General features: G+C 38.9%; 3 protein-coding genes across 3 annotated transcripts; 2 read left to right on the forward strand and 1 right to left on the reverse strand.

Moving 5' to 3' along the window:
* The first annotated feature begins 3,410 nt into the window (after nucleotides 1–3,410).
* Nucleotides 3,411–21,870, forward strand: LAPTM4A (lysosomal protein transmembrane 4 alpha). The gene is made up of 7 exons (XM_007423760.4): nucleotides 3,411–3,629; nucleotides 12,255–12,375; nucleotides 15,325–15,401; nucleotides 15,493–15,615; nucleotides 16,563–16,658; nucleotides 17,221–17,319; nucleotides 19,830–21,870. The coding sequence occupies exons 1-7, from the start codon at nucleotides 3,531–3,533 to the stop codon at nucleotides 19,902–19,904; spliced, it is 690 nt and encodes a 229-aa protein (XP_007423822.1). The 5' UTR covers nucleotides 3,411–3,530; the 3' UTR covers nucleotides 19,905–21,870.
* A 4,529-nt stretch (nucleotides 21,871–26,399) lies between these two features.
* TTC32 (tetratricopeptide repeat domain 32) lies at nucleotides 26,400–33,924 on the forward strand. The gene is made up of 3 exons (XM_007423761.4): nucleotides 26,400–26,657; nucleotides 28,909–29,075; nucleotides 32,255–33,924. Exons 1-3 carry the CDS (start codon nucleotides 26,521–26,523, stop codon nucleotides 32,380–32,382), a joined length of 432 nt encoding a protein of 143 aa, XP_007423823.1. The 5' UTR covers nucleotides 26,400–26,520; the 3' UTR covers nucleotides 32,383–33,924.
* A 181-nt stretch (nucleotides 33,925–34,105) lies between these two features.
* On the reverse strand, nucleotides 34,106–53,576 carry LOC112540140 (uncharacterized). Its single transcript, XM_025163796.2, has 24 exons — nucleotides 53,487–53,576; nucleotides 52,983–53,177; nucleotides 52,454–52,557; nucleotides 52,236–52,303; nucleotides 51,702–51,794; nucleotides 50,749–50,876; nucleotides 49,308–49,454; nucleotides 46,238–46,309; nucleotides 43,271–43,438; nucleotides 43,079–43,175; nucleotides 42,567–42,784; nucleotides 42,247–42,400; nucleotides 41,600–41,808; nucleotides 39,539–39,656; nucleotides 38,618–38,823; nucleotides 37,348–37,465; nucleotides 37,099–37,265; nucleotides 36,911–37,011; nucleotides 36,714–36,838; nucleotides 36,587–36,637; nucleotides 36,306–36,489; nucleotides 36,104–36,224; nucleotides 34,903–34,993; nucleotides 34,106–34,704 (listed from the first exon to the last, which is right to left on the reverse strand). The coding sequence occupies exons 3-24, from the start codon at nucleotides 52,480–52,482 to the stop codon at nucleotides 34,562–34,564; spliced, it is 2,808 nt and encodes a 935-aa protein (XP_025019564.2). The 5' UTR covers nucleotides 52,483–52,557; nucleotides 52,983–53,177; nucleotides 53,487–53,576; the 3' UTR covers nucleotides 34,106–34,561.
* Between the last annotated feature and the right edge of the window lie 18,513 nt (nucleotides 53,577–72,089).

Below are 72,089 nucleotides of genomic sequence, written 5' to 3' on the forward strand. Positions count from 1 at the left end.
AGATGCAATGTTGAGGCAATCAGGAGGACTGAGGATGGGATGTTGGGATTTCACACCTGCTTTTCTTTTTTCTTTTTCTTTTTTATGTACCTTTGAGTCAGTCTTGACTCCTGGTGACTGCCTGGACAAGTCCCTGCGGTTTTCTTGGCAAGATTTTTGGAAGTGGTTTGCCATTGCCTGCTTTTTCCTAGGGCTGAGAGGGAGGGACTGGCCCATGGACTCAAAAAGCTTGTCTGCTCTGCCGCTATTTTGCTAGCCTGTAGATTCACCAACTAAACACAAAACAACGAGGATGGCCAGAGTTGCCATATTAGCAAAAAAGGGGCAAAAACAACCTTTCTCACTAAAGTAAGTTACTGTAGTCACCTACACGCCGAGTGCCAGAGAAGAGGCAACTTTTTCCTGCCTCACCAAAAAAGCAAAAGCAGTGTGCTACTGAGATGTAGAACAATGACATACAATGCTTATCCATTACGAGCAGGGAAATAGTTTCCAATTTCTAACTGTCAAGGTAGAGGTTAGAGGCTGATGGGATCCACAAATAATTTATTTGAGCACTCCACCAACACAGAAGAAATGCCTATCTGGGTAAAGGGCTCCACTGCTTTCCCTTTAAAAGAGAAAAGGAGCTTGGGTAATGTAGTCCAATGAGGAAATGAATAGGAAGCCTAAAGATTCCTCATTTCCCAGTCCATTGGACCAGCCACTTTTAGGCTCATCTAACAGCAAAGTAAAGCAGAGGAAAGAAACCCTGAAGTTTGACTGATGGGGACCTGGTGAGCAGCATCCTGGTCAGGACAGGGGCAGCTGAAGCAGATGGTCAACTCTAGTGTAAGTCTACTCAAGAGTGAGGCCATCTGCAACTGTAGCTGCCACACATACTACACCCAGATGCCTCTCAAAGGAAAAGCAGTTGGAGCTGGGACTGTTGCCAACATCTTACGACACTTATGTTTTGTACACTTGCTGTCCATGCAATGTCTGCTTCCATGCTTTTTTCTGTAATAAAAAAAACTTTGAACATTGCAAACTGTGTATCATTCCACAGAACATTCCAAACCTCTGACGGTCAGGCCAAATTTTAAAAAGCTGGTCTTGAATTTCAAGGCCCTGCCTGTGTAACTCCCATGGGTTATCTCTCATAAACTCTGGAAAACGTTTGAAATGAACAGAGTATCTTTATTAGAGTCACTGTTACAAAAACCACTAAAGCAAAAAGCACAAATAACCTATTTTAATTGAAAAAATGCTGACCCTCAAATTCCTTTACTTTAAGGATAAATAAATAATAGCTGAAAACTTTGTAGCAAGCCAGTCCACGTGTTACTCCATTTCACCAGCATTGGATATTTTTGCAGAAAACTTCTGTTCCAAGTAACATGGCATAACGTGGCAACAGGAGTAATTGCAAATTTATAAATTGTAGCTTGAAGGCCATAGTATAAGAAATACTAGAAGTACAAAAACTGGTTTTTAATTCAACCATGAACATAAGTAATCCCCAGATTAAGAATGCCTGGGTTACAGATGACCCGTAGTTAAGAACAGAGCCTATTGTAGCAAAATTCAAGTTAAGTACACAATAGTTCAAGTTTATTACACAATACTACTTATACAGTATTATACAATAATACTGTTCCATCTTAGATACAAATTTGACTTAAGGACAGACCCTGGGAACGGAACTAGTTCTTGAGTTCTACCCTTAAGTTCTACCTGTATACTGTACATGAGTTAAATTTACCCTATGTAAGATGTATAATTATTGTAGTTCGCTAGCAGCATGAGTCACTTTTCTTCCTAGAAGTCTCCTGAATGATAACATTGGTACTACAGTACAAAGCTAAACTAACCAATTCATGGGAACATACCTGCTTGGGTTCTGTAGTTAGGAGACAGAATCCATGGTTAACGTGATCTGTTCATATTATTTGGCTGCAGTACAGGGAGTGATGCAACACCAGAGCTTATTTTATTGGCTTACTTATAGTCAAACATCTTGCTTTCTCTTCCTTTTAATTCCAGGTGGCAGAGAAACACATGTCTTCATTAATTTAGTTAAGAACTTGTTTGCAGTTTGGCTACCTATCTCTCACTGAACTGTGTTCAATCAAGGATTCAGCAAAGATCTAGATCTTATATTTATATCTTAGGCTTATTTTCTCCCCATTCCTTTCCATGCTAATATGATCAGAAGGGTCCAGTATGTGCGCACATGCATGCTCAGACAATGTCAGAGCCCCTGAAGTGGCTCCACCAAGACTTGAAGAAGATGCAGCTCCTTGATGGTTCTCCAGAGAATTCAGATGAGCAATTTACTGGCTTCCTAATGTGTATCTACAGGGCTTCACACAACCATAATTTGAGAACACAAGGGGTATATGTGCAACCATGCAAACTTGCACACAAAGATTTTAATGACTTTTTTCCTTTGAGAATATAAAAATGTGCAGCTATAGAATTACTTTGGGAAAAGAAAAAACATAAAGAACTAGGGAAGGCAACATTAAGCTCATAATTCAAAATGAAATGTTACCCACTTGAATAAATCCGTGGTTTTCAAAACAAATGCAGAGTTACATAACTGGAGAAAAAAATGGTAGGACAGATCCTCTTGGTTTCCTGCTTTAATGCCAAGTGAGCCTGTCCTCTTTTGGTTGCTTTTCCTTTTTAGATCATTTTTTAAAAATTTACTTAGGGGACAGCTGATTTGACCAAAGATTTAAGAAGCTGACCTCTAGCTGGATAGGATTGTGTGTGAAAGCAGCTGGTATCTGAGATGTATACTGGGAAAGGAAAGAGAGATTTTGATTTATTCAGTCTTCCCAATCTAGAGTCCCTAGGGGACACTGTAGAGCCACATCAACACACACAACTTTCTCTTTGCAGCGTCGAGAGAGTCAGGGACTGCAAGACCAAGTCTGCTCTAGGTAAAAAGAGCACGAAATATAAGGCCCACCAGCAGAAAACGAAAACCAGTTTCAATCAATCAAATAACAGCTCTTGCGTAATCTCCGGTAGCGTTCCTATTTCTCCTTTATTAGGACCACCAGATACAGGCTGACGTAATCAGGCGGCAGCAATGTATAGATCGCCCGGAAGACTGCAGCCGAGATCTGGTTGGCTCTGAGTCACGCCAAGACCGCATCCCCCACGCCCCGAAAGCAGCGGCTTTTGTTTCCAGATAAGCTTGAGCCAAGCTCAAAACGCAAACGCTGAAGCTCCGAAGAGCCTCAGCGCGGAGGGAAGGCAGCAGGCCCTCCGGACGCGCGCCCTTTCGCCAGGACTAAAGCACGGTGGGGGCCAAAACAGATGAGCGCTTTTTCATTGGCCGGCTACGGTGACATTATCCTCCTTTGTCCCGCCCAGCAAGCGCAGAGCTTTGCTTCCTTCTCCGCCGGTTGATTGGTTAGAATTTCTGTGGGACGTAGCGCTGGCTCGGCCCTCGCGCTAACTGTGGAGGTGGAGTCGCCTCACTTCGGCGTTCAGTTTGAGGAGGAGGGGAAGGTTGCGCCGCCGCCAATACAGCAATGACGTTCAAGCGGAGTCGAGATCGTTTCTACAGCACCCGCTGCTGTGGTTGTTGTCATGTCCGCACCGGTACTATCATTTTGGGGACCTGGTATATGGTAAGAGGAATAAGACAACAGGAGGGGGAGAGAGCGCACTTGTGTCGCTTTGAGCATGCGCGGGCGAAGATGGGGCGGAAGGGGGAGAAGAATGGATTGTGGGGTGAGGCGCTGAGCGATGTTTCCTACGGCGCATGCCCTTCGTCTTTCATTTTGCGCGTGCCCAGTGTCTTCTGGGAGAAATTCCAGTGTTTCTGTCGATAAATTCGTACAAATAGAAAGAAATGGGTTTTGCTGAAGTTCATGCTAAAGGGTTATTATGTCAGTTTACAATAGCCTGTTAACCATCTTACAGTATTACGTTCAGGTGTTGCAGTACTTCAGAGAAAGGCATAGGATTACAGACTGTGACTGGACAGTGGCAATAAAGTTTCAATTCTGCTTTTGAATGCCATGGACTCCAGATGCTAATTCTTGCTGTATTTTTTAATCTCCTTTTACCCTAATGGTCTTTGACTTGAAGACAAGTACTGGATAATATAAAGAGCTGTGAGGAAAGCTTCGTGTAGTTCAGTATTCTGTTTCTCAGACTGGTTAACATGCTTCCAGAAAACCATAGACAGGAAGTGAATAGCCACCCTTCTCTGTTGGTTCTCAACAGTTCATATTTAGTGGCATGCTATATACAGACAATCCTTGCTCGCCAGTGGTAATTGGGATCACGTGGGCATAAGGCACAACGTATGACCACGCTGAGTTACAACAGCAGTTCCAGCAGTCCCAGTTGCCATCATTAGGTGAATCCCGCATGGACAGAGCAGCCCGCTGTCATGCGATTGCCATTTGTGACCTCCTGCCAGCTTCCCCAGTGACTGCTTGTTGGAAGCTGCCAGTGAAGGTCGCAAATGACGATGACATGACTGTGGGACACTGTGACGTTGAAATTGTGAGCCAGTTGCCAAGCACCCAAATTACGATCATGTGACCACAGGGATGCTGCAACAGCCGCAACTGTGAGGACTGGTCGTAAGTACTCCTCCTTCAGCACCATCATAACTTCAGTTGCTGAACAAGTGGACATTAAACAAGGACTAGCTGCATAGCATGCGTATTACTGCCTATAAGAGTTCAAAAAGCACTTCATATTTAGGTATATGTTTGGATGCTTTTTGTAAGCTTATAAAGAAATATCAAGAGCTTATATATAAGGAGCAAATAGATAGAGGAATAAAACCATACATTTCAAAACATTGTCTTTTAAAATGGATCTGAAATAAAAGAAAACAAATTGGTAGCATATTCACTAACCTAGTCAAGGTCAGGCCTGCTTAATACTTTGATGAGAGACTATTGATGAATACAAGGTAATAGGCTAAACTGGGAAGTGAAAAAAAAATCTAGACTACCTAAGCTTTCATTGAGAAAACTGCATGGATGTATTCATGAAGTCACCAGGAGTCAAGCTCAACTCAATATGATTTTATCTTATCTGTGCCTGAGTGCTGCATTGTGGCGCATCTGCATAATAAGGATTTGCATTGATTTTCATCCAATTTAATTGGGGGGGGGGGGTTCCCCCAGGTGATCCAATAAGCTGTAGCTTTGTGAGATGGATGAGAATCTCTTAGTGGACCTTCATGTCCCTTGTCCCTAAAAGGTACCTATGGGCTTGGAAGTAATCACTAGTGTCTCAAGTCTGGTGTAGATATGTTGAAAAATTTATCTGAGAAAAAGCTGACTTTAAGCTTGTTTTTTAGATAGTAATATATGGCCTGAGGGTGATAAAGAAATATTTATTATAATTTTATAATGAGTTTTACAAAGTAATATAATGATATAGTTTATAAAATATGTCATGATTTATACTTCTGTAGACTCACAACAACAGACTTACAGTTCTGGGAGGAGGTTTAATGGAAAGAAACTGAGTCAATTTTCAATTTAACTACTTTTCCTTCATAAGAAACATTTAGATGTTTTGGATTGTTAATATACAAGTTAGTGTTGGCCTGCATTTGGCTTAACACTGTGTTCCATTTCCTTTAGTAAAGGATTGCATCTTCATACTGACTGGGAGGAGCTATTTAGGCAGTGGAACAGTTCTCATGCAGCAGATTACAGAATTCCTTTGTATTCCTCTGCATTAGAGTGTCTGCAAGATAAAAGTTTAACCTAACCATCTAGGAATTCCTAAATGTTCCTCTTATATCCATGCAATCCATCTTGCTGCTCTTTTAAGATTAGTGCAACAGAGACCACCTTGGAGAATGGTGCTGCTTCAGAGATGTGTCCTTGATTAGCTGTTCCATTTCTGTCCTACTGATAATAGTGCCTGAAGAGAGTGCGTCCTTGAAGAGCTCTTACAGACTAGAAAGACAAGTGAAAAACTGTGGTTCCAGCTCTGTAGGTTAAATAGATGTGTAAAGATCTATATTCTTTTAAAATCAATAGACATTATTTGTGTCAGGGATAGATATTACCAAACCCAATATATTGAAGACATCTGATCTTAGAGTTGTCATCTGTTTGTAATATCTGTGGTGGGGGAGCTGACAGCTTCCCACAAGAATTAAATAATTGTAGGAGAGTTAAATAAAGAATGAGAACAAAAGTTGACTCCAGTTTAGTAATCAGTTTTACATCAGAAGAAGAATTTGGATTGTTTGTCCAAATTTGAATCAGTTGTCTGTGTAGATAAAGGTTTGTATTCATTCTCATTGGGCAAGAATAAAACATTGGTATTATGTGCCATTCTTGTAGATTGCTAAATTCACTAAAGGTACAAGATTTAGTTGCTGTGAATACAATCTTTAGGCAGTACGTCTTTCTAAAATTTCATCTTGAACAGTAGATTTTCCTTAATATTAAATTATTTATAGGATTTCTCTTCTCTTCTCTTCTCTTCTCTTCTCTTCTCTTCTCTTCTCTTCTCTTCTCTTCTCTTCTCTTCTCTTCGAAAGGCAGTTCTAAAGTATTACAGTATCACAGTTTTAAAATTAAGCTTCCTTTAAAGCTTTTCTCTAAGCATTTCTGAAAAAAAGGTTTAATGTACTTTCATATTTATTATTATTGGAGTCATTGCAAATAAGATAGACCATACTGAACAGATGAATTTTTGCAGTATAGAAGTTTTTATTTAGATTTGTTTTCTGTGTGGTGATTCAGTACATCTGTACAGTATTGCATAATAATTGTTAGCTGTAAAGATTGTAGCAGGTCTTATGTAACCAGGTTTAATTACAAATATGTTTGGTATCTGGAAATTATTGGGACTGTATCTCCCTATTACAATTTTTGAACATTTCCTTGAAGATATTTAGTGTCTTTGCATGTAACCCTAGTGTAATAAAATCTAGTAATAGTTATATAATAAACAGAGAAGATAACAGAAGGAGCATGTCAAAGGTATTATTTCTCCTTCCCTCAGGACAAAATAGTTCTTCAGTAGCCCTGTAGTGGCAGCTGAGAAGTGAAAAAATATTTAATCTATGATCTGCTTTGATCTGGAAAGTTGTAATATCAAATGAGAGATGTAACATCTGTGATAAAATGTGGAGAAGAATTCATTGGTTGCTTGCAATACACATTATCACATAATATTTGGTTGTTCATGAGGCATTTTTGTTTTGTTTGTATTACAGATTATAATAAACTCTTTAAGCTAAATTAAGCTAACTAAATCTTTATTTGAACACTGTAAAAGAATTCTGTAGTCTGTATTATAAAACCATGTGTCACATCTTTATTTAATCACATCTCATTTATATGTTCTGAAAGCGTTGGCTTGATTATTACGATTTTCTAGAATACTTTATATTGTATTCTATATACATGGCCTAAATTATTGATCCATATTCCTCTGAGCTTTCTATGGAATATATTTTTTAAAAAATAATACATACTGACTTTTGAAAGATTACCTTTAATTTTAAAAAGAATGTGATATTTATAGGCAGAGAAAGAGGTGAACATATGGCAAATTTTCAAATAATTTTGAATATTTTAAATAAGTTAGACTTGTCATTATTTGCATCTACTGAAGGAACTGGAGTGATTTTTGTTCTTTTTTTTTTTTAGCTTTTGATATAAATGTTCCTTTATCATGTTTAGTAAAAGAAATGCAATAAAAATTATACCTATTGCAAAAGTCACCTGCAAATTTCTTTTTGGTTAGTGTATTACTATTGATTATCTTATTTATATGTTATAGATGCAAATTTACAACTATGATGGGTTGCATTTTGGTGGCTGGTGGCTGCTTTGAGCACTTGGTGAGGCAAGGGCTGCAGGACCCAAGGCACTGATGAACATTGAGGAGGTTGTACCCACAGATTGGCAAAGACAGGGTTTTCTTGTTTTTTTTCTCCTGTGTTTATGGAAAGAAAGTCTAGTTTTCTTTATTTTTAAAGTATATTTAGGACTAATTAGGGATTCCACTGCAGTTTCCATGAATTTCTTTTCTCAGAATGATAAATAATTGTGGTGTTGATTTTCAGCAATTCCAATCAAAAGAATCTTGGCCAATGCCGCTGTAGAATTTAGGCACAAAATATCATCATCATCATCATCTATCACACTCCAAATATTAGTTTTAAATATTTAGTAAAATAAAAAGGGATATCTTATTTTAAAAATGCATGTATTAAAGATAGGGTGGCATTGTGATTTAAAATCTCAGTGGTAGATCTCTTTTTCCAAGTGTTCCCCATTAAAAGATAATTAGGTCTTATGGTTTTTATTTTTTGTTGATATTATACAATTTTTCTCCAGTATTATATGCACGCTGCCCAGAGTCACAATTATGCATGTTGGGCAGCTGTATCAGTTTCTCAGTAAATAAATAATGTAGAGCATCTATTGGGAACTGATTATTTTTGTCCAGTCAAGCTGAATTCTATCCAATCAGGCCTGTCAGTATGGGGTTAGATTATCAGATGCTTTGGGAGGCACTATCATTCGTGGTCAAAAACTAGAGGTTTGTTGAATCATGTCATCAGTACTTCTCAGTCCTGCTACTAAATAAACGCATTGGGATTTTGATAATGATGAAATAGGAAAGTCCCACAGTATTGCATAGAAAAGAAAATATCATATTCAGTGTTAAGATAGTACTTTTATAAACTGATATCCAAAAAGTGTGCACAATCTTTCAAGTTAGCATCTTTCAAGTTAGATAGCAATCCTATATAATGTTAAATTAACCTTGGCTTAATATAGATTTTGGAATGTCTTAAAGCCATTCTGGCTACCTTTGCTTTTTAAAAGAAAAACAATATTTCCTTAATCCCAGTGATGAATGAGATGGACTGGAGAACCTGAAGTTCTACAAATAATCCTGTTTGACAACAACTTGCTTATTGATTGTTAGAAAAAAACATTTGAAATCAGAGTTGCAAAACCATATTTTAGATCATGTAACATGATATCTGTATATGGCATTTTTTTAAAATAAGGAGTGGATCCCTACTCTAAACATTTACAATGTAAAATACATGTTAAGGAAAACCAGAAGAGCGTGAACATTTACTGGACACACATTTTCATCTAATTATTGTAGAATATTGCAAATACAGTGGAACCTCGGTTTACGAACTTAATTCGTTCCGTTACTCTGGCCGCAACCCGAAGCAGATTTCCCCATAAGGTTCAATGTAATTACCATTAATCTGTTCTGGCGTGGAGGACAGGGAGGCGGCTATGGCTTGGAGGGAGAGTCCCCCTCCCTATGACCACATGTCAGGGGCGGAAAATGGTCGCGGACCACGTGTCAGGGGCGGAAAAATGGCCGCGGACCACGTGTCAGGGGCGGAAAATGGCCGCGGACCACGTGTCGGGTGGAAAAATGGCCGCGGACCGTGTCACGGGAGGGAAAATGGCCGTGTATCCTGTTCGTACCCCGAGGCAGAGTTCGCAAACCGAAGCAAAATTTTGCGGCTGGAGCTGGTCGTAACCCGAAAAGTTCGTTAACAGAAGCGTTCGTAACCCGAGGTTCCACTGTAGTTTGGCTCACTCCTAGCTTGGTGTGGGTGTTTCCAGTAATTCTGTCTCTTGAAAACAATTAATCCTTAGTTTGAAACTTGTGCCATATGTGTGAATGAAGATTTCATAATGGCACTGTTCCTCCTGTATATTGTGATGCCATTGTGTTCAAGAGAGAGAGTCAGAATAGAGCATTGGAACTCATATATAAAAGTAGCTCCATAAAAGCAAGGTTCATTGGTTTGGAATCAAACTTTGTCATAGTAGAAGCCTTGAAGTCAATTGGTTTAATGTTATTCCTGACCAAGTAATGACCAAAGTAATAATATTTGACTGAATCCTAGCAGAATGGAATTACTGTTAGTACAGAAACCCTTTTGTTGCATGGATACTTCACCTGCTACTCCAGATAGGGTTTTTCTGGAATCATGAATCCTGCTGTAACAGTGTAACAGATGGAAACTAGCCAAGAACGCCTTTGGCAAACTTCAACAGGTATTTCAGTTATGCCATTTCGGGGACAGAAGGCACTGAAGACAGTGACTTATTCCTTTGTTATATTTCGGCTAGACTGATTTGCTTTACATGGGGCTTCTCTCTGCATTTGGCACAGAATGAAGTTGCCTGCTTGCTGATCAGTGTAAACTGGTTCAGCAGAATAATGCCTATTTCTCTGGAGTTGCATTGTTTCTTGGTAGGCTTCAGAGTTTGGTTCAAAATAACTGCTGTTATCTATAAAGCCTTATATGGCTTGGGCTCTTGTTACTTTTGGTAATAACTCTGCAGGTAGAATCTGCCTACCTTACATGATCTAAAATGAGGAGGATGCTTTAGGTACCCACCCATGGAAGATTATGTGGGCTGAGACCTGGAGAATGACTTTGTCAGTAGCAGTCTTTTCTCTAGGGAACAGTATGCCCCCTGAGGTCTGGTTAGCCCTTAAATTACCTTTTAAAAAACTGTTCTGGTGAAAAGCTCACCCAATAAACTCAACATCTAAAGAGTGTTATAAGAGTGATTGGCTAAAACATCTTTTGTGATTAAGGTTGGTGAAAATTTTTATAGGGAGTCAAGCTTCCAAAATAAAATTTGTCCATGGGATCTGTCTGCACTCGTGATCTATGCGTGTTGCACTCATTTTGCCAAACACATTTGCTCATTTAAATCATTTTGATTTCAAAGTGCTTCCATTCAGCTTGTCCCTGGTCCTGGTTTGGCACGCAGCCTTTTCAGCCAGCCCCCAGAGTTGAGAGGGAATCCTCTCGGCAGTCGGCAGCAGCTTGCAACCTTCCCTGCCGGCTTCTCCATTGACTTTCTGGGGAAGCCACCATGAAGATTGAAAATGGCAATCATGTGATCACGGGGTGCTTGACAACTGCAAGCCGCTGCTGCCTGCCAAGAGGACTCCCTCTTGTCTCTAGGGGCTGGCTGAAAAAGCTCCATGCTGAAATCCAAGCAGGGTTAGGTTTGGGTTACGGAGGATTTTCAGCCCTGGAGTGGAGAGGCTTCAGAAGCCTCTTGACTCTGGGGCTGAAAATCCAAGTGGCTCTGAGGCCATTGTGTACCCGACCCACACCAGACACCTGCACACCCTCACCAACCCTCCCATGCATCCGCTTGCTCCCTTTCCCCCTCTGCCACCCAGCAGTGCCTGGGGCTTGCAACTTCCTGCCAGCTTCCCCACTGACTTGATTATGGGGAGCTGGAAGTTGACTTGCCTAACAACTGGGGCATTTACTTAACAATAGTAACCGGGACTGCCGGGATTGTGGTCGCTAAGTGAAGCAGTCATGTGATAATTCACTTAATGACCTCATCACTTAGCAACCTAAATTTTGGGCCCAATTATGGTCATTAAGTGAGGGCTGCCTGTATTACCTTTTTGTTTGTTTTTTCATTGACTCTGGATGACTGCTGGACAAGTCCCTGCAGTTTTCTTGGCAAGGTTTTTTGGAAGTGGTTTGCTCTTGCCTGCTTGCTAGGGCTGAGAGAGAGTGACTGGCCCAGGGTCACCCAGCTGGCTTTGTGCCTAAGGCAGGACTCAAACTCACAATCTCCCGGTTTCTAGCCTGATGCCTTAACTACTGCACCAAACTGCCTCTGACTTGATATTGCCTTAGCTCTTATTAATTTTTTTCTTCTTTCTTTCCTTATCCAGTAAGCCAGAGTCTGAATAAGCAAATCCTCTAATATCCTTAGGCACATTTGTTGCTATGCCTTGCAATTTGAAAAGGCTGGGAAATATGCCTGCAATAATGCCCCACTAATACTTTTGCTTTGGGGTTAAAGGTAATGTGAAAGCAACATACATTCCTTTCCAGGTCTCAAATAAGTTTTTTCCCCCCCTTCAGCAAAGGGTAAAGTTATTGCAATTTCTGATAGGAGCACAGTTAAATGATAACTGCTGTGTATGTATAGGAAAGTTATTAAATGTTCTACTTGATTGACAATGCAAGTTTACAACTATTCTTGCAGTCAACAGAATATTAAAGCTTGAGCTATTGCTATAAAAGGAAATAGGCAGGCTGGAATTCTGAACTATCAAGGGATCATCTCATTTTCAACTTGGGCTTTTTTTTGAGTAAACCTTGAGTACTTAAATTTACACTTAAATATTGAACTACCTCATACTAACAATATTTTGCTAAATTTAGTGTTTTATTTATAATTAAATGTAAGGATTATATTTATTTTTTTCTCTTGCAGGTGGTGAATTTGTTGATGGGCATTTTACTGACAATTGAAGTGACTCATCCTAATACTGTGCCATCTGTAGATATCCAGTATGAGGTTTTTGGAAACTATTATTCCTCTGAGAGGGTTGCTGGTAGGTATATAATGTTTTAAGTTTATATTTGAATATTCAGGGATGTATGTATTAGAAAAAGTTCTTATAATATTACAGTAATTTTTACATTTGTGAGGTACATTGATAGAAATGAAACATCAAGGTTTGTGGTTTGGCTTCCTGGGAAAGCCATAATTTGTGTTTGTCACTGAACTCTCTCCTCTGTATTACCTGCATATGTCAGAAAACATGAGGAAAGAAGTGGATGTCTTACATTGCTTGGTAATAGGAAATGCTTTGTCATTTCCAGTGCCTAATAAAAATACAAAAATTGAAATAATTTCTATAATGCCAACTCCTGTCTGTACAACTTAGAAGTACAGTGGAACCTCGGGTTACGAACGCCTCTGTTAATGAACTTTTCGGGTTACGACCAGCTCCGGCCGCAAAAATTTACCTCGGTTTGCGAACTCCGCCTCGGGGTACGAACAGGATACGCGGCCATTTTCCCTCCCATGACACGGTCTGCGGCCATTTTTCCGCCCCTGACACGTGGTCCGCAGCCATTTTCCGCCCCTGACACGTGGTCCGCAGCCATTTTTCCGCCCCTGACACATGGTCCGCGGCCATTTTCCGCCCCTGACACGTGGTCCGCGGCCATTTTCCGCCCCTGACACGTGGTCCGCGGCCATTTTCCGCCCCTGACACGTGGTCCGCGGCCATTTTCCACCCCTGACACGTGGTCCGCGGCCATTTTCTGCCCCTGACACGTGGTCCGCGGCCATTTTTCTGCCCCCGACACGTGGTCTGTGGCCATTTTTCCGCCCCTGACCCGTGGTTCGTGGCCATTTTCCGCCCCTGACACGTGGTCATAGGGAGGGGGACTCTCCCTCCAAGCAATAGCCGCCTCCCTGTCCTCCACGCCAGAACGGATTAACGGTAATTACACTGAACCTTATGGGGAAATTTCCTTCGGGTTGCGACCAGTTTGGGGTGCGACCAGAGTCATGGAACGAATTAAATTCGTAACCCGAGGTTCCACTGTACAGGTAGTACTCACTTAATGACCATTTGTTCAGTGAACGTTTGAAGTTATGATGACATTGAATGAATGGTAGTTATGACTATCCTTGAAGTTATGGCTGTTGCAGTGCCCTGCAGTCATGTGATCAAAATTCAGATGCTTGGCACCTGGCCCACATTTACCATCACAGTGTGTGCTTCAACTTCCTTACCGGCCTATCTCCTGCCCCCCCCCACCCCCCGTCCAGCTCTGCTCTTTTGGTCCCCCTGCACTCTGGCAACTTAATTAAAAGGAAAAAAAAAAGAAAATAATATGCTCTAATTAGTCACAAATTGATGCTGGTCTACTACAAATAATAAATGTTCACTGTAAAGAGATTGGAGCAAGATTCAACTTATTACAAATCAACAAAAGACTTTAAATAGAAGTAATATATTCGTAACTTGTTTGTATAGAAATAAGGACACTAGTCAATGAAAGTTGACTTAGCACAACACAGAAAAAAATAGTACAAATTAAGCCTAGCATAATTCCTGAATAAATATTTTACCTATTCCTAAAAAATGCCATTTCTGAAGCAAAAGTTCCTGTACTTCAGTTACCTGGACATCCTAACTCCTTGGAAATCCCAGACTTTAATCAGAGTCTGTGGGAAACTGGGTTATTCCACTGCTTTTCTCAGCATAGATTCACAGCTTCTGAGTTCTGCTCTTAATTTTAAAACAATCAGTGTATTTCTGTCTCCAGCACAGGCAAAGCCTGGCACTATCCACCTTTGTATATTGAATATAGAAGATTTCTCCATTGTGAGAATGTGTATTCTGCTTATGGCCTTGAGAGCTGCTTTCCCTTGTGGGGTATGGACTGATAGTCTGGAATTCCCCCCAAATGACATCTCTTTATATTAGAATGGTAAAAGTTCATAAAATACTTTATTTTCAAAATGTCAGTGTACAGTTTTTATGATTAAATTATATTTTTCAATTAGAAATTGCATTTGCAACTGGGTCTCTCTTAATTCACCATCCTCCAGTTTTTTTCTAGCAAATAAAATAGCTCAAATAATACCTGCTTTCTGTGTTATCTTGCTCAAAGAATAGAAGCACAGATTGAAATTTAATAAATATACACCAGAAATCAAGAAACCAGAAGCCAGTAAATCACAGATGTTATGAAACCGTATAAATATGGTGAAACATAAAAGGACAATAAGAACATAAATACCGACAATGCCTTTTAGTAAGAGATAGTGCTTTCGTATGTTCAGTCACTAAGGAATGAAAGTGGCACAGAGAATTCGGGTTCCTAGAGCTTCCTCTAGCCATTTGCTGAAAATCATCACACTTTCTAAAGTGTTGAATGCATGAAAATCATCATGTAATCAATAAAAGAGGCTTCCAATGGTTTTAAAAATCAAAGAACCCAACCTAAGAAAATATTCCAACCCCCATATATATATAATACATTCCCATCCATCTCTGACTCATTGTCCTGACTATGGCTGCCTTCAGAGTCACTCCCCTCCAGATGTTAAATATGACCACCAAAATATTTCCCGTCCTTAATGCTGATACTGTAATGTAGCTATAGTGAAAATGTGTACATTTTTTATGAACCTAAGTCAGATAATTCAAAACTGGGATCCATAATGTTTCTGTATGGTCTTTCAGTAAAAATTAATAGATTTAGCTGATGTAATTGAATTTATGTACAGCATTACAGTTCAGAACTCTATTAGAGAGCATTATTCTTTTTTTCGTAGGATTCAGTCTTTTTTAACTACATCCCAATATTAACCAGTGCACCAAATTCTTATAATCTGTAGTTCTAATTCTAGTTTAATTGCTGAATTAGATGTATTAGTAAGATACATTTTAATAACTTCAGCTAGCATGTAATACAAATAGTTTGTTTTAATTTGCTTTTATTGTTAAAGGAATTCTTATTACTGTTTTCCCCACCAGAAAATGCCTGTGTTCTCTTTGCCATCTCGCTCCTCATGTTTACAATCAGTGCTATGTTGGTATATGGAGCAATTACTGTAAGTTTTACTTGAATGATTCTAATTTCTCATCACTATTGTTTTCTTTTCTCTTCAAGAGTAACACATTATTCTTGTTTTATATTTTTAGCATCGTGTCAGTTGGCTGATTCCATTCTTTTGTTACCAGCTTTTTGACTTTGTTCTCAGCTGTCTCATGGCTATAAGTTCTCTGACTTATTTGCCAAGAATAAAAGAGTACCTGGATCAACTAGTAAGTGTCCATGACAACAATCCTAATTGAGTGGTGGGAGGCAATGTAGCGAGTCATGCACAATTCGTAAGATTAGCAAGCTCACGTGGACTGGATGAGATATAGGATATATGGCATTCTTAGTTCTTAATCCCAATGTATCTATATAAATATACATTTATATATATTTGATATCCCAATATCAATATAAAAATATTTTTAGAATTTCCTGTCTTTGAAACTGGCAAGAATTAGTTGTCCTAACTCCAGGCTGGCATAGATAGAAGACCCAGTCTGCACTCATTGGAAAAGCAGAGACATCCATTGCAAGCTTTTTTCTACGCTGGTGAAATCTACTGCTGGCAGAAATGCCATTTATGGTAGATATACACCCATGGAATGTTCTTCCAGTATGCCTGAGATCTCTGGGGAATATGAGGCCTTTAACATGGAGGATCTTTCTTTGCTGTCGAAGAGGCACTTTTGTTGCATTGACACTTTTTACAAAATGCCCACATTTAGAATACCTCTGTGTATATAAATTGTGTCTTGAGATCTGAGATAAAGTAATATCAGTTTCTTTAACTGGAAGAAACATTGTTTTTGGATCCTCATATATAGTCCATTGCCTCTACTCCGGTGCTACCGAAACCCCTGTTCTTCCCCTCTTCTTTCAGATGGAAGTTATGCCATATTGAGCTGTGTGACCTCAGTTAAATCTACCTTCTGTGGTTCAAGGCAAAGGAGTTTTTGTAACAGTTGCGCTAGCTGTAATGACAGTGTACAAAAATGTTCCCCTGCCCCCATCTGCTTTGCTTCATAACAAAATAACAATTTTTAAAAACACAAAAAATCAGTGTCTTTTGCTTTGGATTAAATTTCACAGATCTGGAATAAGTTTTTGTAGATACCAAAGAACTTGATATTAGTATCAGTTTGTAATACTGTATTACTGTTTCTTTTTCTAGCCAGAATTCCCATACAAAGATCACCTCCTTGCTCTTGATTCAAGCTGTCTTCTGTTCTTTGTTCTGTTGTTCTTTGTCTGGTTCATTCTTTTAAAGGTCAGTTTTTGGATACTTTATATTGTACCTTTTTAAGGGATATGAATTTCTCATTGATGTCTTAGTAATTAAACATTAAAACATATAATTTGAGTTTCTTGACTATCCTTCCAGTTACCTATATGAGTGTTTTTCAGTCTTAGGTTATAGTTAGGTAGTTCTCTTTCCTGTAGCCCTTTAATTGAACTGAGAGTTAAGTTATGATTGGTTAAATGATTTCTGTTCCCTCTCTCACACATTTATTTTATTTCTGTGCATTGTTTTTCCTTTTGCATACCCATTTTGCTGATGGTGGCATCCTTTCCAGCTAAACTGAAGGCATTAAGATATCTTCTGATGTATTAGAGGAGCTTGAACTGTCACCTCTTTAGATTGGTACTTTAGTTACAGTTGTAGCTGGCTTAGTTTATTAGAGAGCAATGGCACTGATTTGGATAGAATAAATAATGAGCTTATTTAATAGGATGTCAAATAGTTATATATTTGTGCCTCTAAAGATGCTGTAATTCACAGTTCTTCTGCTGTTATGGTACATTCAGATAGTGTTTTTTCCCCCTTGCAGGCCTATCTAATTAATTGTGTCTGGAACTGCTATAAATACATTTGCAATAGAAATGTGCCTGAGATAGCAGTCTACCCAGCATTTGAAGCACCCCCACAGGTAAATGATTTATGAAATTAAACTAAGATCATTTCTAATTTGAAGTTCTAGGGCTGCGATCATGGAGTATGTGTTTCATCTGTACCAACTTCATTTCTTTTCTTTTTTTTTATAGTATTTTATTGAGATTTTAAAACTACAAAGTTAAAAGTTAGAAATGAAAAAGAAAATTGAAAATACAAATTATAAAGAAAAGGAAAAGAAAAAGTGAGATAAAGTAAAAGAAAAAGAAAAAAGACATGAAAAATAGATAGCTTCCAATCTATCTCTGGTCTTAAGAATAATAAGAGTATCATAGGTGCTAGTTTTTAATGCATTAAGTAGGAATAATTCTTTCTCAAAACATCTCATTACATTTATAATCTAATCTTCAAATCCCCATGTAAGCTTCGCCCCACCTGCATTTTGCAAATAGTTCATCAGTGGTTTCCATTCTTTAAGGTAATAATTATTTGATTTTTCTTTTTAATAAACAAGTCAGTTTATCATTTTCTGCCATGTACCAGCTTCATTTCTAATACACACTCAAATACACATTCATTTCTAATACATACTCAAAGAGTCACTTAGGTGAGATGGACGGCCATACAAATTGAATAACTAAATGCATTCATTATCCGTTAAGCTATCAGCTTGGTATTTTAACATAAAGACTCCCTCAATTTGGATTCAACCTTGGGTGACTGACATATTTTATTGGATATATAAAAGTGGCTTACAATTATCTGTGGATTTTTTGACTTTCTAGTCTAGCCTGTGGCCTACGTAGTTCCTAGTTATCTTCCATCCAAGTCCTGTTCATGCCCAATAGTTAGCATCTGCCCTTTATTTAAGGCTTTATTCACATACAGCTAACCAAAGCAGTATTGCTCATTCAAATTTAGCAGAATGGCTGAGCCTGTAAGATGGAAGGTTGCAAGGTCTCAAACCACCTCTTCCAGAAGTGCTGTAGATCTTCACATCTTGGTCTCTCCTGCTTTGGGGGAGCAGCTTGGGGTTCACTGCCACTATTTTCCTCAGCTGACGTCCTCTTTGCTAATACCAATATGTGTGTGAGAGAGGGTTCTCACACGTTCTCACTGTGCTGCTTTTCTAGTGAATTTTTTTTTAAAAAAGTGTAGTAATTTCAATAACGTGAACTCCTAGTTATGTAATTTAGACTCTGTATGTGAATAGAAGAGTCAGCCTTATCTTTCCCTCCTTGGGAAACAGACCAAACTCACTTGAGATAAACAAAAACTTTAGTTTAAAAGAAAGAAAGACAAAATATAAAGATCATTTTTTAAAAAAAAATTAAGTAGAAAAACATTCAGAGATAAAGAGGATAAATTCTAGAGCAGTTCAGTGCTACAAAACAGCTGCTTGAAAGAACCATATTAAAAAAAAAGCAGTGATCTTGGCAGATCACAAGATGTCAGAAGTCAGTTACAAATAGCTTGTCCTTTGCCGCAAAGTCTGGTAAAAACAGGACTGGGTAGATATTTCAAATTAATATTACAGATTACAAGAAAATGTGTTTATTTTCCTACACAAGCTGACAGATGGATAAAGGCTGAGATTACAGATTCAATTCCAAGTTTTTTTCAGAGAAAAGAATTTAGACTTGTGTAACATATAAAAATGAATCAGGAAACTTACACAAATTCCTGGGTGGACCTTTACTTATTTTTAATGAAATTGACTACTTCCTGAAGCAAAATGATTCTCTGCTTCAAGGTTCCTTGATTGCTCCTGTTTCTTGGGGGCTCCTGAATTGCTTTCCTCAGAAGCTCTTGGAGAGATGGAAGTTTCCCTTACTCAGCCTTTTTCTCCACCTTCTCCAGAATTTCCCCTGCTTTTAAAATGACCAGAATTTTCTATATCTTCAGCAGAGGGAGGGATGGAGTAATTAACTCTGCCTGTGACGCAAAGCCCTATCTCGTTCAAGGGCATGTGTGTTCTTTCTGAGTCTATAGTCAGCATGGAGGGAATGTGTGCTGTGAATGTTTGAGCTTGTTAGCTGGCGAGGAGGCTACAGTTGTTACAAGAGATGGAGATTAAGGCATCGCTTTTAAAAAAAAAATGTTTAGAAGTGCAGCAGATGAAAAATATAAATGCTTCAGAGCAATGCATTTATTTGGAATTCACCAATGATATGAGATTCTTTGTGCTCTGTAATGTCTAATTGAGAGCTGTTTCAAATATAATCTGTGCTTACTACTACTCAAATAAGACAACTGTTGACAACAGAGAAACCACTTGGGTTCTAACTCATATACTGTGCATACATAAAATCACTGATTTTAAGTAACACAGCAATTCATTCAGTAGTTTAATATTAGTTTTAATTTAATTTCTCGAGGCACTTTGCCTCTGAGGAAAGTCAATTACTGAAACTTTCATGAGATGCCTTGAAAATTGCTTATTACTATTACAAATATGTTAGTTGATGCTGTGTTGTGTCTTGATATGCTCAGTTGACTAATCAATAAATTGTTAATGAATAATAAGTCTTTTTTTTCCTCTTGCAGTATGTTTTGCCATCTTACGAAATGGCAGTGAAAATGCCAGAAAAGGAATCGCCACCTCCTTATATTCCTGCCTGAAGCAGTCAAACTTGTAGCAAAACAACTGTACTAGCTTCAATTTTTATATTGTAAGATTGCTTAAATATTCAGGGTTTTAGGAGCAACCATATGAGGTTGAGAGGCATTTGATATAACCTTACTAAACAAAATTCATAAGGGAGCGATTTTTCTCCCTCTTGCTAGATTTAATTTTATTGATGCCGTGGGCTTAATTTTGCAAATATTTCTGCTTCTGTATACAACTCCAGTTGTATGTATTTGTTACTTCATTTTACTTCAAGAAGTAAGTTTAGTTCTGGAGATTAACATTTAGAAAATCAGCCATTTTACAAATATAGATTAGTTCCAAAGGACCATCATATCAGATGGCAAGATTTTTTTCTTATTTTTCCTTTAGTGCGGGAAAATGATTTCATATGTGATACACTATTGCATATATGTATTTACCTGAAACTTTTTATGTTATATTAGTTTTTACTGTGTTATCCCTATGCCTTGAAACACTATTTTCTAAAAGCCTAAAGTTGGAATTGTTTGACATTTTTGCCATATGGTGTGAATACCAGAAAAGGAAACACAAAAGCTACATTTGTCATTTGCTTGCTTCAAATCGGTATGTATTTTCATCTTTGTTTATAAATGACACTTTAATAAATCTTTAAGAAAATAATTTGAGGATTGTTTTATGGTATATATTCATTGGGTTAATTATTTTTACATTTTTGTTTAAATTGTTCAGCAGAAGGCCGAACAGTTCATTTGAGAAGTGAAATGCAATTATAAAACTTAGTGAACTGGCCTCTCTCTTTTCCTCTTTCTTTCCCCAGTTTTGCTTTAATTAAACTGCAGTAACATTAACAATAATGGTGGAACTTTAAGGATAGGATAAGAAGGTAGCAAATTAAAACAGGCTAATTATCTATCATATGTTGAAGCCAGTACATTGCTAAGGAAGAACCATTATTCTCAGAAAGTATTACTTAAAGAAGAAATTGCTTTTACACTATTAATATTGTATCAGGGTTTTCAAGAAAAGCCATTTGTCCAGGATGGTCTGAGGATTTCTGCACTGGGTAGGGGGTTGGACTAGAAGACCTTCAAGGTCCTTTCCAGCCTGTGGGTTCTATGATATATTTTGACTAGATGTCATGATCCCTTTGCCATAGGAATTGGGAACAAATATTGGCAACAATAATGTATTGTTCGTTGACCCAGGAAGATAGTCTAGAGATGGCTCTCCAGTAACTCAGCGTTTACTTATTAGAAATCATGGATTTGGTTGGATTGTTATTAAGCAATGTTAAGGATATAGTTGGGATGCTGTCTTTTAATGCAAAAATTTGATTGTTGATATGTATATATATGCATGTGTAGATGTATGTATATATAAACCTTTTCTGTAAGTTAAATGACAGTTACCTTTTTCTTTTCATTAATGAAAGCCAGCTGGATGATTTGGAGCCATTTACTTTCAGCCCATCCCATCTCACAGAGTGGTTTTGGGGAAATGAGGCGGGAGCATTTTGCATACCACCTTAAGCTATACATAATAAAGGCAGGATATACATCTAATAATAAATAAGTAAATAAATAAATACCACTCTGTAATGTTAGGAACTTTTTTTAAAAAAAATCTTGTTGAACGGGGAAAGGAAACTTCAAACATGTTGCTACAGAAAAGCATGTGACACATGCTCAGTGATGGATATATAAGCCCCAGAAATAATGAACTACAGTACTTTGCTATAGCTCTGAAGTCCAAGGATAGAAATATGTATCAGCCCATATTGATACACTTGGCAAAACATCTGGACTGTTTGAAAGTCTGCTAAGACAGAGGAAGTAATGGACATCAAAACAGAGTTTTATCAATACCTATAAAAATGGAAACTTGAATTCAGTAACAAATGCAGTCTGATAAGATGAATTCTTTGTACACATGAAATCAGTTAAAAAAAATTAAAGCCACCTCCTATCACAAAAATATCCTTCTCTGTTTTTTATCTACATTATATATTGAGTAAAATGATTTCCAAAATCATGGTGTACTGTTAAATAATATATTTGAGGGATGATAACCACAAAAATAACATTTACACTCTTATATGCAATTCTTCTACCTCTCTCTCTCTCTCTCTCTCTCTCTCTCTCTCTCTCTCTCTCTCTCTCTCGTCTTTTACATATAGATATGACAAACCCCCAGGTTTTGACATGACACAACAATATCATCTCTCCAATACAATTGTATTTAACACTAGCATAAATGTTGGACCAATGGTGGTTGGGAACCTAAGTTCAGCAGCTGGCAACGTTTTGATTTATTGGCTAGAGCCAGGGCATCAGATACAGAGCATTTGCTTGATTGGACAAAACAAGTCAGTCCCTGTAGCTTTCCCTCATCTTTGTGCAGGTAGTCCTCGCTTTAACAATAGTAATTGGGACTGGCAATTCTGTCACTAAGTGATGTGGTCATAAAACGTGATGTGACCACACTGATACAACGGCAGTCCCAGTTGCTATCATTAGGCGAATCCTGTGCAGTTGCAGAATCCTGCAGTCACATGATCACCATTTGTGACCTGCCAGCTTCCCCATTGAACTGCTTGTTGGAAGCCGGCAGTGAAGGTCACAAATGGTGATCACGTGACCGTGGGATGCGATGTAATTGCAAGCCGGTTGCCAAGTGCCCAAATTGTGATCAAGTGACTATGGGGACATTGTGATGGCCGCAGCTACAAGGACCCGTCATATGTCCCCCTTGTTCAGCGCCGTTGTAACACTGAAACATAGCTGACCGAGTGGTGGTTCAACCAGGAGTTCGCTGCTGGCTTCCAACAAGCAAAGTCAATGGGGAAGCCAGCAAGAGGTTGCAAACGGCGATCATGTGACCGCAGGATGCTTTGACCGTGCAGGAGTCTCCTAACAATGTCAACTGGGACTGCTGGAATTACTGTCTAAGTTGGCACAATCATGTGATGTCACACCTTACAACTGCGTTGCTTAGCAGTGGAGTTCCTGGTTCCAATTACTGTTGGTAAGCAAGGGCTACCTGTAGTTCTAAAGGACTAAAAATAAAAAATATCACTACAACTAAATAAATCAACATAATAAATTGAAATCAGTACACTTGAAAATCAATAATAGATTTAAGACTAATATAAATAGGTAGTAAATGACCAGATGTCACCCAAAAATGCTCTTCTGAATTGACCTGTCTTTAAAGTCTTCCTAATTTTTATTGAAAACTCACTAATGAATAATAATCACACTTATCAAACTGATGTCCCTAAGATTACACAGTCCTGTAAATGTTTGATATTGTAGGATGAAAACCATCTTAATCCATGGTGGCAAAAAATCAGGAGTTTGGTAGGACCTTTTTCAACTAACAAATGTTATTAAAAATTTGTTGAATATTTTTGACACATTTACATTTATGTATCATAATTCAGTATATGGTAAGTTTTACCATTAGCTGCTGATTTTGTTACTGCTCTGACCAACCAAAGCTCATCTTTCACTAATAAGTAATATGGGAAATTGCTTGGCTGAAAAATTAGAACAAAGAATTTTGGAAAAAAATCTGTAATGAAAAGTAGTTTATGTCAAATTTGGTTACATTATTAATGCTTCCCCTAAGAGATTACTATCATATGTACAGGTGAAACTTGAAAAATTAGAATATCATGCAAATGTTCATTTATGTCAGTAAGGCAACTCACAAGGTGAAACCAATATATGAGATAGACGCATTACATGCAAAGCGAGATATGTCAAGCCTTACTTTGGTATAATTGTGATGATTATGGTGTACAGCTTATGAAAACCCCAAATTCACAATCTCAGAAAATTAGAATAGTGTGAAAAGGTTCAATATTCTAGGCTCAAAGTGTCCCACTCTAATCAGCTAATGAATCCATAACACCTGCAAAGGGTTCCTGAGCCTTTAAATGATCTCCCAGGCTGGTTCAGTAGGAATCACAAGCATGGGAAAGACTGCTGACCTGACAGTTGTGCAGAAAACCATCACTGACACCCTCCATAAGGAGGGAAAGCCCCAAAAGGTAATTGCAAAAGAAGTTGGATGTTCTCAAAGTGCTGTATCAAAGCACATCAATAGAAGGTTATGTGGAAGGGAAAAGTGTGGTAGAAAAAGGTGCACAAGCAGCAGGGATGACCGCAGCCTGGAGAGGATTGTCAGGAAAAGGCCATTCAAAAGTGTTGGGGACTTTCACAAGGAGTGGACTGAGGCTGGAGTTAGTGCATCAAGAGCCACCACACACAGATGGACACATGGGCTTCAAATGTTGTATTCCTCTTGTTAAGCCGCTCCTGAACAACAAACAACATCAGAAGCGTCTTACCTGGGCTACAGGAAAAAAAACCTGGTCTGTTGCCCAGTGGTCCAAAGTCCTCTTTTCTGATGAGAGCAACTTTTGCATCTCATTTGGGAACCAAGGACCCAGAGTCTGGAGGAAGAATGGAGAGGCACACAATGCACGATGCTTGAAGTCCAGTGTGAAGTTTCCACAGTCTCTGTTGATTTGGGAAGCCATGTCATCTGCTGGTGTTGGTCCACTGTGCTTCATTAAGTCCAGGGTCAACGCAGCCGTCTACCAGGAGATTTTGGAGCACTTCATGCTTCCTTCCGCAGACGAGCTTTATGGGGATGCTGACTTCATTTTCTAGCAGGACTTGGCACCTGCCCACACTGCCAAAAGTACCAAAACCTGGTCCACTGACCATGGGATTACTGTGCTTGATTGGCCAGCAAACCCGCCTGACCTGAACCCCATAGAGAATCTATGGGGCATTGCCAAGAGAAAGATGAGGGACATGAGACCGAACAATGCAGCGGAGCTGAAGGCCGCTATTGAAGCATCCCGGTCTTCCATAACACCTCAGCAGTGCCACAGGCTGATAGCATCCATGCTACGCTGCATTGCAGAAGTCATTGCTGCAAAAGGGGCCCAAACCAAGTACTGAGTACATATGCATGCTTATACTTTGCAGAGGTCCGATATTATTCTATTTCCAATCCTTATGTTATTGATGTCATGTAATATTCTAATTTTCTGAGATTGTGAATTTGGGGTTTTCATAAGCTGTACGCCATAATCATCACAATTATACCAAAGTAAGGCTTGACATATCTCGCTTTGCATGTAATGCGTCTATCTCATATATTGGTTTCACCTTGTGAGTTGCCTTACTGACATAAATGAACATTTGCACGATATTCTAATTTTTCGAGTTTCACCTGTACACAATTAATTTTGTATATAAATAGTAAATATGGATACTTACGTTTGTAAAACATTTCTTCTCATCATAACATGTAAGCATGTATGTTTGCATAGTTCAATTAATATTCCTTTTTTTGTGCATGTGTCAGTTGACAGCAGCGTCAGGTTGAGCTTGTTTAGACGTGGAAGCTAAGTAGAGTGGGAATATCTTAAGGGAATTTTCAGGCTGTAGACTAGGCTGAGAAGTCAAAAAATATCATAGAAGGTAATGGCAAACCACTCCTGTATTGCTGCCAAGAAATCTGCAAGGATGTATCCAAGAAGTTACCAGGAATTGAACTTGACTCGAGAAATTTTACTCTTTTATCTTTAAAAAATGCTTTGTTCTGTCTTGGGTTATTTTTCTCACTACCTCTGTATTAATATTAGTTTTTTATTTTGTAAAAATAAAAAGGTTAAGCAATTTAATGGACTTAGCCCATCCTGTATAGCCAATCATCAGAGATTATTCAAGTTATCTAAAATATTTAGAGGACATTAGACTGGATAAATCTCTTCAGGAAGTCTTCCAGGCAGAAAGGTCTGAAAGGTTTTGATAAGCAAATGCAGAAGTCATGAATAATGAAATAAGTGTGCTTTTTATACAAATGTCATAACAGTTCTTTGCATTTTATTCATTATCCTTTTTACACTTTAAATGGCAACAGCTCTGAAGATATCATTTGTTAATACAGTGAAAAAGCAAATAAACCGACATTTTTGCATATTATGTTTTGTAATCTAGAGTTAGCGTTAAGCATATTGTGTGAACACGGCCAATACTGTGTGAAGTCTATCACAAGCAGAATGCTTAACCCTTTCCTGGCAAACCAAAGTCGTTCCCAAATTCTTTTCAGGAAAACGGGCGGCAGGCAAGAGCTTTTGGTCTCAACCTTCTTGACAGAGAAAAAGGCGGTTAACATTTCTCCGAAGTAGGCGAACCACAACTCACACACCATCAGCAAAGTGAGTAGCGTGAGTGCTTAATAAAATCTATTTAGATATTCAATCTGTTTTTCTCCCCAAATCACGACCTTCTCAGCCCGCCGTTGGTTTGGTTTTCCTCCACACACAAACAGCCCACATGCACAGGCTACTGCTCGCAAGAGGCCTCGGGCTTGTGCGGAGGCGTCTAGGTTTTCTCGCTTCCAACCCGCCCGTTCACCTGAGAAGCTCGGAAGCGTTCCTCTGAATAAATCTACCGACCGGAGCTTGCGGTCGTCACGTGTCTTCCCGGCAAATGGGCGTGCAAGCCAGCTGTCTACTCCCACGTTAGATTTTGCTAGTGACGGCAGCGGAGGCACACGTGCGAGATCGCTGCGCTTCCCGGTCGCCGTCCAGGAAGAAGCATGGCTCGAGACTCGAGAATCGGAGCCGCCGGGGACCTGCTGGCTGCAGCCCACGCGCAGTTCGAAGGACGGCAGCACGCGAGAGCGGAAGAGCTCTACAGCCAGTACATCAATCACTGCGCATGCTCCGGCATGAGGTGACTCCGTGCCGGGACGGAATGCGGCTGCGGGGTCGTAGTCTGAGCCAATGAGGGCGCGGGGGCGGGGCGCCGGCGCGTCCTCACCGAGTTGCTTTGAGCTCTTCTGCTTGTCAGAATGATTGATTGACTAGGCGTCGTTTTCGACTCCTAGCGACCCTGTGGACAGAATTTCGTAATGGCAATCTCCCTCTGACCTGTTCTTCCAAGTTCCCAGCGTCGTGCTCATCGCCACTGTAACTGAGTCCATCCACCTTGCTGCTGGTCGCCCTCTGCTCTTTCCTTCTACCTTTCCCAGCATTAGAGCCTTCTCCAGAGAGCTGGGTCTTCGCGTACTGTAATGTGCCCGAAGTAGGATAATTGGAGCCTGGTCCTTGGTCAGAATAGGAGGGGCATTTATAAAGGGGGAGCTGAGGAAGCAAAACTCTGTTTTAAAAAGCGAAGAGAGCGGCGTGAGCTTTCGCACCCTGGAAGGGCAATCCCCCGTTGGAGCGGGGGAGGGCAGGGCGCAGAGCCCAGAGGCAGCCCAGAGGTGCTCAGGTGATGCTTTGCAGCCTCTCAACCGCTGCCCTGCCCCAGTTGGGTCGCGTCCCCACCAGTCCTCCCCAGCGCCCTCTTGGCTGGCTCAGGACTTGGAGGAGGAGCGCGGCGTGAGGGCAGCGTAGCCCGAAACCAGAAGTCCTCTGGCAGCACCCTTTCAGAGTAACAAAATCGATTTACTTTCTCGAGTGCTAACTTTCCTTTCGAGCAACCCTAACCCCGGAAGGCCTTTTAAATTAATAATACTCAGTTATACATAAAAGATAAAAACATCCCATACTGTATACTGACCCTTATGTTAGTTTCAGGAAGAAAACTGTAGGAGATTTTGGGGATCTCATTTGTAGCTTTGAAGTTCAGCAGCCGCCTCAGGTACTGAAATAGGATAGAACTGAATACCAAACTTGGCATTCATTTTTTTTCCCTCTCCTATTTCTGTATGCGAGGCTCCTGCTGCAAATTAAAGAATCTGGATTGCATTTATGAAAATGGATTGACAAATTTCGACCCTTTCCAAAGTCTAAACTTGGATTTAAACTTTTTCTGTCCCAGGTTTTGATAAACTTTTCACGGCCTGTGACATTGTCACAATTACAATTTGATTACTTAAGTTTTCTGGCAAATTCAAATCTCCACTTGACCAGCCTTATTGGGAAAGAAATTCCTGGACTGGCAGGCTGACTGCTGTAAGCTAGATACTTACAACTTGTTCATATTTTTATCTCCAAATAATATATATCCAAATAACACATGCACACACATACTCATATTCATTCTTTGGATTGATTGCCTTTTATTTTACACACACACACACACACACAATATATATATATATATAAATTCAAGGTAGTGAACATACCTAATACTCCTGCCTCCTATTTTACCCCACAACAACAACCCTGTTAGGTGGGTTGGTCTGAGAAAAAGTAACTGGCTCTTCCACTGACCAACTGACACCCAGCCAACTGTCATGCCTAAGGGAGGCCTAGAATTCACTGACTCCTAGTTTCTAGACCAGCACCTTCACCACTACACCAAACTGTCTCTCTTAACCTATGTGTGTGTGTGTGTGTGTGTGTAAAATAAAAGGTAATTAACATAATGCTTATAACTTGCTTGACTTCAACACAGCATACTGTTCTCTTTTGGGGTAACTAATGTTAATGTAAAATGCAGAAAAGGAATAAGAAATAGCCGAAGAAAATAAAAGCAAGAGATTAAAAAAAAGATACATGGTTGAATCTAGTTAATGCCACGATCATTACCCAATGGGTTCATACAGAGGAACCCCTGTCACTCCTCATGATTTTGGTCAATCGAGGCTTTCATACAAAGCTTTTTGGTAAGGTAAAGAGTAGACTAGGTAATGGCGGTGGTTGTATTGTGCTATATGCAACATGCTACTGGTAGGGACAATATCTGTCAGTGTCAGCACATTTTGGCCAGGATGCCACACATACAACCAAAGCCCAGTTTTATCCCAAGCATGCTTGTGCTATTCTACACAAGCTAGGATTCCTAATATAGAGGCTGTCTTGCAATTCCAAATCCCACTAAGAGTTGCACGTGTTGTCCTGAGACACCCTCAGGACATTATTTCATTTTATCTCCATGAACATTCTGTATTATAATATGCTTACTCTAGTAACACAAACATTTGTAAATGAAGAAATTATAATAAAGCATCTTTTTTCTCTCTTTTTCCTTTTAGCAAACATCTTTGCTGTGATCTGGCAACAGCACTTAACAACAGAGGACAAATTAAGTATTTGAGAGTTGAATTCTATGAAGCTATGGATGATTATACATCAGCTATAGAAGCTCAGCCGGATTTTGAAATTCCTTATTATAACAGAGGATTAATACTATATAGGCTAGGTATGCACGTAAGCTTTTATTCAATATTTAAATATTACATTGCTCTAATTGTTTGTTTTGTAATTGCTTCAACTAGTTTCTTTTTAATAGAGCCTTGTAAATGTTTCCTTTCAGGAAACCCATTTCATTTTTTGAGAGATCCATGTTAAGATTACAGGGAAGTTCTTGAGCAGTTTTTCATATAACTCTTTTATTTATATATTAACAGATTTAGATAATGCTTCCCCCAAAACATCTCAGTAGTTTACAATATACTAAAAAATAAGAAAAACAATAACTTAAAACAGTTAAGATAAAATATGCACATTCAAAGTTGATGGAAGGGGGAAAAACTGCTTCTATCTCATTCATACTGGAAAGGCCTGGGTGAAAATATAGGTTTTCAGGAAGTGCCTAGTTATTGGGTGAGGGGGAGCAGCATTTCAAAAGAAGGAGGTCCATCTGTTCCACGATGATAGTTTGCAATTAGTGGTACCCTTGTTGGAGTTTCCCAGATGATTTTAGTCATAGTGTATGTTAGTAACACTGAAGATGATCTACTGCATACTAGATATCCTTTGTATTTGGGCTTTGTTTTTGACCTGTGTGAATGCACATTAATATTGACCAAATCCTGCTCTGTGAATGTGCATTAAGAGTATTGAGTAATCCATCTTTTTAGAAATCCTGTTGCCATTTATCAGTTGAAAGCCAGTTTGGTCTAGTGGTTAAGGCACCAGGCTACAAAGCAGGAGACTGTGAGTTCTAGTCTCACCTTAGGCATGAAAGCTGGCTGGGTGACTTTGGGCCAGTCACTTTCTCTCAGCCCAACTAACCTCACAGGATTGCTGTTGTGGGGAAAATAGGAGGAGGAAGGAATATTAGGTATGTTTGCCGCCTTGAGTTATTTATAAAAATAATAAAGGTGGGATTAAAAAAAAATCTAAAAAAAATCATTTCCTTAGAAAGTATGAGAGTTCCACAGAATATAGTATAGTAAGTAGTAAAAACTGCTGTAGCATCATGTGATTGTATGTAAAGGAGGGGGAACATGACATGCCCCCTATTTTTATTGTGCTGCTTTATTGAAATACATCTACTTAATGTACTGCTTTTGGTCCAAGAACACAAAAGCCCAAGGTTTAAAAGAGTATGTTTGCACAGTAAATGTTTATTCCTTTGAAGAGAGATTATAGCAATTAATTTAAAAATAAGTGAAAGGTAGAAATTACCTAATGGAAAGATTTAATACTATTATACTGCAATCATGATTAACTTCATTTACTTCCTGCTCTTTCGTAAGCTGCACAATATTATATGGAAATTACAATATTTGGATATTATCCTAATCCTAAAATTCATGTAAAATTATTCACACATGTACACACACATTGCTTCTCCTTTTCGGTCTATGAATTAAATCATTTCTCACTACTTATTGTATGAGCCAACAGACAAGAAAGCAGTGCAGTGAATGGTTACTTATAGTATCTAGGCCAATGACACTTAAATCTTGATAAAAGTGTATTAGATTCTAGCCTAAGTAATCCTATCCATAAACTTGTTTGCCTGTGGAAATAAATGATTATTTTCCACTGAACTCTCTAGTATTATGTAAATGTAATGAATTTATTAATGAATCAGATCAACTTGATTAATAAATAGACTGTTCCAAGGAAAAATTGATGTGCAATTTTTTATTTGAAAAAGAGGTTTTAAAAAAGGAAATACTAAATTTCATAGCTGAGATAACTAATTCTCTTAATGGGGAATGTTTAATTAATTTATTTATTCAATTTATATAGTCACCCATCTCACATTCGTGACTCTGGGTGGCTTACCATTAAAACATAAACAGCACCAAAAAACCAATTAATCAGTCAATCAAGCGAGCAAGCAAGCAACCATACAAACAATACAACATGTTAAAAGAATTAAACATCATACAGTACAGTACTGGGAGAGCACAGTAATTCAAGAACAGTACAGCCATTGTATGGGCTCCACACCACTGATTCCCCAGGCCAGATGGCCAAGCCAGGAAGGTCTTCAGGCCCTTCCGGAAGGCTGTTAAGGTTGGGGCTAGCCTGACCTCCAGGGGACTCTTCCAGAGGGTGGGTGCAGCAGCAGAGGGTCCCGTCAGATGACATTCGAGTGGATGGAACCTGCAACAAGCCTCTTCATTCACAGAATGATTTGGCATTAATAACGTTGGTTAGAGAATGACCATTGTTTAGGTAATTCCTTCAAACCAAAGAACTTGTTTGCAGCTAGTAGCAGCTTTCAGCTACTACCTGTCATGCCAGTAAGTTTCTTTGGAATCTCCTGTAGATTGTAGATGTGCTCGAGAAAACTGTTGCTTGGCAGACAAATTCATGGTGAGTTCCTAAAGATCTTTGTTTAGTTGTCTGCATTACAGGAAAGTTGTATACAGGTTATCAGGCAGTTATGTACATATTTATTTTTATTTAAGATTTTTTTAATCCCTCTTTTATTATTTTTATAACTAACTCAAGGCAGTGAACATACCTAATACTCCTTCCTCCTATGTTCCCCACAACAACAACAACCCTGTGAGGTGAATTGGGCTGAGAGAGAGTGATTGGCCCAAAGTCACCCAGCCGGCTTTCATGCCTAAGGCGGGACTAGAACTCACAGTCTCCTGGTTTCAAGCCTGGAGCCTTCACCACTACGCCAAACTGACTTTCATTCAAATTCATTCATTCATTCAAATCAAGTCCAATAGAAGTATTATGCTCCTGTTGGCCTTGATTTGGAAATAAAAAACACTACATTACAACAATAAAAGAATTTCTACCTGTTTATTCTTTGACTTTGCACATGTAAAACTTCTTCCATGCATGCACAGTCATGAAGAGATTAAGATAATAATCTACGTTAAAAGAAATGTGAAATGTAGATTTAACCATTCTTTTCATTTAAGTGTTAGAAAAGCATGCACATCTTTCTACTCTACTCTTTCAATAACCTGGTCTGTTTTTCAGCAAAATTGTTGGAGACAGAGAAAAGTGCTTAGTTCATTGCAATGTTTAATCAAAAGTTGAGCTCTGCTTAATACCTACTTCAGAGTAAGTGTAGAGTATTTTAGCCTGAATAGTTTAATAATGGAAAGAATTTGTTTTACTCTTTTTATATAAAAAATAAAATAAAAGCATCCCTTGTTTCTCTCTCATATGCAGGATTCTTTGATGAGGCCTTGAAGGATTTCAGGAAGGTGTTAGAGTTAAATCCTAAATTTGAAGATGCTTCTTTGAGTTTAAGGCAGACTCTCCTCGACAAAGAAGACAGGTTAAGAAGAGGTTATTAAAGTCCTGTGATAGAAGAAACAGGTTTTGAGATTGGAATGTTTGGCAAATAAAGATGTAAATTTCCTGGGGTGGGGTGTTCTTTGTCAGTTTTGAATAGATTGCTTTCTATGTGATGTCATCCCTAATATATCAAACAACAGGCATGACTACTTACAGCACTTGTATTAAAACTGTCCCCAAATGGTTGATTTTCATTATATTAAGATTTTATTCTGTAAACTAGTTTGGCCTCTAAGTATACCTGGTAAGGTATATAAAACAAATTTGCTTGATAACTAGTTACTTCCTAAATAGAATAATATTACACTGCGTTAATAAGCAATATCAGAGACATGAATTAGTGCAGAACTTCTACATGTTAACATTGGTGATTCTCCATAATGTCTAGTAGTTTCAAATTGGTTTCAAAATAATCTTATTTTTATAAGCAATTACATTTGTTATGCAATATGTGAAATTTTGGTTACTTCTACTTTCATAGAATTATAGACTGGTATTCTCATAACTGAAATGATGGATTATGTAACAGGCTAACTGGGTTACCCTAGACAAATAAGTATTTTAACACCCAGCAAGTTTTTACACACCCAAATCTAATTATTAGATTTTACCATATGTGTGCAATGAAATATATCTATTTATGTAATCTCAATAGTTCAATGAAAAATTATACTTTTTTTGAAAGCTAAATGTACTCTTGAAAACCTTTTAGTAGCAGATTTTAAAACTCAAATATGCCAACTCAAAAATTTGAATCTTCTGTTTTTAATTCATGGAACTTTTATTATTAGGAAGTTAGCATGAAACATATTTTAATAATCCCAAGTAAAGCTGGCCATGATAAGTAGAATGGTGTGGTTACATCTGTAAGAAAAAAAGAAAATACAGTTAGTTCATTATAAATGCTAATGCTTGTAAGGTAAATAAATGAATGTACCACACACATTTGTCCTTGTGCAAGTTTTATTTTCCCAAGTTCAGTGATTAATGTATGGCTCTACAGATTGAGAGGAGCTGCAAACTGTCAATTAAGCAGACTTCTGTTTTAACAGAAGTGCTGGCCTTCAAATGCTGCTTATAAGCTACGGGCTTAAAAACTTTGCCAGGGCTGGCATTCATTTTAAAGTAAGCTCTAAGCAAGATATCCTCTGCCCCCACCCTCCATTTTCCTGTGGGAAGCTCCTGAGGTAGCTGTAGGGACAGTGGCTGAGTAGTACAACAAAGTTGCAAAAGTGATCTGGGGATATAAAGAGGGTGCTACCTCTGCCACATGAAGTAAGAGTTGTACAGAATGCCAAGTCATTTGCAGTACGAATAGCTTTGACTAGATTACTCCCTGATACCTCATTCTCTGATACCCCAAAGTATACCAACAGTGTTATACTTTTAGGCCATCCTCTTCAGAAGTTAAGTGCTTTATTTGATAAGCATTTAAATACACAAGCATTGGGTAAAAGTTACTAATTTTATATCACTTTTGTTGCTTGATGAAATTGGCACAACCATTAAATCTATAGAAGCAAGGATGATACCTGGCCTGATAATTTTTTAGTGGACTGGTGTAAAAAGTACACTGGTTTTTTATCTCTTGTTTTACTAGAATTATATAGTAAAACTGTTTCAAATAAATTCCTGCCTTTTGGTTTTATTTTAATTTAGTCTAGTTTTAATGGGGCAAATATTGCAATTATTCCTGAATAGGGTAAGGGTTCCACATTGTGGTCTAATTATTTACCTATTTCCTTGATAAATGTAGAAGCTAAAATGTTAAAAATTACTTTGGCCATAGATTTCAGGGGGTTCTTCCAGCTAAGGATCCTGAGGTTTCGGACAATATCAGTTTTTTAACGGATGTCATTGCTCTAACTCAGAATGCATCGATTTTAATTTCTTTGGACACAGGGAAAGAACTTAATATGGTTTCTTGAAAGCTTTTGAGGTGGGATTTTGACATATTTTGGATTCCCTCCAAATTTTGAATTTTCTACTGATATGATTTATTCAGCCCCCAAATCATGGCTTATTATTAATGGTATGCCTCTCCTTAGTAATAAGATTGCCCCACAGTCATGTGTAGAATTAAGAATACTTAAATGCATCTATAATTGCTGCCGCATTATTGTACTAATTACAACAATGATGATAATCTAGCAGTCTTGATTCCATTTAGCATTCACATCAATTCTTATAATCTTTTTCAGCCCCCAAACCTACCTTATTTCTTTTGGTGTCCAGCTCCTTAATTTGCTCAGGCTGAAGGATAGAGATTGGTCCAGCTACTACATAACCATGATGATTAGCATAAATTTCAGAATGCTGACCTGAAGCATCGTAAGAAATATTAGTTAACTATTCCTTTAATAAACAGGTATCAAGTAGGAACTTTAAAGAGAGCTGGTTGCCCTCTTAATATTTTAATGATTTTGCCTGGAGATGGGACAAGACAAATTACCTCACAATATATTAGCAACCATTCTATTAATGGGTAGCATCTCTCCAACTTTCATTGGAGAACCTACCAAATGTTTTTCCAGGACATGATTTACAGGGAAGTCCGCCACTAGGCACATGAAGGCAAGTGCCAATTGTTGCTGTGCAGTGTAAATATACCTAAAACGGGGTTGAAAAGAAGACAAATAAGGAACAGAACTTTTGCTGGAAGTCCTATAATATGGGAATAAGCCCCAAAGTTAAGCAAGCTGAACTCCAATTGCTCTTATCTTCTATATAACTGATTCATTAAGAAATACCTTCAAGAAGAAAAACTAGAACAGCTCGGATTTTAGCTAATTTTTCCTCTAAATATTTAGAGTAGCAACATATGAAGTGCCAGTATTTTACTACTTAAAAGCAAAAGAGCTGGCGACACCTATTAGCCCATAGATGACCAGAGGAAGATATTGCACTTAGATATTTGCACATTATGTTAGGCTAGGACTTTGTACTTGGCTTCAGTTGTATGACATTTATACTGATCTTTTAAAAAAATAGATCTAACTCCTCCATCATTTTCACTATTTTCATTGAACATTAGAGATTTATTTGCACCATATATAATAAATACGTTTCACTTGTTTGTATTAACATTTAAGACTGCCTTTTTTTTTTTTGTCTGCGCTCAGTCATTGCTGACCCTGCAGTGACTGCTTGGATGAGTCCTTGCAGTTTTCAAGGCAATTGTTTTTCGGAAGTGGTTTGCCAGAGCCTCCTTCCTAGAGCAGAGCCCAGCTGGCGAGCGCAGGAGGCGGGGTTTCCGTTGCTTCGCGTCCTTTTCAGGCGCACGCGGTTTTTCGCGCTTACCGGCAACTGCTCCTGACTCCTTTTTTGCAAGGCGCCGCCAGCATTTTTCCTCCCACCGGAGTGAGAGTCCCCATTTATCTACTCACGTGAGTTTTTTTTTTGAACTGTTGGGTTGACAGGAACTGGGGAGGAAACAGGAGCTCACCCTGCTAACGCGAAGGCTGGACTCGAACCGCTGAAGCGTCGACCATTTCTGGCCGGTAACTTTCAGCGTCATTAAGCCGCTGCGCCACCGCGTCCCCCAAGACTGCCTAGTTTCTTTAAAATAAAGCAGTTTAATTTCTTCTATAGATAAATATCTATATTTATGTATATTTTTATATATATAAACACTGATCACCGCAAACTGATTCCTTCAACTCTGAGGTCAGTCCCATCGTATGATTTGGTTCATGTTTTATACAGTCAGATCAGTAATACCTCTGTCAGAGGAAGAGTCAGATTCAGTATCCTCACTCTTTTGAAGTGATTAGGATGTTTTATTCGATCGTTTGTCATTACTGGAGAGAAGATTACAGATCCATAGCTTTTGTTTTCGCATCTATTTGGTAGGATGAGAAAAACCCTGTTAGTCTGTAGATTTAACCAGAGTAATTACAAATAATTCTGGACTGCTACTTGCCCATCTACAATGAAGTTCCACTGAGGAATGCTAGAGATTTCTTCAGATTGCGTCATCCAGCAGTTTTCCAAAAATAGTTCAACATTAGGAGCTTCATCTTTTAATTCTACTTCAAAAAATAGAGGTTCCCATGAATACTTGATAACTAGTGAATGATACTTATAAGCTTCTGTGAATGATTCATCTGGGAAGAGGAAAAAAGGGAGAGCAGTGATAGATTTTTGGAACAATACATATTCAATTTTAGACTTACCATGATTTTATCTTTAGGAGAGTCTTACCTTTGAACATATTTGCCTGGATATTCAGAACTTGTCTTGTCCTTGTAAGGTCTGTGGGACAAATTATAATGACTGTCATAACTGTGATCACACATTCATAAGCTGTATATTTAAGAAAATTACCTACCTTTCTTATTAGTCCAAGACATCATTGTGCCAGAACCATAAGGTAATGTTCTAGATGAGGAGCCATAGAACATAGCACTTTGCATCAAGATCTCTTTGATTGGATAGTAGCACAAGATAGTCAGTCTGCAATAAAAATATATATTCTTTTCAATTGCTGAATGTAAATTAAATCAGTTGTGATCTACTTATTTTTACCTGTATTCTGGATCTCTTGTAATAATTGGTGGATTCTGTATTGGAAGAGTTTCTTTTTCAAAGGATATTTCATTTTCATAAATCAGGTGTTCATCATTAAACTGTATCAGAGAAAAATATCAGATCTAATTATTTGATGAAAAGACCACCTCTGTTTCTTTGTGAGCAGCCTTTACTCAGTTCCTCACCTTTACGGAAGTGCCACAAGTAGAAACCTGAAACCGAAATAAAGCTTGGTCCTTTGTATGGTCTTGAGGCTTACAGATGTTATCCTTCAGTCTTGTTTTGCCCATGTCAATGGATGGAACTGTCTTCATGTGAGCCAGTACGGTTACAGTTCCATTAGGATAGCAGACTGAAAAAACAGAAGACAATGAATTAGATTACAAAACATCTCCCTTAAAGAGACTGGATTCTCAGCTAAGAATAGATCTTACCTATGAATTCTGAGGAGTGAAAATTACACCTCATGGAAAAGGTATCCAAGGTTTCTAGAGTGACCATTTTCTTCAAGACTAGATCAAATCTAGCTTGGATTCTCTCAAGTGACACTTCCTTTAAAAAAAAGTGAGAAGCATATTTTAAGGATGATGTTTGTTTTGAAATTGCTTCAGTATACCAAATGGCTAAATATTTAAGACAGACATGGGCAACCTTTTTTTGGCCAAGGGCTGCATTTCATTTATTTCACTTTAGGGGAAAACACAAGGTACTTGTCCAGCAATTAAATTATGTTGCTGGGAGTTGGGTAGTGTAAAAATCTGATAAATAAAAATAATGTCATCAGCTAGATGGGACAGACTCTTTTTGGCTTTGGGGGGAAAAGCCCAGACGGTTTAAAGATAAAATTTTGCTTTGTAGTGGCTTAACACATCTATTTCCACTCTTGTTTTTGTTAAAATAGCCATCATCCCTGTTCTGACCCAAAGCTCTCCCTTTCCTGATTTCAGGCACAGCCATTTTTATACAAAACAAATGGCCATGTTTTATATTATTCTTAGCTCGTAGTATCCAGTCAATTTGTGTTAAGGTTTTAAAGAATCCATTCAACTTGGCTGCTAATTATGAGGACACTTTCAGGCAGCATGCCTTCCACTAACAGGAACTTCCATTAATGGGAAAGAAAGCTTTAAACATTGTGCCTCTGTGGATGTGTATGGTGCAAGTGTTTTCCACTCAAGTTTGTTAAAATGCAAATTAATATAGATATAACCAACTAAAACCCTTATGGTCAACTCATTTTTCTGCAGTTGGATGATACTAGAAATATCACACTTTTAGTTCTACATCTTGGCACAGGCATTTACTTAAAAAAACCTCATGTCCCACAATGGGGAGGAATAAATGGAAGAGTGGTTTACAAAAGAAAACCTTTTCCTGTATATTAACCATCCTGGTTAGTTTAGTAGATTCAGTTCTCTAATTTGCCCATTGAGATAAGGAACCATGGTGGTTCTGATGTATAAGAAACAGTCTCCTGTAAGTCAAGCTGGACTCATGATTTCATGGACATATCCAAGTAGTTTTCTTGGCAACAGTGTAGAAGTGATTTCCCTTTTCCTTTTAGGAGTTTTGGTTTTTACTTTCCTGTGATTTCCTGATGGTTTCTCATCCCAAGGCTGACCATATCCAACCCTGCTTAAGTTTTTGAGATGAGCAAAGCAAGCTAGGTGCTACCGCCTAGCAGGGCTCACTTGTAATATATACCTCATAGATCATCCCAGGAGCAAAGAGAGGCACTTGCAATACTAGATGAGTATCATTCGTCATGATAAAATACCCATTTGTACGGGCAGTGATCTGATTCAAAGGCGTATTACCAACATAAAGGCTCCAGTACTGAAACAGGCCTGCAATGGTAACAGCTAAATATATATTCTTTTTGTCACAGTATCCAATGCCTTCTGGTAATTCTGTAAGGAAAAAAAAATTAAGTCACATTAAAGTAGCCTCTACAAAAAAATGTCCCTTTAACAGGTTTTTTAAAAAGTTTAAGTCTAAAAAGATGGCTGTATTGGAGTTCCATAATTGGCAGGCTGATAAAATTTTGGACTACTTAGGTCTTTAGCTGATGGTTTAGATCAGTGCTTCTCAACCTTGGCCACTTTAAGATGTGTGGACTTCAATTTCCAGAATTCCTCAGCCAGCTATGCTAGCTGGAGAATTCTGGGAGTTGAAGTCCACACATCTTAAAGTGGCCAAGGTTGAGAAACATTTGTTTAGATTGTGATCAAACTCTCCATTCTACTGGCCCATAAGAAGCCCCATGGTTAGTAAAGAACCAGAGACAAAAATGAAGATGCTTATATAGCAGAAAATTAGAAGTAGGCTGAATGTTGCAGTTTTGAGACTGACAGAAGATCATAGCACTTGAGACTGTTATTATACAGTTTGAGAATTTTGCCTAAACATCGCAGTTGTCATTTGCTTGTTATTTCAAAGCAAAACAAAGTTTAGGATAAAGTTTAGGCACATTTTTCATGTTCTCAAGCTGTTCAGATAGTCTCCAGCCAGACTTCATTGCTCCCAGTGATTTAATTCCTGAAAAAGCCTTCTGTCCATTGTACCTAAAAGATAAGCTAAGTATCTAACAAGTCACTGTTGGGTCAATACTGCCAGGCAACTTACGAATATCTGCCATTGTACATTCAACGTCTGCAGGATGGCGATATAGCTTCTCTTCAGGACCCACAATCAGAGTGTAGATTACTCGGAGGTGATATCTAGTTTCATTTCTGTTCACATACTTAAACAACAAATGAAAACCATGAAATCCAATAGATTTTGGCAGCACTCTTTTAACAGAAACCAGGTTTAGGACAAAATTCATGTTGGACACATGTGTGCTAAATCATTATGCAAGCAAGGGTTTAAACAGCACTCTAGTAGGAATCTCTTCAGCATTTTAGGTGAGAAGTGAAAAAAAACCCTTGGGATTTTATTATTTATTTAAATGTACAGAAACAGAAGCTTTTTGAAAAATAATTCAGCATTACACAATCCATGTCAGGAAAGGCAAAAATAGGCAATCTTCAAGGGCTTGGGCCACCATTTAGCTAGAAAATGAAAAGGTTGATTTGGAGACAAATTATATGGGGCTTTAAGAGTGGAAAGAGAAGTGATTGGCCTGCCAGAGGCCTCTGTTCTCATTCCCATCCTTAATTTTGTAAAATCATCACCACCTGCCAAAATTAGGCCAGTTGACTTCTGAATTCCAACAGCATGGTTTTGGGTGCAGTGTGAATATCTGCAGCTCAGAGGCCATGAGATGTCCATCTCAAGACAGAGCAATGGCTTTAACCTAACAAGAGGTTCCTGCTGTCCCCAGTCCAGTACCATCTTGAGTGGTCAAAGCAGAGAAGTGCATACATATTTGCTAAAGTTGTGCATATTTGCTACATGCTAATTAAAGACAGAACACTTTTAGAGAGACAATGTTTCATCTCTATCTTCCTCCAGGGAATGTACATATAAGCAGACTTAGGGTGTATCCACGCAGCAATGGTAATGCGCTTTCCTCCCATCCTTGAGACAGGAAAAAAGTATGTCATAGTACAAAAAATGCTGCCACCACAGCCTGCCTTTCATTATGCTGTGACAGTGAACCTGGTACTGTTGCTGCCCTCATAGAAAGTAATCTGAATTATTTTCATGGCAGCAATTGTTTCTCCCTAACCAGGATGGGGAAAGGGCAGGTCCATAATATTTGGTCTATTAACACCAGGGAACATGGAGAAAAAATATTACGACTTTCTCCAGATGGAGGTTACCTTCCTGACCGGTGCCTTTGGAGAAAGCCTTCTTTCCTGCCACCTTACCTATCTTTTACATGCATTTGTACACAACTGCGGCCCGCATCTGTACCGTTTCTAGCATCTCCCTCCTCTGTGCTTTTTTTGATACTGCAAAACAACCATCCACAGTGTTGGGCGTGTGTGTGTTTAAGCCTTTATCCAACTTAGGTTGGCAATCACCAAATCTGGTAGTAGTCAATTGGAGTAACTGATTTTGGCTCCTATTACCCAGGCCTGTCCTCTAACCTTTACTCAGGATCCTGACTGGGGCTATGCCAGCTAATGGGATAAAATGTAGATTTGCTCTTCTTAAACATGTTATTTTTACTTAGGAATGGGAATGTCTATCTCCTAGCAAACCTACATTTAATCTGATATAAAGTTGATATTCTCATGTCCAAGCCCACTCCAAAAGGAAAAAAAAGGCTGTACTAGGAGCTATCTGGCTCCTGCAGCAGCCAGAACCAAAATGGCCATGGAGGCAAAGCCCTCCAGCTAGATGGGAAGTGGTGATCCTGCAGCAAGCCAACTGGAGCCCTGCAGACTGCCAGTCTCCTAAGGTTCCTCCTCCATGCACACTGGAACATCTGCCAAAATAACAGGGGAAATACTACTTTCAAGCCAAGACACCTTAGTTCAGCTTCAGTCTGACTCAGCAGTGGGCTGGTGATAATATGGAGGCTTCATGATGAGGTCATGTCCTCAGCAAACTATAGGTGGGGCATCTTGTGCCACAGCAACTAGGATGTGTGGATGAGACATTAAATATAATGGTTTTGTAGCTTCTTTTTTCTACGTGTTAGTAGTATATTCAATATGTTTGTTCAGTGCTTCCTCCAGTGAGACAGTTTGAAGTAAGGACTACCACACCGTACACACAGACACAATATCTTACTTCTTTTAAGACATTGGGATCGTCAAAAGGCACTTCCAGTTCAAAACCTCTTGTTCCATTGGGGAAGGGAATATCAGAGATCCTGTAGCCTTTTTGTTCTGCTTCCCTGAGAGAGAAAGTCACATCTCCTATTGTAAGAGTCACCAGACTGACATCAGGAAGGAAGACGCCCAAGAGTACATCAAATATTCGTGTTTCTGGAACGGTATCTATGTAAATAAGAAGGAATTTGCTATTGGGAAAAATATGAACACAAGAACTTGGTTATTCCCTGGAAATAATGTTTTTGTAATAATCTACCCTTTGAAAATAAAACTGAACAAACCGTTTGCTGCTAATCCACCTTCTTTTTGGAATGCATTGAAAAAGCACCCAGCTCTTCTCAGCCTATTCTTTCTTCAGTTCTGAAACTCAAAGGCTATAAGCTCTCTATATGCTTTGTTTAAAGTCAAGATTAGACCTGCATATTTAACCAACCTCTTTAGTTATTTTAATGGCTTTGCTAGATTTCTAAAGGAAGACACAAAATCTGTGTTTAACAAGGCAACAAACGGTATGTTCATTACAGCAACAACATCAGCACCTCTTCTTTAGACTGACAAGCAGACTTCTTCTGTCTGATTCTGTATGCAGACACACAAACTTACTATTGATTACTGTTGGTATTCGAGGCAGGAAGGGTGTAGTAATTGGTTTAATCACAATGTACTTGGTGAGCTGCCAATCTGTATTTGTCCAACTATGTTCCATCAATAGATCAATACTGTAGGTCACTCCATGGACCTCATTAGATACCGTGCTCTGGGAAAAAGACAAACTAGATCTATTAAGTGTTGCTGCATATAAACAAATGTTCTGCTTTGTTTTAATCAGTTCATACTGTACTCCAATATGTTACCTTTCATATCACACACTTGCCCTGATATTCCCTTCTGTACTATATATATATAGTAGAGCTTACATTTACCTGAAGCCTGCCCCTAGGGGCTCCAATTGGGATAGTAACTCCAATATGTGTGATGTTACGTTCCAGTGTGTAGTTGAATTTCTCAGGGTTCTCTATTTTTTCCCCATTAATTCCCATTGATACATTAAGGGATCTGAAAGTGGATTCTTGAAGGACCAGTCTAGGGATAATAGTTGGTACAGTCCATATTATGGAAGCATCTGTGAAGCTGGTACCATCTGTTGATTTATAGCACTTGTAAGTTTCAGATCATTGCTGAACAAAAATCAAGACTTTGCATAATATTGCTAGCAGGCAATATTTTAATATTATGAACCAGACATCTTATGGACAAGCTACCTGGATCTCATTTTAAAATCTATTATTTCAACATACAAATTCTTTTTGGTGCCCTTGCAGGTATAATTGGCAGAAAATTGGCTTGCTAGAGGGTACTGGTTGTATGAACATTCAATATCTTCCCTCACTGAATAAGCCATGAATTTTCATGAAAGGAGGAGAAAAATACTTGCCAACTGGGCATGATATAGTGGTGTCAATCAGCAGAAGTAGCCATCTTTGTCTGTACCTAGACCTGGAAGTGATTGTGCTCATAGTGACCCCATTAACCTGTGAAAAATGGATGGTAACAGTTTTACTTGACCAGTTGAAGAATGAGAGACCTTATAATGTCTATCTTTTGGGGGGAGGGGGGAACAACTTACCACTGTATTTTCAGTTTCACTTGTGGAGTATGGAGAGCGGAGGAACACTCTTGCCAATGTATTATTGAAGCTGTAGCCTAACTTGTCAGCATCACTCACTCCTGTTGTTCTTATCCCTGATGGAGAATAGAACATCAGCTTCCACATCTGATACATAACCTTTTGTGCCTGGAGGGGAAAAAATGATGAAGGCATTAAGAATTTTTAAACTGTAGGACAGCAAAAAGGTTACGTGACAAACATGCAAAATTCTGCAGTTTCAATAAGATCTAGGAGTTGTCAGCCTTGCAAGGTAGTCCAGACAAGAAGCATACCCAGAAGTACTAGCTCTAACTTTATTGTAAGGTTATATTAACAGAATCTTGCAACTCTGAAAGTACATCTCTCCCCCTCACCTTTACAGTTCAAGAAACTAGGGAGAGTCCCTTCTGAGTCGTTTGCTGTGCCCCCATTTCTTTTGCGGGCTAAGCTGCCCCTTATCTGATAATTGTGTAGCCTGCGGCTCTTCCTCCTGTCTCCCAAGGTAATTCCCACATACCATTAAAGGGAGTTAGTATGCATTGTACAGGTCCTTCTTCTTAGTCCTAATATCTTGGGCTAGGTCAGCTATTGACCACTTTGTGACTTAATGCGTTAGTATTGAAACCCCCAGAAGTTCCAGTTAGCATGGTCAATTACGGACTTCACAAGCCAAACATATGTGGAAGGCATTGGAATGGGAACTCCTGGGCTAAATACAGCCTCACAAACACATTCTGGAAAAGTATATATGTGTGAAGATAAAAATATCCTACAGAGAAAGAATATACTTGTTCTTCAGTTTGTAAACCTTATTCAGAAATAGATATGTGCTGGATTTCTAACTCATTATTAACTAATCTCATAGACATGGAAGCTGTAGCTTCTACATGTGCAGGTCATAACCCAGTAATTTTAAGATGAAACTGAGGAACCTTCAGACCAAAGAAGTGGAGATTTAGCAAACTGTTACTACTGCAAGAAGATACCAACAGAAATTCAACAGGTTCTTCCAAATCAGTTTAACTTCTGATATTTCTTTGTCTACCTTACAGGGCTCTAGCAAAGCACTTATGAGAAGATGGTTTATCTCTTTGGCATCACAGAAAGGAAGCTTTGCAAAAACAGAAGGACATACCAGTTAATGAACTGAAGTAATTAGAATTAAGACATAAGCATTGCCCAGTTTCGGACTTAGAACAAAAAATTAAAGTGATTTGTAATCAGTTTACAATGGAAGCTTTAATGGAAGTAATTTATTTATTTATTTATTAACTATTAAATTTATATGCTGCCCATCTCCCCCAGAGGGTATTTACTGTAATTTCTGTTTGAACTTGTGTGAGATGTTAATTCAGCCACTCATAGAAGAATTCCCAGGGAGGCACAACCAGTGGTACGTCTCCTATCTTTTAGGAGACCATAAAAGCACTATCACCCATAATTTTGCCAAATTCTGCCTCATTGCTACAGCAGTGAGGCAACAAATACTGTCCAACAAAAGGCATTTCTTTAATGCCTTTAAAACTCTTTCCTCTCCCCTTCCTTTCTTCCTCTTTAACTCATATAACTTATTTTAACTGCCATCTTTAATGTATATTTTATGTGAGTATATACATACACATACACACATGTACACAAGTTGGTCAAAGACTGTAATAAAGCTTCACCTTACTGAGGTTATATAATTACTACTCAATATAACATTAATAAGAGATACCAAGCAGAGTACACTGAGTTGTTTTCATGATATTAAATATATATATATATATATATATATATATATACACACACACACACACGTACATATACACACACACATATATACATATATATATATGAGCTTAATAGCAGAATCTCCACTATATTATTACTGTATTTATAATTGTTAAAAATAGAAAAGAAAAAAAAAGAGGAAACACTCCTAAAAATAATATAAATATTTAATTTCTGACTCCCCCTGTCTTTGTTCTCCAACCGGTTTACAGTATCTAAAAGATGAAATCTTTTGAGACTTCTTTGGAAAGGTGAGAATCTTTTTTTAAAACTAAATATTATGAAATCTTATACCCCTACAAAGTATACTGAACTAGCTTTGAACATGGTACACGCTGCAAGGATACTCAAAGCTTTTTTTTGGAAAGTACAAAAGTTGATTCTGCAGAAGAATGGTTAATTAAATTGTGGGAGTATATTGTGATGTCCAAAATAAATTTGTACTTCAAAAGTAAATCTGACAATAGAATTTAAGTCAAACTGGAAGCCATTTTTGGATAATTCTGTATAAGAGCTTGTATCATATACAAAGTTTGCATTTCTTAACATAAAGTCTTAATATTCTAACTTTCAATAATCTGCTAAATAAATAAGATTTTTCACTGTTTGGACAGAAATTACTGTAATTGCTAATTGTATTTTATGATTTATACTGTGATGATTATTGCTATTGATATTTATATATTATTTGGATTTTAAAAATGACCTACAACTTTTAAAACAATGTTATATATTTATTTCATAAAAGTAATGAAATATTGGACATTTTTATTTAACAAATTTAGCCCTATTTAATTCTATGATGCGTGTGAATTTTCTTTGTGGCTTATTTTTCTTTTTTGACCATTTTTTCTTTTATGTTTTCCTTTTTTCATTTTCAAAAATGTTTAAGAAAAAAAATTGAAAAAAGAAAAGTAGCAATTCTTACAGTACCAGCAAAAATCACTGAGTCCCATAAGCACGGGCAGCATAGACTTTTCTACACAACTGTTACCTGTGATAATAAATTGCTATACTTCTAATCTAGCCAAAAGTGGTAGTGCTCGGGGGGAGAGGTGCAATTTAGAAGCCCTTTAAGTGGAAGTAAAATGAATCAATTTGTTTTTGTTTATAAATTACTGTAAGCCATCCTGGGTGGGGAAGGTATTTAATTAAATAATATTCCTACTGTACCTCTGGTAGCGCTGACATCCATTCTGCTGTCTCAGCCTCTGAAATCCGTGGGATATCAGTCATCACTGACACCTTGAAATGGAATTAGGTGTTTTTCAATAGAGAATCCAGCAGGGATCGATGCACCACCCCCATCCTGCTCCTGCTAAGAGCACGGTCAGTGCCATCTAAATCCCATACCCCAGCCTGAATCCTGACTGAAAGAGGTCCAGACAATCTGCTTCATCCAGAGTCCTTTGAAGCTGCTGTGGAACCACTTTCTCTACAAATTTCCCTAAAAAGGGAAGGCTGGAGACTGGACAAAAACTGTCCAAATTAGTTGGGTCAAGCAATGGCCCCTTGAGGAGGGGGTGCATCACCACCTCCTTAAGAGCCAGTGGGACCACCCCCTCCCTCAAGGAAGAATTAACCACTGCCCAGACCCAATCATGCATCCTCTCCCGGGAAGCCTTGACCAGCCAGGTTGGGCACGGATCTAACACAGCAGTGGCCAAACTAACAGCTACAAGAACCCTTTCCACTTCCTCAGGTTCAATGGGATTGAACTCCTCCCAGATAATCATGCAAGACCTAGCCCCCGTAACCTCCACTGGCCCTGCACCAAGGCTGGAATCCAATGCAGAGCTGATCCTAGTGACGTTATCTGCTAGATGTGCAGCATATTCCTTACAGCAACCCTGTAGGTGAATCCCAGAATTGCTCCCTCCAAGGAAGGTCCGGGTCACCCGAAACAGGGCTGCTGGATGGCTATTTGCAGACTCAACAAGGGTGGAGAAATAATTATGTTTCACTGCCCTTACCACCACAAGGTAGGCTGTAATAGCGGCTCTAGCTCATGTTTAATCATCTTTGCTCTTTGTTATTTCTCTTTGCCCTCTTCATCTCCCTTAGCTCCTCCATAAATCAGAGAGAGTTTCGGGATCCATGGGTGTGGAGAGGCCACTCAGGCGTGATCCGGTCCAAAGCCACAGCTACTTTCCTATTCCAGGCAGCCACCAAGGCTTCGGCCAGACCACATAGTGGACCTTCCGGAACAACCCCAAGCTCCCTCTGGAACCCAATTGGGTCCATCAGTTGTCTGGGGTGGGCCAATCTAATAGGCCCAGCCTCCCTGCAGAGAGGGTGGCGCCAGAGAATTGGAGGTTCACCAGGGATCTCCCCCAAATCCAGAACACCGTGCTCCAACATAAAAACCAGGTCAGGCGTATGACCACTATTATGCATTGGGTCCTGGATGACTTAGGACAGGCCCATGGCTGTCATGTGGCCATGAACTCCCAAGCTACCTCAGACGCTACCTCCAAAAAAGGCAAGTTGAAGTCCCCCAAGACCATAAGTCTGGGGAACTCCACTGACAATCCGGCCACAGAGTCAAGAAGCTCAGGCAGGGAGGTTGCTATGCAGCAGGGAGTATAATAGCAACAGTCCCGAATGAGCCCTCTTAGAGTCCAACTTAACGAATAGGGTCTCACACCCTGCAATGAGGAGCAGCACCCCTGAATGTCTCCCAAATATCTTGGATGACCACCACCTCACCACCCCACCCTGGTCTTGGCTGGTGCCACACCTGGAACCCAGCTGGGCACACCTCAGAAAGGGGAACCCCCTCTTCCTGACCCAGCCAGTTCTTGGTAATACACTCCAGGTCAGCCTTCTCATCAACAATCAAGTCATGAATGAAGGTGGCCTTATTACATACCGACCTGGCATTCAGCAGTAGCAGCTGACAACCCAGGGCCTTGAAGGTCTGCCACCTGGGGCCCAGGAACGAGCTCAAGGGGCTGGAATGTGCCACAGGAACAATATACCCAGGCATGGTCCCCAGGAGCGGCCTGCCCCCATCTCCCATCATATCTCCCCATACCTGTCACTACTGGGATGTTATCCCTCCAAAGCCTTCCCCTTCCCTGTCTATAAAGGTCCATGCCCAAACCTGTAGCCCCCTCGCCACACATATACATATCCAGCCACAACCTCCTCCTGGTCCATCAATCCAGGGTACTTCTGCATAGCACTCAGCACCTCTAGATAAACGGGCCTACTCAACCCTATACTCTCATTCCCTTCCACCATCAGCCCACTCTCGCTAGACTAGCAGGGAGCCCACACATCCAACATCAGACAATCCAGAGAGTGAATCAGTCCCCCTTCCCTCTCACCTGTACGAAGGAAAACAAACCCCAATTCAGGGGGAGAAACACCCTCTCCCAGCAGAAACCCTAGTCCATCTGTCAATGGAGTCCATGAATTTGCAGAGCTCCTCTGTTCTCCAGGCTGGGAAGAAGGCAAAATGGCTACCCAGAGGAACGGTGGGAGGGGAGCTGCAGCCGCAAGGACTAAGCTGAATGCAATGCCTTGGCCCCTTCCCTGCATCTGCCATAGACCACTCCCTACCCCCCAAATGCCCCTCGACATTAGCTCCCAAACTGCCACCGCCACTTCTGTCGCCCCACTCTGGAACTCACCACCTCCATGCCAGCCAGCTAAAGGCCTCCTCCTCCGCAGCCACACCCTTTTCCATCGCCGCAAGGCCAAACGCTGCTCAGTGTGTGACACACAATCAGCACACCACAGCTGCTCCCTATGCCCAGGGCACCCAGCAATCCAGTCATCTGACTGTCGGTCCCAGGGAGATGATGGGCCAGCCAACAGTCTAGCCAGCCACAATCCAAACAGGAAGGTAAGTTCCAGGCACCACGGGCAATTCTGCCCCAAGTTGCTACGCAGCCTAATAAGGAATATGAACCGCATGGGCTCGGCGAGAAGCAACATCAACTAGATCCAATAGAAGGAAATCCCAAATCTATAGGAACTCCACCTCCTCTTAGTCCAAGTTTCCATACCACCAACCTGCTGCAACACAGTAATACCATCATTGGCACCCACTCCACAAACACACCTGACTTTGGCACCATCTTAGGGGAAAAAAAAAACTATCTGCCCAAATACTATATATAAGACAATCAGTAACAAAAGTAGAGCTAGTGAATCGTTGTTATGGCTGCATTTTGCTTTTAACAGATTGCCTATACTCTTTAAAGGGCATATTGCATTATGACCCATCTCTTACCTCCATGTAATTCTCTTCACACAGAATTTCCCTTGGAGCCCATGAGAAATAGGAGCAGTGCATGGGATGTTGGTAAATTGTAGCTGCCCTCAGGTCTTCAAATAATGATACTTTGATGTTTACAGTAAGAGAGAATTTTTCATCTTTCTGCAATCATTGAAAAGAGCATCTGTAATATAACTGGTGGAACTATTTAGCAATGGGGAATGCATCCTGTCACAATGTTCTTGAGAGAGCCAGCATTTAGATCTTTATAGGTTTATTGGCTTGTATTCAGTCTTGTTACCTTGTGAGCAAAAGAAATGCATTCCTGGAGAGAGAGAGAGAGAGAGAGAAACACCCTTCCCATTGCAGCCTCCCACCCCCTTCAAATCTGTGGGACTGCTCAAAGAGTTCTGGGACTGAGGAATGTAAAGGAGAAGTTCTGTTATAAGTTTACTCTGGCTAGTTGGATTGAACCTGTTGCATTTCAGATTGCTTAGGTTATTGTAGCCTGCCTCTTCATGCATGAGAGGACTGATATGCAACATTTACACACATTTGTCACAATCAGCAGATACTGATCCTCCACCGTAGCACAACGCTTTGAGCTGTCTTGCAAAACATATCAAACAATTGCTTTTTACAAGCATGTTTTATGTCTGTGTCTGTTCCCAGTTTTTCTTCCCTTCCACCAGGGCTTAAGCTAACTAAGCACAAAAATTAAAACACAAAATATATTAAAACCTTATCATAAAAACAGAAACCCCCAGCAGCCCAAATTATTCTATGCAGTTTTGCATAAATACTATTTATGTGCATAAATACTGGCACAATTGATTTTTTCCAGCATATATATCTGCTCTAGATCAGCAAATTTGTATTTAGAATGTACTGTATTTAGGATAGGAGTTCACAGAGGTGATCATCAAGTTGTCAGTCACAACCATTAATTAAATTTTCATATCCCCACGTCTTTGTTGGGCTCTGGTATAACATAAGTGTCTCTCCACATGACACATGATGTTTTACAAACTAAGGGGGGCTTATATTCTTAAAAATAGCAGGAGACAAGAAAGCCAAAATAAAAACCACAGATGCTCTGTCTCATCATTAGGTGAATAATGCTAGTTGGGTCTCAATTAATACAGTACAGTCTGTTTAACTGTATTAAATATATTAAATTCAGCCTCCATGTTTCCCTTTCTAGCTCCCTTCAATGCTAGAGATCCTGACATTGCCTACGTCAAAAGCAGACGCCTCAGTTTAAAATGAGAGATTATCTTTAAAATAATTTTGTATAAAAACAGTCAAAAGAGTCTATATTCTCTGACTAGCTGTTTTAAATATTCATCTGTCACTCAGACCAATGCGTTATTTATTTAGCCGTGCTTAGAATGTGTTAGTTTTTTCTATTCTGCTAATCTGGGGATGATACCTAACTGAACATTACTGGGCTCACCTCATTTATAACATGACAGCCAAGGAAAGAAGCCCGGAAAATAGGATTTCCCCACACATCCTTTGACAGAGTATAGCCACAACGAGCTCCCAACATCTGATCCACCAAGAATGGGACACCAGATGGATCTAGAAGCATAGAAAAGAGTGTCTTATAGACATGCTACCATAGCAGCTAGCCTAACCAAGCATTCCAACAGGATAAGAAGCAGCATTTTCTTCAACGGATGGAAGAAAAAAAAAGTAGTTCTCCAGGTGGTACAGAACTGTAAGTCTTAATATCCCCCACCGTTGATCATGATGATTGAATGGGTTGGGAGTTATAGTTCAGGAACACTTGAGATTCACAGATTTCTTATCCCTGCTTTATGGAACATCATCATGACATCAACCACCTATTCTTTACTATTTCATGACATTCTTTAAATACTGGCTTAAAATGCAGTGCTAATTGGTGTGCTTTGGTTTGTTTTTCCCTCCTAATATGTTACAGATAGCCCCCTCTTAATGACCACTCGCTCAGTGAATGTTTGAAATTACAACAGCGCTACAACCAGTCCTTGTAGTTGCAGCTCTTGCAGCATCCCCACAGTCATGTGATCGTGATTCTGGCACTTGGCAACCAGTTTGTAATTATGACAGTCACAGGATCCCACAGTCACGTGATCTCCATTTGCGACCTTCACTGTGGGCTTCTGACAAGCAAAGTCAATGGGGAAGCTGGCAGGAGGTCACAAATGGCAATCTGACCCAAGGACATAAGTCATAGTATTTGCATTAAATCATTTCCACCCCACCTCCCCCATATCTGTGATCCCCAAGTCACTCCTCAAATTAATAACATAGTAACCTTCATTTCAATGAAACTTTACTTTGAAAATACTAAGTTCTTGATCAAGCTGAAAATATAGACTGAGGTAATATACTGTTTAACATTTCACATGGATAGCTCACCAATTATTTCTATGTTGAAAAACTTCTTCTGAAGAAAGGATTTGTCTAGCTTCATCCAAAATATGCTGGAGAAACAGGTACTTTCTATAAAACCTAGAAAGGGGTTGAGGAAAATTAGTTTCCACACTCATAATCTGGTCACTTAATCACATAATCTGGTCACTTCAGCTCCTAAAAAGTGGTAGTCAAAGCTGAAAGATATTGTTGCCTGAGGCAACTGTGAACCTGCCACATCCTATGCCTCAAATTCTTAACTTGACAGAGTTGAATGCTGTTTCCAACACTGGCAACAGGGCGCTACTCTTCACCGCTTCTAAGGGCTGCAGAGCATTCTGGGACATGCAGGATGTGCCATGCAGGACGCAGTTCTTTCCTCTGACAAAGGAGAATAGCTGGGGAAGGTCTCAGGAGAAATAGGGGTGGGGGAGCAGGATTGGCACTTCTGTCCTCCGAATACTGCCAAGTGCCTCATGTTGACTAACAGTAGCTCTGGTCCTGATTAAGTTAGGAAACAGCAGATACCACTTCGCTAACCTGGAGAACTTACTGCTTCTTGCGTCCAACCTATTCCACACTGCAGTAAAAGGAGCAACAGCAAAATTCTGTGTGAGAGAGAGAAGAATGTGTGGGTGCACACACATACATAGATATACCCCCCCACATGCATATACAGACACAGAGATGCCTATGTCTATATAATAAACAAATCAAATAAAAAATAAAAAATGAAATTCCTGCTAAAACCACTTTACCTGCATAACACCTTTTCTACCATCCCCATGCTTTCACGGGATCGTAGTCAAGCAAAGGACTGCACACTCAGTACTGTAAATTCTTTTTACAGCACAGCTCCTCCCTGACACAAAACAGAGAATGGAAAAGAGATGAACTAGAAGGGAAAAAAGAAAGTGTATCCTTTATCATGAAGAAGAAGAAAAAGGTTTGCCACAGCTGTAAATTAGGGGCAGGTGTTCTAGCAGCCATTTACTAATCATTGGAAAGAGATGTTGCTTGTTTGGATTGAATCTTCTGTGGGCTTTTTAGACCAAAAGTCTTGGCATACTTCCTAGTATGAAAGACCCATTGATAATCTACTCCATAATTGTAGTTTGGATCACAGATTTATTATTTTAAAACACTGATTATCTTATCTATCTGCCACAAAGATTATCTTTCCTTCTTTCCTATACCTTTAGCACTTAACAAACCAAATCAAACAGTTAAAGCCCATCAATTAGCTATCCTTCCAACCCCAAGAGCTTAATGAGTTAAATGACTTACTATGAAGATACTCTTAATTGAATAGGAACAAGTGAATAAGCTGTTGGCAGGTCCTTCCACTGAGCCGTAAGAAAGGCAGGGCTGTGGTTAGATTCAGTGAGGAGATGTGTGAGAGCTAAGCATGTGTGGGTCATCCATGGCATCTGACCAGGTACTGTAGTTCCACTTGGCCTTCACGATGGAAATTTGGTAATACTAAGAGGGACAATACAAGTTATAAGGGTTTAGTCCCTGGTAAATGTATAAAGGATTAGGTTGTAAAACAGTCAGCCATTACAGCCTTTTCTAGGAACATTTATTCTGAAATAATCTTACTGATTCCAAGGAAGCTTGTTCTCAGGTCACCTGGCTTGGATTGAGATTTTATTTTCAATCTAGTGAGGTTCAGATTTGAATAAATAATCTGCACTGTAATTCTGTAAACCTAAATAGGCATACTAGGAGGTAAGTCTCCTTAAACCCCCTATAATCCGCACTAAAGTATTAAAATTGGGATGTAAATACCTATAACTTCTGCCTTTCTTCATCCAGATCTGCCCAGTGTAATTTTATTTTCTCTTTAATACAGCATTACTTTGAATGGTAACATGTGGCAGTGAGGTAACATGTTGCACAGACCTTTGGCCCCAATGGAGCAAATGCTATTTACAGGCATTTGTTTGAGGAGAGAGAGAAAAGAAGCCACAGATAAATGAACTAATGCAATTAGGGATATTTTTAAAAAACAAATGTGCTCTTATTTGTTTAGATCTTTAATATTTACAATCATTTCACTGAACAATAGTATTTTCTAAATTTATGCTTTATAATTAAAAACATTTTATTTTTTATTTTCTTACCAGATAGCTTTTATTAATCCATTTTCAAACAAACAAAACATGTTTTTTTAAATAGAGAGTTGCTTCACTAAAAAAAAAAAAAAAAAAAGGCTGGCCTGCTGAATGAACTGCCAGTGCTGTTCCCACAATAAATAACTCTTAAAATGCGGGAAAGGCATTTGCTAATCTGAAACAATATCAGATAGGTAGCACAATAGGGCATTTAATTGCCTGGAAGCAGCAAAAAACATCAGGAGTATGAAAACAATATTCATCAGGTGACTAATGGTCCATGTAGAAGTTCCCTACAGACATTTGGACTAGCTGAAAGTTATCTTGTAGTTAAAGCGAAATATCAAATTTACCTTTTTTAGACAGCTTTTGCTCTTCAGATTTTGTAGGTTGTGTGATTACAATATAAATACAGTTTCTAAAAATAGCTGCCAAAAAAAAAAAAGAAGGCAGGTTGGCTGTAGACATGACCTGGGCTAGTTTGCCCTTTTATAGTTGATGAATAACCTTTGGGCAAGTCATTTAGGCAACATATTCAAGTTCTGGGGGGGGGACCCTTCACATATATTTAAACAGAGAGAGAGACATTTAGGTTTTTGCTGGGACACTTTCTACCCCATTAACTGTGTTTGCTCAACACAATGGACTTAGACTAGCCAATACATTTAACCTTCCATGATGTATTAAATCCACCCAAACAGCTGCTACAGATAGTGATGCTTCTACAGAAGTACAGAATATTGTCCCAAAGTAAAGGACAACTATTGTGATGTAAATTCAGAAGAAGAACCTTGTCATGCTGGGGTTTAAAAAGTGGAACTTACTCCATTTCCCTCTCCTGGGATGTAAATATTACCTTTACAATGCTTTATAAATTTGGAAGGGCCATGGGATCCAACTTCCTGTTCAGAGCAGGAATCTAAATTAAAGCATCTCCAGCAGATGGCTCTCTGGCCTCTACTTCAACACATTCTGTGAATGAGAACCAATTGTTTTTCTGGATAGCTGCTTCTACCATCCAAGTGTTCTTACTGTTAGGAGAAAAAAAAGTCCTAGTGTTCAATTGGCATTTACCTCTGCGCATATTAAATCCACAGTTCTATGTCTTGCGTTCTGGAACAAGAAAGAAGGGAATTTGATCATCTGTGTGTCTTCTTTCCAGATGCTTTCAAATTCTTAGTCTTCTGAAGGCTAAACTTGCAAAGCTCTTCACTTCTTCTTCTTCATACAATTTATTATTTAGTCCCCTGTTTATCCTCACTGCCCTTATCCGCATCTTTTTTTTACTTTGTATGACGTTTCTTAAACTGTGGAGTCCTTGGGGTTCTCTGAGCTTGGTTGTTTTCGTGCAGATGTTTCGTTACCCGTCTACATAACGAAATGTAACAAAATGTCTGCAAGAAAACAACCAAGCTCAGAGAATCCCAAGGACTCCACAGTTCAACCTTGAGGTACTTATATTCTCTTCTATTGGTATTTCTTAAATTTTGGGGCCCCCAAAATGGAACTCAGTAGTCAAAGTAGGATAAAATGGAACTATTATTGTTAAATTCATTCCATTAGTTTCAACCCATCTCTCTAACCTATTAACATTTAACACCCAGAGTACAGTAAAGCATATACAGCTGACCCCATGGTTCTTAGTATAAGCATATACGCAGTTGTATGATCACTGCTGGTTAAAGGGTTGGAAAGAATTCCAGAAGCCAAATGCTGCATTCTTCCCCTATCTTGTTTAATTCTACAAAAGTTTTAAAAACAGTTTCCTCAGAACTGAGCGCTTCCAAAGTGAAAATGTTATGAGGTCCAGTCCTTCCTTGCCCAAATTTTTCAGTTTAAATCTGAATATCTGCTTTTAGCTGGCATTACCCCATACCATGTGAGCCAGTTTGGTGTAGTGCTTAAGGCACTAGGCTAGAAACTGGGAGACTGGGAGTTCTAGTCCCGCCTAGGCACAAAGCCAGCTGGGTGACCTTGAGCCAGTCACTGTCTCTCAACCCTAGGAAGGAGGCAATGGCAAACTACTTATGTAAAACTTTGCCAAGAAAACTGCAGGGACTTGTCCAGGCAGTCTCCGAGAATCAGACACAATTGAACAGAAAAAACCAAACCAAACCATAAGGATTTAATGGGCAAATAAGCAAAGTTACACATATGCCGTATATGTCTTGCAACACTAAGGTCAGGTGTTGAAAGTGATCCTCACACAACCAGGTATCCCAATACTTGCCAGGATTTCAGTGGGGTCAGATGATAATTCCTAATGTGATTCCAAAAAGGAGCTGAACGTCATGTGTTGGTGAAATCAAGATATGTCTACAGATTCGCATAATCTACCCAAATTACCCAATGAAACAACAAGATAAGGTTACTATGGCAACACTTGTTCTGGACAAATCCATGTTGACTGCAGGTAATCATTACATTATCTTCAAGAGGTTTACTAACCTCTTAATGATCTGCTCTAGTATCTTCCTAGGTATTGATGTCATACTGACTCCTCTGTAGCTTCCAGGAGTATTATTGTTACTAACTAAATGCTTATGCCAACTGACTCCCAGCAACTCTAGGAGGCTCACAAGTAAAAACATTTAAAAATAAAATAAGAGACCCCAATAAAAGGAAAAAAGATGACAAAGATTACAAGAACCAGACAGGAACAAAACAAAGAAACACCCACACAATCCAAGGGGGCTTCACCCACCCTCGCGAAAGGCATGGGCAAAGAGAAGGATCCTGTCTTATCTCTTTATGAAGATCAGTAAGCCTAATCAGTTTATGGATGCTAAGGAAACTCCTCCTAATCATAGTAGACACTATGTGTTTAACTGGGTGAATCAAAGGGTTAGTATATTATGGAAACACTAAAGAGAAGTTAACTGATCCAGTGAACCAGTCTCAAATAGATCAGTCCTGCACAAAGTTGAGCTAACTACATCCAGTCAGTCCTCTCATGGCAAAACCCAGGTAAATGACTCACTTTATATACAGTGTCTAGTTCTCCAAGAAAAAGAACTAGAGATTAAGAGAGCTTCTCTGTTACAGAACATGCAACCAGGGACGTCTGGCTGCACAGAATATCCTTTCTGAACATTGATTGGTTGCAGTGCCAAAGCCACACCCACATCAAGGGATGAGCAGTGATGAAAGAGATAAAGACCTCATGGAGCCTTACCAGGATTCCCCTTAGATAAGGGCTTATGAGATATTAAGAACTTCTGGTAGAAAGTGGATGGGAATGCCTTTTTCCACAGTTGAAGGATGTTTTTTATTCTGTGCTGCCAGACCCATAAGGATGTTTGACTTTGTCAGTGGCTGACTAGGACTTGTAGGAAGAGGACTATAATGTTGCCCCTCCCCAATTTAATGCTTTTTGGATATCTTATACTGGGAATTAGGGCATGGTCATACAGAACATCTGGAGGGGACACCAGGTTGGAAAAATCTGCCATAAACAGTTACAGTACAACAAAGTAAAGCTACATCACATTTCATTTTCTAACATCTGCAGATACTACTCACATTTTTATATTACAGCAAGCATTGTCATGATTCTCCACTAGATGACACCCTTCTCCACTTTTGAAGGAAACACTCTTTTCTCTGGGACACCTACTCTTATGTGAAGGAAGTAAACCTAGATTTCAAGAAATAGGAATGTTGAAGACCACAGGTCAAACTTAACTTTCTGAAGTAAGTTCCTGAAGCAGCATGAATATGAAACTCTTTTTAAGATAAAAGCAGACATTATGTGCATTTTAAGAGTGATTCTTAGAAAACAAGTTTAGGATAAGTTATTTTTCTTGGCTTTTTTCAACAGCTAAGCCAGAATTTGTCATTAAAGATAAGACTTGAATGTAAAATAGACCATGTTTCACACTGAAAGTTAAGAAAAAGCCTTAAATAATTATGTAAGTATTGTAATGCCTTAGAATAGGAATACTGTGGTCCTCCAGTTCCAAAATTATACTATTCAATAACTTCAGCCAGCATGGCCAACATGATCCTCCTAGAAAACGTGGAAGGGCATCAGTTTCCCACTGCTAGAAACAAGGAAGCTTGATTTTGTGAATTATTGCTTTATTTAGATATGGCTCCTAAATAAAGCTCCAAGTGGAATTATAAAAAAAATGTCCTCAGGTATTTTGTGGGTTTCATTCCTCAGTAAGCATGCATAAGTATTCAATTCTGTGCTGCAGCTTAACCTGCTTGTCTCCTATGCTGCTCCCAGCTATTTCTTAAGCCAGCTTCAGAAATTCTACTCTGGGTTGCAGCAAGTTGACAACAGGGCTAGGCAGGTGTTCATTCTGAACTATGATCACTGTAAGATCCAACTGGTCATTCTCCTGCTTCTTGCCCTTCCCATCTGTGCAGAGAAGGCAAGATTCACTGGCTCTCTTCTATGTGGACCAGTCTACCAGTAGCTACCTTTTCCTTTTAGGAACTGTTCCTTCCTCACTTGACCCTGTACCTTTCCTTTGTTTTTCCAGATGTGGACCCACATGGGTGCCTTCACCCCCCTTCCTATGTGTCTCCTTTGACACTAACATGATGTCAGCCCCACCAGATAGAGCATACCAAGAATCAACTCCACAGGGACTACTTTTTTTGAGAGTGGCTATAATAAAAGAACCTTGCAAGTCTGGGTCTGCTGTACCTCCTCCCCTTCTTATAGCCATGTGAATTAGAGAGGTGCCGGGAGCACTCAGCATACTTTCTGCTTGCTTTGGACTTAATCTATTTCTTTTCTTCTCATTGCTTTGGTAACAGATCTGGCCTATCTCTGTCAAGGTCATTTTCCTTACTCTCTACACATGGATCCTTCCCCCCCCCCTTTTTTATGGTGCCATTGTAGTTGTAATGCTACAATAATCACAGCCAATAGGCAACAGGCTGTTCTTTCCTTTCTCTGTTTCTCTGTAGGTCAGTGGAATGTGTGTAATTGGGAAGAACTGATAGTTCAGCTTCATAGAAATAAAACAGCATCATTCCTAGGCTGCATCTTAAATATGTGAAAAACAATGAAGGGATGGGAAACTTTGTAGTACTGTAGGCAGGCAGTGGGAAACCACAGAGTGCATGCCTCATGGAGCTTGGGCAGAAAGGGTGACCACTGGCAGCTGTAAGGATTGAGTGGAGTGTGAGCTTCTAGAGTTGCGGATGGTTCCTTGACTTAATGGGCATCCTGCTGCTTGCTGGGTTTTCTGAAATAAGCGGATAAAAAAGCTTTCTTTGCTACATTACAGATTACTGTATTGACTAGCTTTCAGCAAGTCAATCAGCTATACGTTGCCTTTTCAAATGAGTGCAAGAGGTCTACTTTTCTTTGCATTTGGCCACAGTGGGCATGGAAGAGGACCCATTTCTGATTTTCCACCTATCTCAATGTCTCAGATTTGTGACATGATGGGAAACAGAACCTTATTTTTTGTGCAGTAAATACAAGATTGTATTCTTTGCCCACCCCTCCCTCTTGGGTCACTGTGTGAGTCTGTGTCATGTCGAAGGAAAGAGTGAGGCAACGCCTGCTTAAGAAATTATTGCAGGAACAGATCACTGTATTTTTGTCAATCTGGCTCCTGGCATGGGAACCTGAGCTGACTAAAACAGTCTGTATTGTTTTCCAAGTGTGCACCTTTCAGAATCACTATATCCATCACAAAAGGAAAACCTCTGAGAGGAAAACTGAAGTCGGCTTGTGCTTGAGTGCAGAGACAAAACCCTCTCTGTTCTCAGAGACAAAACCTTCTGGTAACAGTGAGTCCTTGGCATGAAGCAGCACATGAAAGGAAACACAAAGTGGATTAAGCATGATGGCAAATAGCTTGCAGGGCTCTGTTAGGAAACTTGCCTGTCATTTTCTGTTTTGGGTAGAATAATGATCCAAGCTGCAGAGAGGGCCGGAAAGAGTTCCAAAACTTTGAAGCATTTTAAGCTGCTCTCTTCCATTTCTTGCCACGATTACAGAGAAAATGTAACAGGATCCGGTCCAGCTAACTTAGAAAGAGAAATTGCAAGCTGTCCAAACCAAAAGATAGTGATCTTGAGTCACCTTTATGTCTGCCAGATCTTTCCTCTGCCAAGTCTAGCTCTTCACTCCTTTATCCTCTTTCTCCTCTTCCCCTGTTACTGTGGCATGATAAGGATCATGTTGGATCACTTTTATCTGTTGATAACAGGGCTCCAGTGAGGGGAGTGGGAGTTGGTCATCTTTCTTAAAATATAGGTGGAGATTTTAAGTTTTGGCTGACATAAGTGGGTTTCAACAGAAATGTCGAGCCGGTGATTTCATAGATCCTTTTGCCTCTTTCCTTGCTTAAAAAACGTTAAAGGTAAAGACCCCATTCAATAGAGCTCAACTCCTGGTGATATTATGGGCCCATATGGTTTTCTTGGCACAGGATGGAAGTGGCTGGCCCTTGCTTTCTTCCCACGGGTGGACTTAACCACAGCTCTCAGATTTTGTAACCATCTCCCATCAAAGTACTACTCAGGTCTAATTCTGTGCCTTCAAATGTCCAAAATAAAAACGGCCTTTGGGACCTCGTGAATGTGGTGAGATACAAATTCAACCTCCTGTCTATCCTGACCTTTTTAAAAAGTATCTGGGCAAGGTGCCTAATTTTAATGTTTTTCTAAAACAGGCACCAGCATGATTTTCACTTACTACATCTTTAGTTATGTAGCCAATGCATTCATACAGAGCACGCAATTTAAGCCAGTGATTTTTTGTTTTGTTTTTGTTTTTGCATTGCTGCATATAAAAATGCATGATGCGTATTAAGGCTATGCAATATTTTGTCCCAGAGTTCTTTCCATACATCAAGTTTTTTTAAAAAAATCTTCTACAGCACAGATGTAGACTTTGTATGGCTACAATTTCTCCTCTCCTTCTTCCTGCTAACTTCTCAACAGCCGTGGGTCTTCATGGCTGTTTTGGAGCATTCAGGTAGTTAATTCTTTTTTTACCCAGGTTTCAAATTTCAGATACGTTTCTAATTCTCAACTGGAAAACTACAAATATATTCCTTGTTTATGTAACCAGCCATTTTATATTTTCCTCTCCATGCTGATCTGAATTCTTGCGCCTTAGGAGATATTGCAAGGGGGAGGGTAGCATCATTACTTCATATACTTTATAATAAGCCAATAGTTATAATTTTGTTAAATGTTGTAATAATAATCTGCAGAAACCCATCATTTTAAAAACCTATATCTCCGAGCCATGCATTCTGAAGGAGAAAGAAATTGTCTAAATGTGATTTCTCTATGGCAGAGACCCCTCAATACACTTGTAGCCCAGCAGTATTCCTGTCCTTAGCCTAGGTTTTGCATTTGGGAGGGTTTTAAGGAGCAAAATATATGTTTTAAGTCTTGCAAACTCTAACAGAAAGCCTTAATCCTCCTTACACACAATTTAAACAATCAAGACAATTTGTCATGCTTTGGGTAGTTTTATGAAACAAGATGGCTGCCTCCTAACTCTGCACCTATTTCCTTCCTTCAATCTCTCTTAACACTCCAAAGTATGGGTAGAAGCGGGGGAAGTGCCATTACCGGCATCCATGTGCCACATGTTGGATGATGGCAAGAGGCACACCGTCTCACTCATATGTCATTGTGGCTTCTAATGGATGCCTATGCTTTGAAAACTTCTGAAAATATCTACTCTAAGGATGTGATAGTGTTATCAGCCATATTAACCCATGGCCACAGGGAGGCCCTGAAGATTAAAGAGCAAACCTTAGCTGGGGAAAGTTGCTCCTTGGTCTGCAAATTTGATTTCTCTGCGGACTGCTGGTTCGGAGAACTACTTTCACATGCCTCTCTGATCCTGTGTGGATACTGCTGTTTGTACTTTTGCAATATCACTAGCCAAAAATACTAGTCACAACACCCATATCTAGGGCTCTCTGTATTCAACCCTAACATTAAAACAATTTAAATTACATATTCATGCCATCCAGGTTTGGCCAAGAAAAGTTGAATTCTTCTGCTTAGTTAAATCATTCTCTTGGACAAATGTCTGTATTTTCTTTATTGTCCATGATTTATTTTGGTTTGCTATTATTATGAGATATGACAAACAGCAACACAGCAAACTAAAATCTGTTTTTCAAGACTGGAAAAACACTGGAAGGCTTGGATAACACTACCACAATCTAGTGATATGTGTGCTAGTCTCAGACTGTTGCATAACCCTCTCATCTATGGCCTGCCTGCCAGAAAGAGAGAGAATCATTTATTTTCAATTAACTGTAGTTTGTTATATGTTTGCCTGATGGTTTGTCTGAATAAGCCATTTCACACTACAATATCTAATCCTAGATTGTTCAGATCAATCTTTTTTTAAAAAAATTTAGATTGTTAATTCAGAGGGAAGAAAAGCCTCTTCTCTCAAAATACACTATAACAAAGATTAGTGAAATATAGATAAAGTGAATAATGCAAAATATACTCCAAGGGATGAATGACATACCCATTCAAAACAACATATATTTAATAGCACAGATAATTTACATTAAAGCTACCAAAACAATGTTAAGTAGAAAAAAGCAAACAAACTTCCCCAGCCCAAAAAAATAGGCCATAAAAATGAAATCACTCCAATGGCCTCAATCATATGTACTGCGGTTACACGCTAATTGACTTAAATGTCATCAAGTCATTGTCAACCATTAACAAACATATGGATAGATTCATTCCAGAATGATCTGTCTTTAACTTGGACTTTTAGATCCTTCAATGGTGCTTTCATTGCTGTTCTAATCAAATCCATCCACCTGGGCACTGGCCATCCTCTTCTTCTTTTTCCTTCATCTTTTCCAAGTATTATGGACTTCTCAAGGGAGCCAGATCTCTACATGATAGTTGGTCCGTGGTCATTGGTGCTTTGAGTCAGAATTCTGGCTTAATTTGTTCTATGATCCATTTGTTTGTTTTCCTGCCTGTCCATGGTTTCCTTAAAATCTTCTCCTACACCAGAGTTCAACTGTTCTGAGATTCTTCCTAACCTGTTTCTTCCAAGTATAGCTTTCACATCCACAGATTGTTACTGGAAAAACCATTGTACTTAACACATGCTGGATCAAAAGTCCCACAAATAACTCTGCAGATACAGATGTGAAGTTCATAGCCAAAGATTACCTGCAGATAATCTATATAAATTACATGAATATTGAGTCTATGACTAGCTGAAAATGGAAATAGACAGTCTGGTTTTTACTGTAGATGTAATAGAACAAGTGCAGGCTCCACCACATATGAATTCACATTACATCTGAACAAGTGAGATAGAGAACACTGCCTGAGCAGTGGAGTACCAGCCTGAATGTTTCTTTATGACTATTTAGCTGTTAACACATATACACATGTTTGATCATAAATCTTGCACCAACTAGAGAATGTAGCTTGGGTGCAGCTTCTCAGGGCCATGTAATGTCTCCCTCCCAAAATATTTCTATTCCTTATCAAGATTAGACAAACTTTAGACTCTTGAGATCTACTTTGATTTCCTGTGGAATGCCAAGTTCCACTGACTGAAGCAGTGGTTCCTAAACTTGGAATAATTATCCCCAAGGGGGTAATCTGGCATATCCTAGGGGTAATGGAGCAATCTGTAATTGCTTGTTTATGAGTTGAAGATCCAGTTTGGGACTCCTGCTGCTGAGATGCTTGTGTAAACCAATAGAGTCAGTTTTTTGGGGGGGCAGTAATGATGTTATTTGAGACCAGGAAAATGGATAATTGGCTCAAACAGTTTAAGAATCACTGGGGTTTTTTTGCACTGGTGCAAAAAGCATATACCAGGAATATTGAGCCTCAGTAAACAATTTGGAATGCCAGAAATTAATGGGTCCTACAGAATTTTCTGCTGCTACTTTATGCCTGAAAATCAAAACAGGAATATTGTTCAGCAATATTTACCTAGCATTTACTGAAATAATGGGCTACTATATAGATAACTCAGTGGCCTTGAACTTTATCAATAGTGCATTTTGGGAAATTGGTGGCCAGAACTTTTCCATCCTATTACTTCTCACCTTGGAAGTATAGTATTTACATAGTGAAATAGAAAGAACTACTATGCTTATATTTTGGATTTGCACAATTATCAAATGACATACAGGAGAAAACCAAATATTCAGTATCAATACAATCAAGATACAAATTAAAACCACAACAATCCCAAAAAATCATCAACAATCAAACCAAGGACAGAGAAAAACAACTTATAAAATATCACATTAAAATTAACCACATTAAATTAAAAACACCCGATGGAACGTCTTCAAAAGGCAATTAGGCAATTATCTAATTAATCCATAGTTAAGTTTATGATGCAATACTATACTTGGGATTGACCGACTGAGGGGCCATATGATTTGGCAGAAATTCCACTGCTCCAGCAGAGTAACAGATGTATCAATAGTAGAAATGTTACCTAAGTATTATATTCTGCCAGAGGGGATATAATACAAGAAAAAATGTGCCAAACAACTAAAACTGCAGAGGTCTGGGTGTGGCAAGTGGGAATCCTTATACCCTTTCAAGGTGTGAGAGAGATCTGATAGGGCAAAGTTCCACAGCTTATATATAGCAACAAAGGAGGTTCTTTTCCTGTGTACCCATCAACTGTTTCTCAAATACATATTGGATATGCAAGAATTTCTCTCTGTGCTTTTTTTTACTAGTAGAGGTGATGCTCTCTGGCTGGATGCCATGTTATATTCTGCCATGTCAATATAAGTAGGCCAGTCATACATGTGGCTATTCTTCCCATCTCCATTAATCTCTATGAAAGAAATTATTTATCCCAAGTTTATGCATAATATAAAGCTGTATCACTGATGGAGGTATGCCTGTAGATTGAAAGGGTATAAGGATTCCCACTTGCCACACCCAGACCTCTGCAGTTTTAGTTGTTTGGCACATTTTTTCTTGTATTATATCCCCTCTGGCAGAATATAATACTTAGGTAACATTTCTACTATTGATACATCTGTTACTCTGCTGGAGCAGTGGAATTTCTGCCAAATCATATGGCCCCTCAGTCGGTCAATCTCAAGTATAGTATTGCATCATAAATTCTTCCACCTTTAACTGATGCAAAAACAAAAATACAAGGAACAAGCATTCAGTGGAATTGAAAAAAATCCCCTTTGTATGACATGCCTACAAATGTTCTTTGGATGAAATGCAGATGTATAATAAAGAACGAATTTGGGAAAAAGTTAAGTATTTGTAACTTTCAATGATTTCACTTGGAGAGATCTTCCACTGAAACAGAGGGAGAACTATTTCATTTTGTTTAGGAAGTATTCATCATTAATCTTTTTAAGGTTGCTGAATATATCTCCAGTCTCCTGGAAATAAACAATTAAAAATAATATACTGGTTGTTAGATGTATCGATATGTTTAAACAGAATCATTAAAATCTTTCTTATGAAAAGCCATTCTTTTACTCAGTCCAGTTTTGTCAAAAATGGGTATCCAAGATCTGCAAATACTTCACAATCTTACGAATGCTCTTTAACAAACCATAGTATCTGTCATTCACAGCCTTTTACATTTAAACAGAACTGAAATGGGAATTTAAAGCAAAATATAAAGGACAGTGAAACAGAAGCTTATTCAATCTGTTATCCATCTTGTCAGTGAAAAAGTGTGAGATTGGAACACTAATCTCATTGTTGATTTTCATCAGTCCTTTAGCTTTTTAGCTGGGGTAATTTTCTATACCTGTTTAAGTGAGTTTGTAAATGTAGATTGAAGGAATAATTTATCTAATTATCTTGACAGGCAGACCTATCAAGGCAATTCATTGAAAATGTCCATTAACAAAGCCAGGATTCTGGAAGCAGTGCATTTTCATTTCATTTTCTTCAAATAATTAGCTATCAATGGCTAGGAAAATGGATAACTGGAGCCTATTTTCCCATTTTCTTTCTTTCTGGAAAATGGATATTTTGATAATGCCATTAATTCTCAAAGGTACATACCTGGATGTGCATGGTATTTCAAATAACTACATACTGCAAAGTAGTTTTTCTACTAGATTTTTTAAAAAAAGACTACAGTGACGTTTGGGGTGAATGCACATAAGAAATTATGGCTGCAATGCATATTTTCAAAGGATTTGAAAGAAGTGTGTTGCAATGGTAAATTGTTAAAGCACTGAAAACACTCTTTTGAATGTTTTGCATTATCCTGATTTATGTTCTTTCTGGAGTCAGAGGGCCAGTATAGATGTACTAATTAAGGAATCAAATATTATTATCTAGTCCTTTCTGGGTTTCAGATGGGGTATCCACTTTATAATTTTTCAAAGCTCAGAATCTGGGAATATATAGTACAGTGAGTTTTCCTTAGTCATGCTATACTATGCATCTTCAACAATTAAACTGTGTCAATTGCCAAGCAAGTCTAATATATCCACACGTTTGAATAAAAGCATGGTGGCTGCACTTCTAGAGAAAACATTAGGAAGTTTTTTGTTTCTCTTCTTTGTGAAAGAATAGGAAATGCCTCCTAAATATACTCCTTGCCGCTTTCAGAAAGGCACTTGGTTTTTCCCTTCTGGGCTTCAACAGAACTTGAAACTCATTTTCCAGCAAATTCATCCTTTGTTGTGGCATTTATTTTCTTATTGGTGGAAAGAGTGCTTGCCAGACCTTCTCCTTTCCAGCCCACATTTCAATCAGTCTGTGTCATGGGAAAAGCTTTTGAATACAGGTTTGATGGCGTGCTGTTTTCCCTGGGTTGCTTGCATGCAATATTTTCAGGATTAGCTGGGATAATGCACTTTACTGCAGTCCTCATCCAGCATCATAGACAGCAGAAGGCTTTTTTAGGAATCTCAGGGCATTTGCAAGTAGTTGCAAAAATCAATCACCCCTTGCAAGAACCCCCACATCATATTAAAGAGAATGGAAGAATATTTTGCAGACCTGTCATGAAAAGTATCTTAAATTCAAGCATTGTGTTTGTCTCTTTGTGTGTGCATGTGCATGTACACAGGTGTGCATTAGAGAAATGCTAGAAAATTTCTCTTTTTTCTTTGTGAAAGAGGAGGTAATGACTTTTAAATCAAGGAGTTCTAGAATTCCATGGGGGACTGTAAACTCTGAAGTAGTCAACTCTGAAGCAGAGAAAGTGAGTGCTGGTTGGATGACCTTCTTGGTGCTTAGCTAGGTTAGCTCAGGCTCAGCAATGATTGGCTGAAGGTGCTGTTTGTGCAAGCATATAGGCAAGATCATGTTGAATACATTTCCAATCTGCAGAGGACAGCGTGGAGAGGTGTGCGCACATTTCAAATGTATTGAAATGATTGTATTGGAAATGATTAGCAAATGGAACAGTTGGTGGTGTGGGAGAACTCTAGGCTAATTCAGCTGAACATTCATTTCTCTTTTTTCTTTTAGAAGGTGAAAAATAGCTCTTGATTATAAATGGGAAGTGGTCCCCTGACATTACATTTGTAATGCACAGCTTGCGTTGGCTTCAGACAGAAAGAATACTTGCAATCATGAAGAAAGAATTCACCACTGATCTTGGGTTACAATTTGGCCACAGTTTTTTATTATTTCCCTAACCTTAGCAAAGGCACGTTTATGTCAATTATCATATTATTGCTCTAGCTTATCCACCTGTAGTTGTCCATGCCACATTTCTTAGTACCCTGGCTGAAGACTGAATGTCCAATTTTGATTGTGCTCTGGGTTGGATTATACTAGATGTTGCTACATGGATCTCATTCGACAACAATTTTTCACAGCTACCATTTATTTCACTTCTGTGTGCCTTTGAGTCAGTGTTGACTCCTGGTGACTGCCTGGACAAGGTCTGCAGTTTTCTTGGCAAGATTTCAGAAGTAGGTTGCCATTGCCTGCTTCCTAGGGCTGAAAGAGAGTGACTGGCCCAAGGTCACCCAGCTGGCTTTTTGCCTAAAGCAGGACTAGAACTCACAGTCTCCCGGTTTCTAGCTTGGTGTCTTAACTACTACGCCAAACTAGCTGTCTTGCTATTATTTGATACGGGTGATAATTCCCTTTCCCTTCTCTTCTACTCAGATTGCAGCAGTTTTGTTGCTATCATAAGGTGAGCACATCTCAGAAAGGTGTTAGCCCAGGAAAGATGAAAAGCACCTTAGCTAATCTGAAGGATATGGGAAAAAAGGATGATTGGACTGACTCTTTAACATACTAAGATCTTATAAGCAAGGCCTTATATAAATCTCTCTAGCAAGTCTCACAAGACACACTAATATTTTACCACTGACCAAGTCTATAATGATTGGAATTTCCCCAAATACCCCGAAAAGCCCCCTCACAAGTGGGAGTAACATAGGTTTATAGAAACATTGGACAAGTTTATCTCTCTTTTCTTTATTTCCCATGCCAGAATATTCTATTCTGCCTCAGGCAGTATATGAACAGGGTTTTCCCCATAGTGTGATTTGTAAGAAATGAATTCATTTCTGAACATAATGAAGTGAGTACACCACTTCAACAATATGCACAACTTAGAAAAAAATTATACACACACACATATATACTGCATATACACACACACACACACACACACACATATGTAGTATATATGTGTGTGTGTGTGTATGTTTAATATATTATATTTGTACGACCAGCATTATAAATGCACTTCAAAACACAGGTATAAAAAAGAAAGAAAAGTTCTTGTGCATGGGGAATACTCCCTTACTTTGGAAGTTATGCCCTAGCTGCTATAACAAGATGCTTGTTGTTGAAATATATTTTAGACTAATTTATTTCTCAGCATAACATTATCTCTTCAGGATACTGTAAATGTATGAACACTTTAACACAACTCTTTCGACAGGAACAAATAGCTATAGACTGAAAAGGTCTGAGCCTTAATTTGGATGTGCAGGACCCCACAAATGAGACACAGGAGGTATATGGAGGCTACAGATTTGGACTGTACAGCCATTCTTCAGGTAAATATTATATATAAAATATTACCATCATGAAGTCATAGTGGACTGCTTTAAATTAGCAGAACATTTTTCTTATAGTTGCATTTCATTACATATAATAATTTCATAAAACGTTCTGTATATCATGAAGAACATTAGGATTGTGATGACATTGGGCTGGCATTACAAATGTTCTGAGCGCCTTTATCTCAACAGCCTACCTCTGTATCAGTGTTTTTCTACTATAACATTACACTTTTTTCTAGTTATAATCTGGGAAAAAAAGCCAAAAATTCAATGTAAAGTAAGATCTTACTCCTAAATCAGTTCTTCAAATCTTATAAAGCACGATCCAGCCAATATTCAGCATTGTAAGGGTTAAAGATTTCAATAGTTGAGAATTAAGCATACATTTAACTCTTGTACAGTACTGAAATTGTGGTTGTTTAGTCATTCAATTGTTCCTGACTCTTTGTGCCATAATGAACACCATTTCACTAGGATAGTCTAGTAGTAACTGCTTCCTTGAGTTCTTGTAAGCTCCTGCTAGTGTCCTGGGGATGATATTTAGCCATTGTGTCTTCTATCAGCTTCTTTCAATTGCCTTCAATATCTCCATGAATTAGGATTTTCTCCAATGACTTTTGCCTCTGCAAATCATTAAGCTTTACTTTCACCATTAGTACTTCCACTGAGCAGTTTGGTTTTGCTATGTCTAGTACTGAATGATGGTTCTTGCAGTTCAAGGCATTCTCAACAATCTTCTCCGGCACCATAATCCCAAAATATCAAATGTTCTTTGTTCAGCTTCTGATCATCCAGCTTTCTAAGCCATATGTTACAACTGGGAAAATTATAGCCTTGACAATATGTATATATTTTGTCAGCATAATGTCTCTGCTCTTTAATATTTTGTGTAGATCTGTCTATTCTTTCTCTCAAGAAGCTGTAGGTTTTTTTTTATTTCATGGGAACACTCTCCTCCCTTGTGAATTTTTACACTATGAAGATAAGATCTGTTTTTACTTTGACTTCTCTGCCGATTTGCAATTTTAAAAAAATATTCACTCTCTTCTTTCACCTTCAGCAAAAGATTCCATATCTCTTCCTCACTCAAAATGGTATAATCAGTATTTTTGAGGTTGTCGATGATTCTCCCAATAATTTTAATTCCAATTTCTATTTCTTGTAGTTCAGCATTTATCACAATATATTCTACATGTAAATTAATGGAATAAAATGGCAATGTATAACCATAGTACCTTCCTTTCCCCGTTTTGAATCATTCAGCTGCTCCATTTCCCCTAACGTTTGCTTTCTGGTCATCGATAGATGGATGAAGTGCCGAGTGTAGCTATGTTTTTAAGAGCTATCCACAGTTTGTTGTGGTTTACACAGTCAAGAGCCTTTGAATAATTAATAAAGCACAAATAGACGTCTTTTTGGAACTTCTTTGCTTTTTCCATTATCCTCCAGATGTTAGCAATGTGATTCTCGGTGCCTTTGCCTCTTCTGAATCCAGTTTGTACATCTGGCAGTTCTTGTTCCCCCTATTATTGAACTCTGGACTGCAAAGTCTTGAGCATTATCTTACTAACATGTGAGATACACACAATTTTCAGTAGTTTAAGCATTCTTTGGTACTGCTGTTTTGGCAATGGAAAATAAATTGATCCTCCGTTCAGCAAAATACTGCTGTATTTTCCATACTTACTTAAAAACCACTTGTATAACTTCAGCTGCATCATTTGTAAGATTTTTGTAATTCTGCAGTATTGTTGTTAGCAATATTTTCTAGGCCTCATTTTACTTGTCTGTTGTCTTTCCTTCTCTTGTTCTGCTCTTCTCTGGAACTCAGTGTTTAGTTAGGCAATTTTTCTTTTTTCCCTTGTGTGCTTTTCTGCCTTTCTTTGGCTATTTTCAATTTACAAGCATGATCTTTGGGGGACAGTTGCTTCTTCTTTAATAATTTCAGCCCAGAGTTCTTCAGGCACTCTATTTATCAAATCTAATCTATTAGATTAGACCAAATCTAACCTATTAAATATTTTCTTTTCCTTTACCAAATCATCATATGGAATATTGCTGAGGTTGTGGGTCTGATAACTTTATTTTCTTTAGTTTAAGTTATAATTTTGCAAATAGGAATTTGTGATCTGAGGCTCAATCCCTTGTTTTTGCTGTCTGAATAGAGCTTCTCCATCTTTGCTTGAAAATTAAAAAAAGGGTATTTTTTTCTCATTCAGAATTTGGTGCCTCACCAGTGCCTATACAGAGCTTTCCATGGGAATCTTGGTCCTAGCTACGGAGGATACATTCCATCTTCCTGTCAAGTCTTACAGCCATTCTGTGGCTCACAATCTCCCTTCTCCACACTCCTGCACTTATGTTATGCTACTGCTGAAGGTAGTAGCAAGATTATCTGCCATTTCTGACCATAAAAAAAGAGAAACAGAAGACTAGTGTATTAAACCTATTTCACCAAAAAAACATAGGTTGTTCTTAAACACCCTCACCCCTAAATCCTATACAGAATTCCCAGCCCTGTCTGCAGTGGTGACAGTTACCACTTTACAGCTCTGACATAGTGTAGCCTATGGCCACCACCACCTCCCCATTAAAAAAAAAACAAAAAAACATAGGGATAGATAGCATTGTTAAGTCTCACTAAAATTAATTGCAAAGAGTTTATAGTGCAGTGTGTATAAACCCTATTTTTTACAATGGTGCAACTTCTCCCTGTAGAGAAGAAGAGGGTCTTTATAAGAAAATGGAAGAATCCTTCTCCCTAGGCTGCAATGGTAGCTCAGGGAGGGAGTCAAAGAATGAGGAGGGAGCAAGCATGCTGTCTAGAACACGCATATGTTCCATGGGAATAGCACCAAAAATACCTTTTAAATGAAGTATGCCTCCCTTTAGGGATTACAGCATCACTTGATCAAAGTCCACTGGAAATAGCTTTTGGCAAGACAGTTCTTCTCTGTAACTCTTCACCAGGGGAGCTGGAGAAAGTTAGAATGATTTTGAGGGCATTCTAGCACCAAAAAAAAAAAAAAAATGGGGATCACCATTGTGATACATGTTTGGAAAAGGGCAGGGTAGGCAACATTCTATAAAATAATTGGATTTGGCCACAATCAAAGTTTTGGCAATGGGACTTATTTTTCAGCAAGCCTTTTCCTTCTCCGCCTCCCCCCCCCGCCAAGAAAAAACCAGTTTGTGTACAGCAAATTGGCTCTGCATGAAGAAAAAAAATAATGCAATACAGGCATCCCATAAATTTGAATATGTTTTTTGGCATCCCAACTAGATACATTGTC

This window comes from Python bivittatus, unplaced genomic scaffold (genome assembly GCF_059951505.1).
Source record: "Python bivittatus isolate LINGU-HERP-01145 unplaced genomic scaffold, Pbiv_v1 ctg000020_np1212, whole genome shotgun sequence".
Lineage (NCBI taxonomy): Eukaryota > Metazoa > Chordata > Lepidosauria > Squamata > Pythonidae > Python > Python bivittatus.

Coding starts and splice junctions, on each gene's coding strand:
- LAPTM4A (XM_007423760.4), top strand. CDS start 3,531: ATGACGTTCAAGCGGAGTCGAGATCGTTTCTACAGCACCCGCTGCTGT. Junction 3,630..12,254: donor TTTTGGGGACCTGGTATATG/GTAAGAGGAATA, acceptor TTTCTCTTGCAG/GTGGTGAATTTGTTGATGGG. Junction 15,402..15,492: donor TGGTATATGGAGCAATTACT/GTAAGTTTTACT, acceptor TTATATTTTTAG/CATCGTGTCAGTTGGCTGAT.
- TTC32 (XM_007423761.4), top strand. CDS start 26,521: ATGGCTCGAGACTCGAGAATCGGAGCCGCCGGGGACCTGCTGGCTGCA. Junction 26,658..28,908: donor TGCGCATGCTCCGGCATGAG/GTGACTCCGTGC, acceptor TTTTCCTTTTAG/CAAACATCTTTGCTGTGATC. Junction 29,076..32,254: donor ATTAATACTATATAGGCTAG/GTATGCACGTAA, acceptor TCTCATATGCAG/GATTCTTTGATGAGGCCTTG.
- LOC112540140 (XM_025163796.2), bottom strand. CDS start 52,482: ATGGGGATGGTAGAAAAGGTGTTATGCAG. Junction 42,785..43,078: donor CACTATATCATGCCCAGTTG/GCAAGTATTTTT, acceptor ATAAATCAACAG/ATGGTACCAGCTTCACAGAT. Junction 34,994..36,103: donor TGACTCTTCCTCTGACAGAG/GTATTACTGATC, acceptor ACCCCGTTTTAG/GTATATTTACACTGCACAGC.